General features: G+C 37.5%; 3 protein-coding genes, 1 long non-coding RNA gene and 1 other non-coding gene across 8 annotated transcripts; 4 read left to right on the forward strand and 1 right to left on the reverse strand.

Annotated features, from left to right (window-relative positions):
• Window positions 1-10,853: 10,853 nt before the first annotated feature.
• Window positions 10,854-22,753, forward strand: LOC108943584 (uncharacterized). 4 transcript variants are annotated; one of them, XR_011414339.1, is made up of 6 exons: window positions 10,854-11,009; window positions 11,166-11,234; window positions 13,069-13,141; window positions 14,124-14,359; window positions 14,842-16,462; window positions 22,488-22,753. It is a non-coding gene; the product is annotated as an uncharacterized lncRNA (long non-coding RNA). The 4 variants fall into 4 exon arrangements; XR_011414337.1 differs by lacking the exon at window positions 14,842-16,462 and having other exon boundaries at window positions 22,374-22,753; XR_011414336.1 differs by lacking the exon at window positions 14,842-16,462.
• Window positions 22,754-28,619: 5,866 nt separating this feature from the next.
• LOC117273960 (small nucleolar RNA R71) lies at window positions 28,620-28,724 on the forward strand. Its single transcript, XR_004503995.1, has one exon. It is a non-coding gene; the product is annotated as a small nucleolar RNA R71 (small nucleolar RNA).
• A 6,015-nt stretch (window positions 28,725-34,739) lies between these two features.
• LOC117273958 (uncharacterized) lies at window positions 34,740-35,537 on the forward strand. Its single transcript, XM_033653178.1, has one exon. It carries the CDS (start codon window positions 34,740-34,742, stop codon window positions 35,535-35,537), a length of 798 nt encoding a protein of 265 aa, XP_033509069.1.
• Window positions 35,538-36,065, forward strand: LOC138891442 (uncharacterized). Its single transcript, XM_070194379.1, has 2 exons — window positions 35,538-35,727; window positions 35,833-36,065. The coding sequence occupies exons 1-2, from the start codon at window positions 35,538-35,540 to the stop codon at window positions 36,063-36,065; spliced, it is 423 nt and encodes a 140-aa protein (XP_070050480.1).
• Window positions 36,066-65,197: 29,132 nt separating this feature from the next.
• Window positions 65,198-69,216, reverse strand: LOC138905864 (uncharacterized). Its single transcript, XM_070194380.1, has 4 exons — window positions 68,891-69,216; window positions 68,109-68,247; window positions 67,698-67,926; window positions 65,198-65,232 (listed from the first exon to the last, which is right to left on the reverse strand). Exons 1-4 carry the CDS (start codon window positions 69,214-69,216, stop codon window positions 65,198-65,200), a joined length of 729 nt encoding a protein of 242 aa, XP_070050481.1.
• Window positions 69,217-72,089: the final 2,873 nt, after the last annotated feature.

Consider the following 72,089-nt stretch of genomic DNA (forward strand, 5'->3'; position numbering starts at 1 on the left):
GTGTTTCAGGACCAAGGAGTTCCTCATCCTCTTCTGGAGGTCGGAACGGGTCCTTACACTTCAAGTGATCGAACAATCATTGGTGTACTCAATGGGTGCGCTTTGTCCATGTAAAAGTATTTTAAGACCCTTTATGTATAGGCAGATTGATGGATAAAGATCCTGTCTGCTAAATGTTGAATTTGCAGACCAAGACAAAGTTTTGTCTTTCCAAGATCTTTCATCTTAAATTCTTTCTTAATATATTCAATTGCCTTTTGGAGTTCTTCTGAAGTTCTAACAAGATTTATGTCACCAATATAAACAACAAATATAACAAATTTTGATGCCATAAAAATATATGGACAAATAACATCATTTATGTAACCTTCTTTCAATAAATATTCACTAAGGCGATTATATCACATGCGCCCAGATTGCTTTAAACCGTACAAAGATCTTTGTAATCTGATTGAATATATTTCCCAAAATTTTGAATTTACTTCAGGCATTTTAAATCCTTCAGGGATCTTCATATAGAATTAATCAAATGAGTCATATTTAAATGGCATGACATCTTCAGGTGTCTGGACTACAGGTCCGATCCTCACAATCTTTTATAATATTATGCACTATATTATATCAAATATATCGTCGACGATCATTTCGTATCAGTTCGCAAGCGACATAACTTGTTGAGATCTCATCACTTTCTTTATTTTCAGGTACCTGAACTTCTTCCGGAGTTTCATGAAATGTTATGTCGTGGGCTCTTCCAGAGCTTATTTCCTCCTTATTATGATCATTTTGATCATTTGCTCCTATTCTTTTCAAGGATTGTTACCTTTGGAACCGATTGGTCTACCACGCTTCATGCGTACAGTAAACTCTATCCTTCAGGGACTTTAATTTTAATAGGAGCATTTGCAGCTGAAATATGATATTTAATTTTGGATCAGCAAATGCTTCTGGCATTTGACTTGAATTATCTTCTAAGCGAGGATCATATTAATGATAATTCGATTCATATAGCATATTTTCCAACTGTTTTATTCCATCCCCCAAATATTAGAAAAACTAACATATATTCCAAATCTTCTTTGGAAAACATATCTTTGTGCATTATGTTAGAGAAATTAATTATATACTACACATCAAAAGTTATTAGATAGTAAAAATATTTGATTTCTGATCCTAAACCAATTGTGAGGGGATGACTTATCATATTTTGTTGGTCTGATGCATACAAGTATTGTTGTATGCAATTTAGAAAATCTTAGACCAACACATGAGGCTTTGTTCTTATAAGCAATAGTTTAGCCATTAATAGGAGGTATTCAATGCTAAACTAGCTTGGATATAAACCAGCATCATCAAGATGAATTATCTTGATTTTATAATCTGAAAATTATGCTCTTAATTAAGAAAGACAATTTCAAATGTCAAACTGCAGGTTGACAATAAACATACATGTAACCATCTTATATATGCATCTATAAGTGGTTCACATGATAGGTGAATGGGCTCATATTCACCTTTTATATATTTCAGAATTCGGAGATTTTAGTCCCAACTTTAGTTGGTATAATCAAGTTATTATAAGAACAAGTAACACAAGAGAATTCTTGAAGAATCTTCTAGTTTTTCAGTATATGCTTATCTGAATTCTCAAATAGCTCATTTAAAAATGGCAAATGAAAACTTAAAGTTTATCATGGCATGTGCTATCTCTAAGTAAACTTCTGGTTTATTATGGCATAAACTTTTGCATCAGTAAACTTCTGATTTACTATGGCTACTTTTATATCAGTAAATTTTTGATTTACTGTGGCTGCTTTTGTATTAGTAAACTTCTGGTATACTGTGGTACACGATATAGTACAAATTTGAAGAATAAGGCGGGTAACTTCTCACATACATATTTACCCCATATGATTATGGAAATATGAAGATTTTTAATCTTTCAATCATTTGTAGTCTCAATATAATAGCCATTTATATCAGTAAACTTCGGGTTTACTACATCATATATTTTGACCATAATCATATAGTAAGAATGACATATTTGTATATAAGCTCTCTGAGAGTCTTCGTTTATTATCCACAATCTAATATTTATCGGACACTACTGGTGTCATGTGTCTTCTAGACAAACATCTAGCTCTTCAGGAGTTGTTGATACATTTTGTACTATCAAATATTGTTCAGACACTTCTGGTATCATGAGAGAAAATCATAATCAAATAAATAATATAAAGACAATTCTAAATTTATAAATGTAAGAAATCAAGAATTTTAATATTTTTACCACCAACTTTGTGTCTCCTTCAGGGAGAAACGCCATTAACATATGAATATTTTATATCAAAGCGGCAACCACATAGTCATTACATCCTTCAGGGAAATATACATAGTTGTTATTTTCTTCGGGGGTAGTTAATAACAACTAACCATAATATATCAATGTGGTTGTAGTAGAAAGCATTCTACCAGAATGATTTTTTCTTAGAATGATACTTAATAAAATTATCCAAGATGTTTTACGTACAACAGGTACGTGCGACAATGATCTTTATACCACAAAAATAATATTTATATCATCTGTTATTCTAGCTCTTCCGGAGGTGAGTTATGGTATTTCTTCATTCACTACAGGGAATGAAAATGTGCTTCAAAAATAAATTTGAATAACTCATTATTTTATTTATGCACAGAAAGATACAGTTTCATAATATTTTTCTGCTTCGGGAGAAAATTTCAATTGTGTTACTTCTTCAGGAGCAAATTGAAATACGAAAAATTGAGTGTATATTCTCTCAATTATATTACCTCTTCTGGAGGTGAATTATAATATATTTACATCAAGAGCACGTTCATATTTATGACTTTATTAATATTATCACATTCACTTCAGGGAATGGATTTATATTTATCAGAAATTCTCATCCTTCAGGAAATCGAATATAATTATCTGAAGGCGCATTAATCATATCAATTGTGATGCTTCAACCTCTTTTAAAATATTTACTACTTCAGGAGCAAATCGATGTGTGCAAGTAATATAGAGAATATTTCTCTAGCTTATCTTTAATTGTAACTATAGAAAGCCTAAATTATCACTTCCGGTGGTCATAGGCATATACCACTTCTGGTGGTTAACAAAATTTAGTTACAATGAGATATATGAAACATAACCACTTTTGGTGGTTGTATATTTCTTGCAAACTCTGCTGGAGTTTAAGTGGATCTAACAATGTTATCCACTTTGTAATCCTTTATTAAGATAATTAGGATGAAAATAAATACCAAAATAGGTACTATATGCGTAACATATAACCAAACAAGCGATGATAATGATATTAAAATATAAGCAAAAGACTCAAATTAAATTATGTAAATTTGGCCACACCAGATGTAAGTGATATCTATATCACTACTGCCAAGAAGAAAAACTTACCACCTCAAGAATATAATCTGCCTTATGATGCTCGTTATGAACAAGATCTAACCACGGACATAAGAGTGTCGCCTTACATCGGAGATGAACACTGAAATAGAAATTAAATTCGAAGAAAGTACCCAAAATGGCAGAGTCTCGTGCTGATAACGTGTTATAAAATAAATACTATAAAGTACATAAACTGAAGACAAGTATAGAGAGAAACTGATATATTATTCAACTTCAAATTCATGTACATAATGAACTGAAAACTCCTCTATTTATAGAAGAAAGGAAGCAGCTACGAGGCTTTATAGGAAGCAACTGCAAGGCTTTTCTTTAGCTACTTGTAAGCTGTCTGCATGAGCTGCTTGCAACCTGCCTGCATCAGCTGCTTGTAGATAAACTTCAACAGAGTACTAAATGGATAATCTCCTTCAAGAAAATTATCTATAGCGGAGTAATAAATGAACATCCACAATATAATTATTTTCATAACACAATTTACTTTCTCCTCATTCTCCCTCTGTCTCTATTTCTTTTCTACTCCCCCCATTTCAATTTATGTGAACCCATTTGACTGGGCACGGAGTTTAAGAAAAGAGAGAAGACTTTTGAACTTGTGGTGTAGAATGATGCATATATATTTTGTGTGGCTATAAATCATTGCATAAAGATAAATTATTTCCAAATAAGGAAAGAGGTCATTCTTTTTGGTACGGACTAAAAAGAAAATAGGTTCATATAAATTGAAACGGAGGGAGTATTTTTTAAGAGGTGAATGGAAGGGATGGATTTCTTGAAGGGAACTACGATTACTGAAATTAAAGTTTGGAAAATTCTAAATTAAGTACCCTCGATTCTTCTTCTCTTTGAATGACATAAATAACTATAGTATGTGTCTTTGACATTTAAATATTTTTTGACCGTTATAGATAAAATTATCTAAAAATCAATTATTTTTTCTTTTCTAATGTTGCATATAAAAGATAAGAAAACTATTCAAATTTAAAATCTCAAAAAAATATGCATATTTCACTAGTTAAATATTGAATAAAGCTAATACATTATTAATAAATTTATAACTAAACTTATACATATTTAAATTCTAAGGCAGACATTTCAAAGCTACCTAGAAAAATAAATTCTTTCAAGATTGATGGAAGAACTTTGTAATTGTAGTTTGTTTCATTGATTTCATTCTCTTACTAATATAATGCTTGAATTGGCGAAGGTTCGTATCAAAATTTTCAACAAAAATGTATCCAATAGCTTTCCCTCGAAGACAATCTCAAAACTTAACAGTTAAATTTTCTATCTAAATATTTTTTGAAATTTGTCCAGTGAAAAAGATAACATGTGCAAATCTTCAAATCTTATATATTGTGCAAGACAGAAACTTTATTTAATGGAAAAGATTATGTGTATATTTTTAAAATTATTAGTAGTAATCTTAAAGATTCTATATGGCTGTTATAGAGTAATTTTACAAAGAGCGTTCTGCTATAAATATGATTATTGTTGTTATCGATTCTGAGAAAAACTTAACTTTTATAATAAATGACTATTATATAGGGATGTTATTATAGAGAGGTCTAATAAAGTAACTATATTAGTAGGTTGATAGGAATCAGTTGAGAGCATCCTTTTGTCTTTAGCTTTGGATGGTTCTGTCTTTGATTGACAAACAATGAAATGTAGACAAGCCCTAAAGGAAGCTAAGGACCACAATTTTGATTCCTACTTCTAATTCATTTTGTTTTCTAAGTTGTTTGTGATATATAGATAAAAAGTCACATAGTTTTGCCTTTGTAATTTAGCGGATACAGTTCAAATCATTAAGGTTGGTGAGATGGTGGTTGAGAATAAAGCTCTCTCCATAAAATGATTTCTTCTCTTTCCCAATATTAACTAGTAATTTTCTTTTTGGTTAGGATACTACTTTGAAATAAATTTTTTTTTTTTTAAATGTAATTTGGCTCCCCTCGAAATTCAAATGATAACTAAAGTCTCTATTTTGTTTATGTTCGTAATTGCAATAGTTTTATCTTTTTAATCAAGATTATCTGGTCTATCACTACAAGAAAATCGTTGCAAGTCCGCATATACGACTATTATAGTCGGAAGATCTAGATTTTCTTTTTTGTATTTTTTTAAATATTATTCAACTACCAGTTTCGACTGGGGCATGCATGCGGTTGGCAGAAAATTCCGCGCATGAGAATTTTCGACATCTGTTGTCAGTATGTAGCTAGACAAAAAGTCAAAATATTAAAAATTTGATCAAGTATTGACGGCCAATTTTGACCCCCCCTTTTAAAATTAATTTATTTACACTTAATAATTTACAATGAATATTTGAAAGTATTTTCTATCAATAAATACCTATTTTACAAAATTGATTAAATATTACCTTTGAAATTAATAACCTAGTACTAACATTATGTAATATAAATATAATTACTACTTTTTATCATTGAGAAAATTTTTAAATACACCATCTAGGATTTATAATTAATTTCATGAATTATTTCTCAAATTCTGATTAATTAGATTATTATATTCGAAATTGGTGTTATAATTTAGAAGACAAAATATTTTATAAATAATTAGTAGTATGTTTGGTAATTATAATTTTACTATATTTTATTTAAAATAATTAAATAATAACAATTATTATTTAATTATAACAATTATTTAAATTAATTTTAAAAAGGTTAGAAGACTAAAAGGCTACAATTGCAATTCCTAATTAAAATACAAGTGGCTATTTCCTAAATCAATTCCAGCCCAAAAGACAAGCCCAATCCAGAAAGTACCCAGTCCAAACACCCCATCTCTTTCCATCTTGGCAATCCAGGCCTCTCTCCCTAAGCCAATCGTAATCTGCCACGTCACTCGTCTCTCTCACTTACAAAGAAAGTACACTGAATCTGGACCATTGATCTATCAGATCAACGGCTCGCATTTTATCCTCATTTTTTCTTTAATATTTTTAGTACTCCACTAGACTTGATCTTAGTTGTCCAAATCCAACAATCAAACGACCATGACTTTTTCATATTTTAATTCTTTAATGCCCAAATTATTAGGGCTGTTGATCAATAGATCCAACGCCCCAGATCCCATATTTCTTTCTTAAACCTAGAGACAACCCCCCAATACCCCTAACCCTAATCATTCACTCCAAACACTCAGCCGCCCCATTTCCCTTTCTTCTCTCATCTCTCTCATACTCTCAGACCCGTCAATCACCCAAACGTCATGAATCATGACCAGAAAACATTCCTTCTGCCTTCATTACCCCTGTTTCTCGCTGAATCTTTGCGCATTTCGCCTTTGGGACTCAAAACCCCAAATTCGAAAGCCCTAACATAAAGATGAAACTTCAAATCATATGTGATTTTCAAATCCATGGCCAACATGGCCATCAATTCTGTCTATGTACTACGAAACTCATCACTCCCTTTTCATTTTCATCATTTAATCTCAATAGTCCTATTTGAAGAAGTCATACCAAAAAGGTGAAATTTCAACTCGCCAGATCTCCTCCTCCGTCTTTTCAAATCAAAGAGGGCTTGAGACGCTAGCTGGTTTCAATGTTGATATTCGACACCCAGAGGTCAAATTCAATGACCTATGGGTATTAGGGTTCTAACCAGTGGTCTCTCGTACCTCAACGGTTAGCTTCACTTCTCTCAGGTAAATCCCTAACAATTTCCCCCTCCGTCTCTTTGATTTTTCACCCGCCTATGCTTGCATCATCTAGTAGTCGTCATCTTCCACTACTGAATTCAAAATCTGCTGAAATCCTAAGCCATTAATGGCACTATAAAATGGGAGATTTCAATTCTCTCACCAATAAGACCTAACACAACAAGAAAACCTAATACCTTCAACCTACATAGCTAATAGGCATAAGAAGCTATCACGAAATTACTTAGAAAAAATCTCGCTTTTAGTTCTGGGTAGTAAATTGAGCTAGGGTTCTAATTAGTTTCTGGTTTCTCCCTGATTTTGAGTATTGCATTGGTCGGGTGAGTTCTTGATCCTATACGGCTAAACAAGAACCTTTTGTTTGGTTTGCTGCCCAAGAGGAGGTCAGTATGCCTCCATCCTCTCTCTCTCTTAATTGCTTCATTTAAAATCATGAACGCGGTATTATTTTTCTTGGTTAACTGCTTAGTCTATAATATTTATTCAACCTTTAATTGCTTATTTTGGTGCACTATGACTTGTTAATGATCTATGATAAACTATTGTATTTATTTAATGTTAATTAGGTAGTTGTGTGACTTTAATGACCTCATTTTCTGTATTGAATAGCCTATGTGTTTAAGTTGTTTAACCTGATGATTTCTCACATCTACCTACGACCTCAGACCTTACTCTAATGTTCTGTTATGATTTTCATGCTGCATTTTGAGTTCTGTTAATGTCCTGTTAATACTTTCATGCTCATCATGTTACATTTTGAGTTCTGTTAATGTCATGTTGCAACTTTTATAATCTTCATATTTCATTTTGAGTTTTATTCCACTTACTGCTCTATTGTAACCTTCATGCTCATATGCTATATTCTGAATTTTGTTCCACCTAATGTTCTATTATAAGTTCTCATGATTCATCATGTTATATTCTCTTGAGTTCTGCATTTAGGTTCTGCTATAGTCATCATGTTTAACATGCATCATCCTTCTAAGTTCTGCTATCCTACCTAGGCCTTTCTGTTCATCATGCCATATTCTTGAGTTCTATCATGCTATATTTGGGGCTGTTATTGCAGTCTTCATGTTTAGCATGCCATGTTTCTTTAGGTTCTTTCATACTAAATTTGGGATGTTGTCAAATAACCTTAGCTAGTGTATATATGAAATACCTAGAATAACCCTACCTTACTAGGTTAAGACTTATGAAACTTGAGTGTTCAAAAATACTTTTATAAATATTTATTAGTCCTTAAATATCCTCTGAATCCTACTCATGAGTGCTTTATATCCATATCTAACTGTTAGTTTGTGAACAGTCCTACTGGGACGGATTCTCCTTTGAATATCAGTAGTATTTGTCATGATCAGTCTATCTCCTGCGAGTCTGACTATAATTGTGCCCTGTTGATTATTTATGTAATATGAATATGACACCATCATGTTTAACTATTCAACTAATTCTGTGTAGCTGATTTGAATCCGTTAAGTGTGATGCCTCCCCTATCCTTAATCTTTAATAATACTGACAACCCGATTCTTCAATGTTTGAGACTCATCTTGTCTTGTGAAGTCATAATCTTGATAGAAATCTCTGTATGTGTGGTAGTTTGTTATGAACCTTTGCTTATCCTTCATGACTTCAAATTTTGAACATTGCTTTAAACTTACACTTGGTCTTTTCTTTCCTTTGTTATTTTAGGTTGAATCTGGTGTAAGGGAAACCTTCTACTATTATTGGTTGAATGCAATAAGCTGCCAGTGTCATTGTCTGAATCTGTATTATTGATGTCAAGGGATTTAAGTAATGTCATTAACCTAAGTGCATGCTCATCTATGATCAATGTTAAGACATTAGTTTCTGTACCCAAAAGCTGTTATAATTTCAAACTATGTGCCTTATTTGTCTATGAGATGTATGATTTCTGTTGCCTCATTTTCAACAATAACAACATAAGTATTCGTCTTTCCATATATACCCAGAAGTCTAATTTTCAAAACCTATTCATATGTGTGCTTCACTTATTTAATGCTGAAGTATAGAGACTGTTTCTATGTGTCTATTTCTGTGTTATTCTGCTAAGAAAAATAGGCTCTTGTGGTAGAAAATATCATAGTGGGTGGTTTGCATTGAGAGTGTAACACCCCAAAGTTTTAACTAATATTTGCATTCTCAATTGAGAATCTTTATAATGAGGATAGATTTTACTTCGCACTTCCTAAACATGAATTTGACAATATATAAAAATTGCATACTTTAGGTTGTGTTAATATTGACAAAGAAGTTCCATGGTGTTGCTATGTGTAATACTTAATATCATTTTGATGAATTGTTATGAAATACATTAGATATTTAAGGTTTTGGACTGCCACTATTTTTGTATTTATCCAAAGAAGAAAAGTTTGGGCAGCCACCTTTTGTTCATCCTTATCCAATGTGAGATATCCTTAAGGACCTCCTCTCATATTTCATTCCTTCATGCCAAAGAAAACCCCTACCCTCTCTCCTTCTTATCACATGAAACACTACATGATAACCATCAGAAATTTTTACTAAACCAACTAGCCAAACTAGTTCTTGATGAAACTCAAGTTGCTCCTCTCTTTTGTGGTAAGTTACTAAACCCTCTTTTACACTAGATATCTATTAGTTTTTTCTTCATATCTTCTTATATGGAGCTCTATTTTAAGTGATTCAAGCTTTGATGGAAAAATATTTTATAGCTCTGTAACTCTTATTCAGGCACCAAAATATAATTTTGCTTGTATTTACCCGAAAAGGGATCATAAAGTACATGGCAGGTGTTGCCCCGATTTTCTATTTTACAAACTCTCCCTGTACTGCTTTTAGTATTCTTAGCATAACCTTTTGCACGAAACTGATATTGGGATAATTCAAGATTTTCTCAGTCCCTAAGACACATGTCTACGACTTTTATGAAGACTATACAGTCTAGTTCGTCCGTTTATATCTTCAAAATAGAGCCACAACATAAGACAATAATACTGTCCAGAATTTCTATTTAAAAAATTTAGGGTGATTTTCACTAATATCATGTTTAGTTTGCCATGTTAAATCACTGAACTTATATAGATATTTGATTATGTATTTAAGGTATATATACCCTTGTAATATCTAAGGGGAAGTGTTTGACGAAGTGGACGGATTTGGTTGGTCTATGGCGTAGACGATTCGAACGTCCTCAAGTTGTGGTTGAACTGTTTTGTGGTAAAACACCAAGGTTTGTGTATATACTTGAAGTTGTACTATTTTTACTTGCTGGAATGTTTTAAAATAATTTGAGCTTTGTTTTCCCTTGTCTTCAATTAATATCGATGTATTCGTGTTAATCATGTATTGCAAGATATTCGTTAACTCGCCCACTCGTACAGATTGCTTGATCATTTTGCATTCTTGTTGGGACTTTGTCCTTCTTGTGGCAGTGACTTTGTCACTTATCTCGACATGCCTCTTGATTCGGATCTTTCTCCATCTTGACTTTAGATTTGTAGTTCGTCTTAAATTATAGAACTTGTCCGTATTAAGTATCACTACAATAATATTGACTTTTAACGTCAATTTCTTAAAGAACGGACATGAGTCCGGTCATTATAAATATATTTATGGCAACCAATTTTTTACCGGTCGTTAAATCACTATTTCTAGTTCAAGAGGATAATATCCGATCGCTAGTATAATATCCCATCGTCAATACTAAAATAAAATTAACCCAAAAAAGCGCGCATGTTTCCCTCAAATTTTCCCCACCCACCCTTCTAAATAGATTAAAAGAAGAAAGAAAAGCCTCGACACAAACAAAACAGCTTAGCAATAGAAACTGCCAAGCCTTCATCTCCCAGCCTCAAAATTCTCATTCTTTAGGGTGTGTCTTTGTTTGAAATGTGTGGAATAAATTGTATTGCCTGGGAAAATACTTTTTCTATTTCCACTTTTCTTGTAATTTGATATTCTGTCATGCCTTCTCTTTATTTATTATGTGTGGAATATATTGAATAAGCTTCAAAATTTTACTGGGCAGCGTACGAATATGCTCGAGAGTCTGTTGCCACAAGTCAGGAAGCATGGAGATATTCTAAGAGAGCTTCAGGTGTGTTCTTAGTTTAATTTCGTATTTCGTCTCTGCTCTTCTTGCTTTTGTTGTGATGTTTAATTTTTGAAGATTCATCTACGATGGTTGTGTTAAATTGGTAAAGGGTTGCTGTGATTACTTAGCCCTAATTATTTTGGGATCTATTGCAGATTTTACTGTTATAGTTGTCCATAGAATTGCTCACCACTTGTTCGACTAATTTGCTGAATGAATATTGGAGCCTTAGAACTAGCATATTTCATCCCCACTACTAAATATACTCTAACAACTTTTTTCGGTAAATAGTTTTTGCAATACATGTTTTAATTTTTAGCATTACATATTTGATTAAAGAAATATAATATCTTCTCAAAAATTTGCTTAACTACAAAATATTGTACTATACATCAACACAATTGCATTGTAGAGGCAACATCAGATGCGTTAGTGTGATGACCCAAAATGTCATCTTTAAATTTAATAAGTAATTCTATATTCTAAGACCTCAAAAAATACCATTTATTCTTTCTCGACTTGCGTGCATAGTCTGTAAAATTTTCTGAAAAGTTTTTATGTGAAATATGAATTAAAATGTGAAAATAGAGCTTTAAAATTTAAGTGAGTTGACTTTGGTCAACATTTTTAGTAAACGGACCCGAATTAGTGTTTTGACAATTTCGGTAGCTCCGTATCATGATTTGGGACCAAAATTTAATTTGGAGGTCCCTAACTTAAGTTATGACCATTTAACGGAACTAGCAATTTAAAGGCTAAAGATTTCCAAGTTTGACCACGGGGTTGACTTTTTGATATCGGAGTCAGAATCCGATTCGAAAAATTAGAATAGCTCCGTTATGTCATTTATGACTTGTGTGCCAAATTTAAAGTCATTCCGGATTCATTTAACATGTTTTGGCACAAGATGTGTAAATTAAAAAGTTTAGAAAACTCAAAAGATCGAATCGAGGTATGAATTATAATTTCAGCGTCGTTTGACGTGATATGAGACCCCCGAGTAAGTCCGTATAATATTTTAGGACTTGTTGGTATATATGGTTGAAATCCCGAGGGCCTCGGGTGGATTTCGGGTGGTCAACAGAATATAATTTTGGCATTTCAAGAATGTTCGACGTCGATTTTTCAAGAATAAGTGGTATCCCATTAAGCAAATGAATTCCAAATTAAATTTATATGGAAGCATTAGATCCGTATTGAAATTTTGGAGCCATAGCAAAAAGAATCGTCGAATTCGGATATCGTATGAGAGAGTTATGCCCATTTTCGTATCGGGAAAGATTTTTCATAGCCGCCAGCGCCCAGGGTAGCGTGGGGCGCTGGGAATTATTGGTGTTCTGGAAAGTGCGCCACAAGCAGTGCCCCACGCTACCTGTGGCGCTCGAAAACGCCAGAAACCCCATAAAACGGGGAGTTTAGCCATTTTACTCATTTTTGAGTTTGGGGAGCTCGATTTAGGCGAATTTTGGGCTATTTTCACGGAAATAAATTGGAGTAAGTGTTCCTTATCCTATATTGATTATATTTCATGATTCCATACTCATTTACATCATGAATCCTTGAATTTATGGAAGAAAAATCAGATTTTTACAAAACCTTCCAAAAATGTAAAACGAAGATTCGAAGGTCAATCCGATGTCCGAATTTGATAATTTTTATATGGTTGGACTCGTCTCGGAATGGGTGTTCGGATTTCGTAAGTTTTCTGAGATTTGAGATGTGGGCCCCACTGTCAATTTTTAAAGTGAATTTCAGATTTTTATCCGAAAAATTAGTAAATTCATATGGAATTAATTCCTACGATTTGTATTGAGTATATCGAATTATTTGTGATTAGATTTGAAGCTTTTGGAGACAAATTTAAAAGGAAAAGCTGTGGTCGAGTAATTTATTGGAATTTGCATAGCGAGGTAAGTATCGTGGTTAACCTTGACTTGAGAGAATAGAACCCTTAAATTATTTGTTATGTGAAATGTATGTGAACGACGTATAGGCGAGGTGACGAGTGTCTATACGTCGTCAAATTAATTATTTGCATAATTATTTGAAAATCATAAATTGTTCTAAGACACGAATTAATTGTTATAATAATTATGTCTTTCCTATTCCTTGACAAATATTAATTCTTGAATTCCTGTAATAATTGCTTCATGCTATTTGATTTATGTGTATTAATTGCTACTTGACATTTAGCATATTAAATATTAAAATATCTATTTTCTCCCCGATTTTCATAATAAATTGGTAATTGTCATTGCTTGTTTAATAATTAAATCATAACTATTGAATGCTTGTTGTTTTAAAATTTTATATTAATTGTTGTATTTATTGGGGTAATTTATTCTATAAGAATTGGTAAATGAATATATTGGAGGAGCGGGTTGCGCGCCGCAACGGAGTTGATTGAAATGAATATATTGGAGGATCGAGTTGCACGCCGCAACAGACTTGTTTAAAAGTCCATATTGGAGGATCGGGTTGCACGCCGCAATAGACTTGTTTAAAAGTCCATATTGGAGGATCGGGTTGCACGCCTCAACAGACTTGTTAAAAAGTTAATATTGGAGGATCGGGTTGCACGCCGCAATAGACTTATTGAAAAGTCAATATTGGGGGATCGGATTGCATGCCATAACATACTTATTTAAAAGTCTATATATATACTTGATTGAAATGAATATATGACATACTTGATTAAAAGGAAAATATTGGGAGAGCGGGTTGCACGCTGCAACAGAATTGAATGTGAATAGATTGTGAGAGCGGTTTGCACGCTGCAACAGAATTTATGAAAATGATAATTGGTTATAACTGCTGAGTTGGCTTCAACCATTATAAATGAGTTACCTGATTTATTTCTATTATTGATGTTGTTACTAATATTGCGTACAGGTTAATGTAAGTGAACCGCCTTAGCCTCGTCACTACTTCGTCGAGGTTAGGCTCAGCACTTACCAGTACATGGGGTCGGTTGTACTGATACTACACTCTGCACTTCTTGTGCAGATTTTGGAGTTGGTCCCAGCGGCGTACCATAGACTTGCTCGGATTTCAGCTACCAGAGGAGACTTGAGGTATAACTGCACGACGTTCGCAGTTCTGAAGTCCCCGTCTATTATACCTTAGCTGTGAGTATATTTCCAGACAGCTTTATTTTATTCATACCTTTATTTTTATTATTTTAGAAGCTCGTGCACTTGTGACACCAATTCTGGGATGGTATTTAGACGCCGTTATTTTTATGGATTATTCACTATATTTCATACCTTACTTCCGCATTTATTTCTTTATTATTAATAAATTTAAAAATTGTTTATAAATGGCTAATATTATTTTAACGTTGGCTTGCCTAGCAAGTGAAATGTTAGGCGCCATCACGGTTCGAAGATGGAAATTTCGGGTCGTGACAGTTGGTATCAGAGCACTAGGTTACATAGGTCTCACGAGCCACGAGCAAGCTTAGTAGAGTCTAAAGGATCGGTACGGAGACATCTGTACTTATCTCTCAAAGGCTATTAAGTTTAGGAACAATATCACTTCTTTCTTATTCTGTCGTGCGATTTTATTCTATCATCGATGATTGAACCATTCTATTCTTATTCACTCGCAGATGGTGAGAACGCGTAATACCTCTACCGATGGATAGGGACCAGAACCCCCGGTGGCAACTATGGCCAGGGGTAGAGGTCGAGGCCGAGGTCGTGCTAGAGGCCGAGGCAGAGGCCGAGGTAGAGCTCAGTCCAGAGCTCGAGCAACTGCACCTTTTGAAGAACCTCAGGTAGACCTTCAGGAGGAGGTCCCAGTTCAGAATGTACCAGTTGGACTAGTTCAGGCCCCGGAAGGATTCATAGCCACTCTAGTGCTTCAGGACGCTCTAGTCCGATTGGTGTGTCTTATGGAGGGTGTGGTTTAGAATGGTACATTTCTAGTGGCACCAGCCGTCTCACAGGCTGGGAGAGGAGCACAAATTCCCACTACTCCTGCCCCGGAGCAGATGGCTCCCTAGAATCAGGCTCCAGCAGCCCCGCCAATTGGGGTAGTTCAGCCAGTTATTGCGGCACAGACCGGTGATAGGCCCGCCATGTCTTTTGAGGCCTTATTGAGACTGGATAAGTTTACTAAGCTCTTTCCAGTTCACTTCAGTGGTACACCTTCTAAGGACCCACAGGATTATCTTGAACGCTGCCACGAGGTGCTGCGAAATATGGGTATAGTTGAGACCAATGGAGTTGATTTTGCTGTATTCCAGATGACGGGTTCCGCCAAGAGGTGGTGGAGAGATTATACATTGACCCGACCAGTCATATCACCTACACTTACTTGGGAGCAGTTCTCTCAGCTATTTCTAGAGAAGTTCCTCCCTATCATACTGAGAGAGGAATTTCGCAAGCAATTTGAGCGTCTACAGTAGGGCAGTATGACTGTTACTCAGTATGAGTCCCGTTCTGTGAATTTGGCCCGTCATGCTCTCCTTTTACTACCTACGGAGGGAGAGAGAGTGAGGAGGTTCATTGAGGGACTCACTCACCCTATCAGACTTCAGATGGCCAAGGAGACCGGAAGTGAGATTTCTTTTCAGGCGGCTGCTAATGTCGCAAGGAGGATCGAGATAGTTCTTGCACAAGAAAGAGGGCAGAGGTACGATAAGAGGCCTCGTCAGTTCGATGGTTACAGTGGTGCCTCATCTGGAGGCAGGGGTAATTTTGGTAGGGGTCATCCTCCCAGACCGTTTCATACAGCACTTCATGTATCTCCTGGTGCTTCAGGGAGTAACGGTCCTATTATGCCTTACTTTGGGTAGCCAGTATTCAGTACACATTCAGCTCCTATCAGTGCACTACCACTCCAGAGTTACTACAGTAGTTATCCGCCCCATATGGGTCAGCTTCAGCTTCAGCAGCCACGGCATCAGGATGGGTGTTATGAGTGTGGGAGCATTGGTCACATCAGGAGGTATTGCCCTAGATTGGCGAGTAATAGATCTCGGCAAGATTCTTGTGCCATCATACCGGCACCGGTTGCTTCACCGCCTGCTCAGCCAGCTAGAGGTAGGGGTCAGGTAGTTAGAGGTGGAGGTCAGGCCATTAGAGGTGGAGGTCAGACCGTTAGAGGTGGAGGCCAGCCAGTTAGAGGCCATCTCAGAGATGCAGTTCAGAGTGGTGGGGCCCAGCCCCGATTTTATGCTTTTCCACCTAGGCCTGAGGCCGAGTCATCTGATGTTGTGATCACAGGTATTATTCCAGTTTGCCATAGAGATGCTTCAGTTTTATTTGATCCAGGATCTACTTATTCCTATGTGTCCTCTTATTTTGCTTCATATTTGGTTGTGCCTTGTGATTCTCTTAGTGCTTCTGTGTGTATATCTACACCGGTGGGAGACTCTGTGGTAGTAAATCATGTCTACCGTTCGTGTGTGGTTACTATTGGTAGTCTTGAAACTAGTGTGGATCTTCTACTTCTTGATATGGTAGATTTTGATGTCATCTTGGGTATGGATTGGCTGTCTCCTTATCATGCTATATTGGACTGTCATGCCAAGACAGTTACCCTAGCTATGCCGGGGTTACCTCGATTAGAGTGGAAAGGAACTCCTGGCCATTCTGCCAGCAGGGTTATTTCTTATATGAAAGCTCGGCGTATGGTAGATAAAGGCTGTCTAGCCTATTTGGCTTATATTCGCGATCCCAGTGCGGATGTCCCTTCTATGGACTCAATACCAGTTGTTCATGAATTTTCGAAAGTATTTCCTGCAGATCTGCCGGGGATGCCACCCGACAGATATATTGATTTCTGTATTGATTTGGCTCCAGGCACTCAGCCCATTTCTATTCCACCATACCGTATGGCCCCGCCAGAGTTGAAAGAATTGAAAGAGCAGTTACAAGCCTTGCTTGATTAGGGATTCATTAGACCCAGTGTCTCGCCCTGGGGTGCACCAGTATTATTTGTAAAGAAGAAAGATGGCTCGATGCGGATGTGTATAGATTATCGGCAGTTGAACAAGGCCACTATCAAAAACAAATATCCGCTGAAAAGAATTGATGACTTATTTGATTAGCTTCAGGGTGCCAAGGTATTTTCGAAAATTGATTTGAGATCTAGTTACCATCAGTTGAAGATTAGGGCATCTGATGTCCCTAAGACAACTTTTCGGACTCGATATGGGCATTACGAGTTCCTAGTGATGTCATTTGGGTTGACAAATGCTCCAGCAGCATTTATGGATTTGATGAATTGGGTGTTAAAGCCTTATTTGTATTCTTTTGTGGTTGTATTCATTGATGATATCTTGATTTACTCCAGCAGTCAAGAGGAGCATGAGCGGCATCTTCGAAGTGTGCTTCACACCTTGAAGAATAATCAGTTATATGCCAAATTTTCAAAATGTGAGTTTTGGTTAGACTCAGTTGCCTTTTTGGGACATGTTGTATTGGCAGAAGTCATAAAGGTGGATCCTAAGAAGATTGAGGCTATTCAGAATTGGCCTAGACCTGCTTCGGTTATAGAGATCCGGAGTTTCCTAGGTTTGGCAGGTTATTATCGTCGGTTCGTGGAAGGGTTTTCATCTATAGCAAGCACCTTGACCAGACTAACCCAGAAGGGTGTTCCATTCAGATGGTCAGACGAGTGTGAGTTGAGCTTTCAGAAGCTCAAGACCGCCTTGACTACGGCGTCAGTATTGGTATTACCCACTGGTTCAGGATCGTATACGGTATATTGTGACGCATCTCACATTGGGCTTGGTGCAGTATTAATGCAAGATGGCAAGGTAATTGCATATGCGTCGCGGCAGTTGAAAGTTCACGAGAAGAATTATCCTGTTCATGACTTAGAATTGGCAGCCATTGTTCATGCGCTGAAAATTTGGAGGCATTACCTCTACGGTGTCTCGTGTGAGGTATTTACTGATCATCACAGCCTTCAGTACCTGTTCAAACAAAAGGATCTTAATTTGAGGCAAAGAAGATGGATGGAGTTGTTGAAAGACTATGATATTATCATTTTGTATCACCCCGGAAAAGGCCAATGTGGTGGCCGATGCTTTGAGTAGAAAGGCTGTGAGTATGGGCAGTCTTACGTATATTCTGGTTGGTGAGAGTCCATTAGCTACAGATGTTCAAACTTTGGCTAATCAGTTCGTAAGGTTAGATGTTTCAGAACCTAGTCGGGTTCTAGCTTGTACAGTCGCTCGGTCTTCTTTATATGAGTGCATCAGAGAGAGGCAGTATGATGATCCTCACTTACTTGTCCTTAAGGACACGGTGTGGCACGGTGATGCCAAACGGGTTGCTGTGGGGGAAGATGGAATTTTGTGAATGTAGGGCCGTATTTGTGTGCCTAATGTAGATGGGTTTCGTGAATTAATTCTTGAATAGGCACATAGTTCTAGGTATTCTATTCATCCAGGTGCCGCAAAAATCTATTAAGATTTGCGGCAACATTATTGGTGGAGGAGAATGAAAAAGGATATAGTTGCACATGTAACTCGGTGTCTGAATTGTCAGTAAGTTAAGTACGAGCATCAGAGACCTGGTGGTTTATTTCAGAAGTTAGAAATTCCCGAGTGGAAGTGGGAGCGTATCACAATGGATTTTGTTGTTGGGCTCCCACGGACTCAGAGAAAATTTGACGCAGTTTGGGTCATTATGGACAGGTTGACCAAGTCAGCCCATTTTATTCCAGTGACAGTTACCTATTCTTCAGAGAGGTTAGCTGAAATTTACATTGGTGAGATTGTCCGCCTTCACGGTGTGCCCGTGTCTATTATTTCAGATCGAGGTACGCAGTTTACCTCACATTTTTTGAGGGCTGTACAGCGTGAGTTAGGCACGCGGGTGGAGTTGAGTACAGCATTTCATCCACAAACAGACTGACAGTCAGAGTGCACTATTCAGATATTGGAAGATATGCTTCGCGCTTGTGTTATAGACTTTGGAGGTTCTTGGGATCATTTCTTGCCACTTGCGGAGTTTGCTTATAATAACAGCTACCAGTCGGGCATTCAGATGGCTCCATATGAGGCATTATACGGAAGGCGATGCCGATCGCCAGTTGGTTGGTTTGAACCGGGAGAGGCTCGGTTGTTGGGTACCGATTTGGTACAGGATGCCTTGGATAAGGTCAAGATTATTCAGGATCGACTTCGCACAGCTCAGTCTAGGCAAAAGAGTTATGCCGACCGTAAAGTTCGTGATATTGCATTCATGGTTGGAGAACGAATATTGCTTTGGGTTTCACCTATGAAAGGTGTAATGAGGTTCGGAAAGAAGGGCAAGTTGAGCCCTAGGTATATCGGACCCTTTGAAATTCTTGAAAGGGTGGGTGAAGTAGCCTACAGGCTTGCATTACCACCTAGTTTATCAGCGGTTCATCCGGTGTTCCATGTGTCTATGCTCCGGAAATATCATGGTGATCCGTCCCATGTGTTAGATTTTAACTCAGTCCAATTGGACAAAGATTTGACTTACGAGGAGGAGCCGGTGGCTATTCTAGCCCGGCAGGTCCGACAATTGAGGTCTAAGAGTTATCCTTCAGTTCGGGTGCAATGGAGAGGTCAGTCGGTAGAGGCATCTACCTGGGAGTTCGAGTCGGAAATGCGGAGTAAATATCCACACCTTTTCTCCAGCTCAGGTAATTTTGTTTTCTAACTCCATTCGAGGACGAACGTTTATTTTAGAGGTGGAGAATGTGATGACCCAAAATGTCATCTTTAAATTTAATAAGTAATCCTATGTTCTAAGACCTCGAAAAGCACCATTTGTCCTTCCTCGACTTGCGTGCGCAGTCCGTAAAATTTTTTGGAAAGTTTTTATGTGAAATATGAATTAAAATGTGAAATAGAGCTTTAAAATTCAAGTGAGTTGATTTTGGTCAACATTTTTAGCAAACAGACCCGAATTAATATTTTTTTTTAACCGCTTCGTATCGTGATTTGCCCAGAATTTAATTTGGAGGTCCCTAACTTAAGTTATGACCATTTAACAGAACTAGCAATTTAAAGGATAAAGATTTTCAAGTATGACCACGGGGTTGACTTTTTGATATCGGGGTCAGAATCTGATTCGGAAAATTGGAATAGCTCTGTTATGTCATTTATGACTTGTGTGCCAAATTTAAAGTCATTCCGGATTCATTTAACATGTTTTGGCACAAGATTTTTAAATTGAAAAGTTTAGAAACTCAAAAGATCGAATCGAGGTGTGAATTATAATTTCAGCATCGTTTGACGTGATATGAGACCCCGAGTAAGTCCGTATAATATTTTAGGACTTGTTGGTATATTTGGTTGAGATCCCGAGGGCCTCGGGTGAATTTCGGGTGGTCAACGGAATTTAATTTTGGCATTTCAAGAACATTCGACGTCGATTCTTCAAGAATAAGTGGTATCCCATTAAGTAAATGAATTCCAAATTCAGTTTTTATGGAAGAATTAGATCCGTATTGAAATTTTGGAGCCATAGCAAAAAGAATCGTCGAATTCGGACATCGTATAAGAGAGTTATGCCCATTTTCGTGTCGGGAAAGATTTTTCGTAGCCGCCAGCGCCCAGGGTAGCGTGGGGCGCTAGCCCCTGGCGCTGGGAATTATTGGTGTTCTGGAAAGTGTGCCAAAGGCAGTGCCCCACGCTACATGTGGCACTCGAAAATGCCAGAAACCCCATAAAACAGGAGGTTTAGCCATTTTACTCATTTTTGAGTTTGGGGAGCTCGATATAGGCGATTTTCACGGAAAAAAATTGGGGTAAGTGTTCCTTATACTATATTGATTATATTTCATGATTCCATACTCATTTATATCATGAATCCATGAATTTATGGAAGAAAAATTAGATTTTTACAAAACCTTCCAAAAATGTAAAACGAAGATTCGAAGGTCAATCCGATGTCGGAATTTGATAATTTTTGTATTGTTGGACTCGTCTCGGAATGGGTGTTCGGATTTTGTTAGTTTTCCGAGATTTGAGATGTGGGCCCCACTGTCAATTTTTAAAGTGAATTTCGGATTTTTATCCGGAAAACTAGTAAATTCATATGGAATTAATTCCTACGATTTGTATTGAGTATATCGAATTATTTGTGAATAGATTTGAAGCATTTGGAGATAAATTTAAAAGGAAAAGCTGTGGTCGAGTAATTTATTGGAATTTGCATAGCGAGGTAAGTGTCGTAGTTAACCTTGACTTGAGGGAATAGAACCCTTAAATTATTTGTTATGTGAAATGTATGTGAACGACTTATAGGCGAGGTGACGAGTGTCTATACGTCATCAAATTAGTTATTTGCATAATTATTTAAAAATCATAAATTATTCTAAGACACTGATTAATTGTTATAATAATTATTTCTTTCCTATTCCTTGACAAATATTAATTCTTGAATTCCTGCAATAATTGCTACATGCTATTTGATTTATGTGTATTAATTGCTACTTGACATTTAGCATATTAAATATTAAAATGTCTATTTTCTCCCCGATTTTCATAATAAATTGCTAATTGTCATTGCTTGTTTCATAATTAAATCATAACTATTGAATGCTTGTTGTTTTAAAATTTTATATTAATTGTTGTATTTATTGGGGTAATTTATTCTATAAGAATTGGTAAATGAATATATTGGAGGAGCGGGTTGCGCGCCGCAACAGAGTTGATTGAAATGAATATATTGGAGGATCGAGTTGCACGCCGCAACAGACTTGTTTAAAAGTCCATATTGGAGGATCGGGTTGCACGCCGCAACAGACTTGTTTAAAAAGTTAATATTGGAGGATCGGGTTGCACGCCGCAACAGACTTGTTAAAAAGTTAATATTAGAGGATCGGGTTGCACGCCGCAATAGACTTATTGAAAAGTCAATATTGGGGGATCGGATTGCATGCCGCAACAGACTTATTTAAAAGTTTATATATATATACTTGATTGAAATGAATATATGACATACTTGATTAAAAGAAAAATATTGGGAGAGCGGGTTGCATGCTGCAACAGAATTGAATGTGAATATATTGTGAGAGTGGGTTGCACGCTGCAACAGAATTTATGGAAATAATAATTGGTTATAACTGTTGAGTTGGCTTCAACCATTATAAATGAGTTACCTGATTTATTTCTATTATTGATGTTGTTACTAATATTGCGTACAGGTTAATGTAAGTGAACCGCCTTAGCCTCGTCGCTACTTCGTCGAGGTTAGGCTCAACACTTACCAGTACATGGGGTCGGTTGTACTGATACTACACTCTGCACTTCTTGTACAGATTTTGGAGTTGGTCCCAGCGGCGTACCGTAGACTTGCTCGGATTTCAGCTATTCAGAGGAGACTTGAGGTATAACTGCACGGCGTTCGCAGTTCTGAAGTCCCCATCTACTGTACCTTAGCTGTGTGTATATTTTCAGACAGCTTTATTTTATTCAGACCTTTATTTTTATTATTTTAGAAGCTCGTGCACTTGTGACACCAATTCTGGGATGGTATTTAGATGCCGTTATTTTTATGGATTATTTACTATATTTCAGACGTTACTTCCGTATTTGTTTTTTTATTATTAATAAATTTAAAAATTATTTAAAAATAGCTAATATTATTTGAACATTGGCTTGCCTAGCAAGTGAAATGTTAGGCGCTATCACGGTCCGAAGGTGGGAATTTCGGGTCGTGACAGTTAGATACCAAAAAAGTAGAGTAATATAAGCACTAAAAAGGGAAATAACAATGGAATACAACAGTGAAAGATCCTAAGATCCACCTTCTTAGAAAAAGTCAAATATCATAGCATTTGAAATACTACAACAATTAGCCAAGTTCAATAAGTAACAATTTTTGAGCTAGAAAACTGACACATTGAAAAGTTGCTACGGCAAATAAGGTGAGAGCACAACAAGTAATTGCCCAATAAAAAGATAACAAATGCATCTGAAATGCAAGCTTTACATTCATTGTGAGACTCTAGTATTCATGGTAAGTCTATTTTTAAGTGGATAACATCTTATAAGAAAGTACGGTGAGCAAATCAAACATATTTAGCAGCAAAAGAGAACTACTATAGGTATCGTCAAAGCGGAAGAACTTTAGTCATCATGAGCATGTTGCAAATGATTTTTTCGTTAATTGACGAGCTCAGAACACACACTTAAATTATGCTCGCTAGTCAAAGATAGTATAGTATAATATCGTATCCACAGAGATTGGAGTTAAACAGTATTTTCGTAGTTTCTAGCTTGATTGCTATCCAGGAGAATCAACAATTGAGATTTATATGATGAATAACGAAAATTAACTAAGAATCTAAAGCTATTGACTAATGACTATCACAACAAGGAATAAGCAAAGAAAGTTATCAGTGGGAGAATATAGGGTTTTGATAGGATAGGTGCAAGATAATTGTTCGAGATCTAACTCTAGATAATTTACTTCTAATGTTCAAGTGAGTCTCTCGAATTCACTCAATTGTTAGTTCAAACTTTCAGCAAAAACTCCTCTCTCGATTAAGTTTTAACCTCACAAGATGAACCAATTCAAGCAAGTAAAGATATGCAAGAATGCGCAGTAGATTGGTCTTTTGGAGAACCTCTCTCTCTCGATTATCCTCCTAACTAGGTTTAATCAATGATTCAACTAGCCTCTTTCGATTACTAAGAAGAATTAATGAACTCAACCAATAATATAATGCAAGGATATCACAAGTTATGCCTCTCTCGATTACATGAACAAGTGAGTATAGATGCAACAGTTAAATCATCCAAAAATGCTTCAATACATAAAACTAGAGTTATAATCCACAAACAATCATCAATACACCAAATCCATCAAACCCTAAAGGGAACTACTCCATAGATATGGAGGAGCAATTCATCACAAATATAATTAAAAGATAGGAAAATATAAATTCGATCCAAACTCACGTCTTGAGTGAGGAAGGAATGATGAAATCCTTGTGCTTTTGCACCTCCAAATCCTCCAACTCCTCCTTGGCTTCCTTAGGTCTTATATGTGTCAAAAGTCCAGAAAATAATATTTTTTCATGTATTTATACCTAGTAGGGTCGGACCCAGACGAAATCACCTTCTCCTAACTGAAATAGGAAAATTACTCTGTAAAAGTTGTACAGGCGCGCATGGGGCGACGCGCCATGCGGACATTAGTGGGGAAATTCAGAGAGTTGGTTCTGACATGCAACGGAGAAATGCACAAGCGCGCCGCCCCATGTGCCGCGACAGTGGGGATTTCTCAGAGTACAGATTTTTCTTGCGTTTTGACGTACAGACTTGGTCCTCGACCCCCGAACACGATTCCGGCTTAATCCCTTGGGTTTTTACTCAGACTTCAAAACTCCAAATCACTCGAATTCATTCCATAACATCTACATAGCTCGAAATCACTCCTACAAGGCATAAGACACACAATAAGTGCAAAACACTATCAATTAAAGCTCAAAATGAATAAAGTGCAGTAAATTAGAGTGCAATAAGCGACTAAAATACGAGATTATAGCCTACCATCAACACCCCACACTTAAACCATTGCTCGTCCTCGAGCAATCAAACTACACTTCACATAGACACGACCTTTTTTCAGCGACTCTAATAACTCATCACACCAAGAATATTTTAAATAGAAAAAGCACAATACCGTAACATCCTTGCCTCAAGATTTGACTCACCAGCACCACACATTATTTATAACCCGCTTACTCTAACATAGAGGTCAACGACATTACCTTTCCTTCGTGAATCAAGTGCCATCACACAACAATAAAGAGTAGTTCCACACACAATAGACATTAAGAATAATTAGTACCTCAAGATAGAAATAATTCGCTCACTCTCAGAAACAACATTCATATGCCACAAAAAACATACCATAGGCTTGCCCGTAGTGTACTACTATACTAATTGAGCTCATGCAGTCAAGGATCAAGTAGAACTTTAATTGGTTGTAATGTAGGCTGCGGGATGAGTAAGATATATTTAGATATAAGAGTGACTATACCTCCCTAAGCACTTTTAATACATATAATTAACAATTTAAAATCCCATACTTATGTCAAACCATAACTCCACCTTCACATCAATATACGTCAACTCCCAACTTCTTTAAGCACAAATACATTAAGAGTTACCACTATCAAGGAATTTTTTCACAACAATACAACTATTTTTCTTTTTCTTTTCTTATTCAATTCAAGTGGCTCTTACTTTTTTCAATGCACTGCACCTTTCTCCTTATTTCATTAGTTCCACTCAAAAACCAAACCAACCACCCCACACTTCAACTTTTGCAAAGTTCATATCAAATTCAAGTGCTCACAAGAGGTAAAAGGTTCAAATAGATGGTCAATTCAAATAAATGGGTAAGGCTTGTACTGTGGTTTCCAAAAAAAAAAACAGGATTACAGGCTCAACGGGGTTAACTAAGATACATAACAATTAGGTGGGTAAAAGCATATAACTGGCTCAACAAAGAAATGCCTAGATCACTTCCAAGACTGAATAAAACTACTATTTCGCTTTGCAAACACACAAGGGCAAGTTTTAGACATCAAATGTAATGCACAGAATAACACAAAACCTCACACACACATGGTACATAATGTCACGACCCGAAATTCTCACCTTCGGGACCGTGATGGCGCCTAACATTTTACTTGCTAGGCAAGCCAATGTTAGAATAATCTTAATCATTTTTAAACAACTTAAATTAAACGAAAGTCAATTACTGAAATAAAGTACGGAAGATTGTAACTACCGAATCATCAAAAATCTGAGACTCAAAACTCAAAAATGAGCAAAAATGGCTAACACCCGATTTTGAATTCTCGGAAATAGCTATTCCAACTCTCGGAATCTCAATCCGAGTCTGATATCGATAAAGTCAAATTCATGGTCAAACTTTGAAATCTTTAAGCTTTCAAACTTCTAATTTTCAATAAATGGCGATAACTTAAGTTAGGGACCTCCAAATTAAATTCTGGGCATACGCCCAAGTCCCAAATTAAGATACGAACCTACCGGAACTGTCAGAACACCGATCTGGGTCCGTTTACTAAAACTGTTGATCGAAGTCAACTCCGTTGAGTTTTAAAGTATTATTTCTCATTTTTATCTATTTTTCACATAAAAGCTTCCCAAAAAATTATACGAACTGTGCACGCAAGTCGAGGAAGCTGGATAGTGCTATTTGAGGTCTCACAACATAGAAATAGATATTAAATTTAAAGATGACCTTCCGGGTCATCACACATAAGTCACTCAGGATCGGATTCATCAAAGACACTCTAGTCAAAGCAGTTAAGCAAAGTTAAAATCCTACAGTTTAAGGTACTTATACAAGATTCAAAAACCGAGCCTAAGCGTCACAACTAAAGCTCTCATCATTCTCAAGGCATAATAAAGTTAAGAGATATTGCCTTCCATTCATTTCATAGAACAAGGTTTCCTACTACTAACAAAAATAAAAACTAACTACACCCGGTTCAAACAAAACCCTTGGAAAAGAACCACGGCACAAAAAAAAATCAAGGGGAAATTGTTACACTAGCTAATAAAAGAAAATCTTTTTGTATTTTTCTTTCGACTTTAATCCCTCAAGAAACCCGTCGAATGATATCCATCGTCGGGAAAAATCAATTTCTTTTCAATTTTTATGGTTTTTTTCCATTTTCCAACTACTACAACTAACAGAACTAACACATATACATACAACATACAATTATTTTCCACCCCACACTTTAATTTGTGGCATATCCCCATAGCACACAATTAAAAAGTATAAGGTAAAGGAAACTTTCCTGAACATCTAGTCGGGGATCTGAGTCGATGTTGGGCTCCATTCCTCGCCTTCGGGCTAATGCGCACATCCAGGCAGACAACTTCTTCTCAGCCTTCTTGGGGTATACCCCACACTTATCTTTCTCACTCAATGCAGCCTTCTCTTTTGAGCCCTTCACTTTCCATTCAACACTTGCTCCTGGTTTTTCCTTTTGTGCCCCCCTTTTCTACATTCATATCAAAAGTCACCGTCTCCTCGCCCACTCTAAGCATGAGTTTCCTCTCGTATATATCTAGTATAGCTCTACCCGTCGCTAAGAACGATCTTCCTAGGATGAGGGGGACCTCCTTATTTTCCTCCATATTCACCACTATAAAATCTACAGGAAATACAAACTTATCCATTCGAACTAACACATCTTCCACTATCCCCTCGGGTATTAAAGTCGCATGGTCTGCCAGCTGCAAAGATATTAGCACCGACCTTATCTCTCCAATCTCCTTCTCAGTTTTCGATAAATAGATAGAGGCATTAAGTTAATTGATGCACCAGAATCACATAAAGACTTATCAAAATCTATAGTCCCTAATGAGCAAGGTATAGTAAAACTCCCTGGATCTCCACACTTTTGTGGGAGTTTATTTTGCATATATAGCACTGCAATGCTCTGTAAGCTTGACCACTGAGGTCTACTCTACTTTCCTCTTCTTTATAAGGATCTCTTTCACGAATTTGGCATAAGCAAGCATTTGTGAGAGCACTTCTGTAAATGGTAAATTTACATGAACCTATTTCAGCACATCCGGAAATCTCCCAAACTGCTTGTCCAGCTTTTCTCTATATAGATTTTAAGGGAAAGGTAAAGCAGGCATATGCTCGCTCTTCTCAGGTTCCTCCCTTCTAGATTTTTCTTCCTTCTTCTTCTTAGTTTTCATTGTGCCTTTCTTCTTCTTGTCATCATCACTTTTCAACTGCTCCTCACTTTCTTTTGCAATTATCACATCTTTTTGGATTGGGGTGGGATCCTTCAACACTTGCCCACTTCTCAAGGTCACAACATTCACTGTTTCTTTGGAATTTCTCTCAGTATCACCGGGGAGAGTTCCTGAAATCCTCTTAGACAATAGAGTGGCTAGCTGCCCAACCTATCTTTCCAAGTTTCGAAAACCAGTACCTATTTCTTTGATAGCTGCTCCATGTTCCCGTATAGCTGCACTATGAGTTTCAAGCCTCTCATCAGTTTTTTGAATGAAGGCCTTCATGAGATCTTTTATGCTAGACTGAATGGGCCGTTGAGGCTGAAATTGCTGCCTCTGTTGATTTTGAAATGCTGGAGCTCCTTGTCCCTGGGGTCTAGAGTTATTTTGTTGACATGTATTCGCGCTACCCCCCAGTGAACTCCATGAAAAATCGGGGTGCCTCTGACCCATTGCATTAAAATTGTAGTTTCCCATATCATTTACTTTCTCAGTTGATGCTTGACACTCATGAGTTCCTCATCCACATATATAACAAGCTGTGTGAGGCTCACTTTGTATCAACGCTAAGGTCAACTTCCTTATCTCTTTGGCCATAGTATCAAGCTGTACCTACACAAATATGGAGTTGCATCCAGAGTTCAATTTCGCTATGTTGACACTTTCTAACAATCTCCTTAAACCTCTCCCATGCTTCAAAAACAGTTTCATTCTCTCTGGCAGAAGTTATGGATTTCACTTCTAAACTTGCCTGTTTTAGCTGAGGAGACATATTTATCAAGATATTTTCTTTTCATCTCCTCCTATGTTATAATTGATCCCGTGGGTAAGCTTCGAAGCCACTGCTTTGCATCATCTTTAAGAGAAAAAAGGGAATCTCTTAGATACACTATATCTTGTGACATACCATTGTATTGAAAGGTGTTCATAATCTCCTCAAAGTCCATTAGATGTGTGTTTGGATCTTCATTTGGCTTCCCTCTGAAGACATAACAATTCTGAAGGGTTTGAAGCAACCCTTGCTTTAACTCGAAATTGTTTGCTGCAATTGGAGGTGGTCTAACACTTGATAAACCTTAATTGTAGACCGGTCTAGCATAATCGCCAAGTGGTCTCCCAGACAAGGGTTGATGTTGATTAGGTCTGAGACCCCTCTCTTCTTCATAGATGTTCCGCGCATCTCTAATAGCTGCTTCCTCAACATCCTGTACAGCTTGTTCTCCTCGTTGGGCTGCTTCTCTTGCAGCCAAATCCACATTATCTTCACTGTTTCCAGCCATAAGTTCTTCGTTGAGGATTGCCAAACCTTTTCTGTTGTCTCAGTGAGATTTATTTCCTTCTTCAGTTGTCGTAGTTGTTTTTTAATTTCTGGCTCGTATGGTAGAACTTCCTTCGCAGAAGCTCTAGTCATGCACCACTCTGAACCTGTAACCCGCGCACAGTCAAAGAACACCAACCATAAAAAAGGGAAAAAAATAAAAAATAAATCCTGAATTAGCACTACAAACTATTTCAAACACTGTTGATTGCCAATCCCGGCAACGGTGCCAAAATTTGACGAGCTCGGACCACACACTTAAATTATGCTCGCTAGTCAAAGATAATATAGTATAATATCGTATCCACAAGGATTGGAGTTAAACAGTATTTTTGTAATTTCTAGCTTGATTGCTATCCAGGAGAATCAACAATTAAGATTTATATGATGAATAACTAAAATTAACTAAGAATCTAAAGCTATTGACTAATGACTATCACAACAAGGAATAACCAAAGAAAGTTATCAGTGGGAAAATATAGGGTTTTGATAGAATAGGTGCAAGATAATTGTTCGAGATCTAACTCTAGATAATTTACTTCTAATGTTCAAGTGAGTCTCTCGAATTCACTCAATTGTTAGTTCAAACTTTCAGCAAAAACTCCTCTCTAGTTTTAACCTCACAAGATGAACCAATTTAAGCACGTGAAGATATGCAAGAATGCGTAGTGGATTGGTCTTTAAGAGAACCTCTCTCTCGATTATCCTCCTAACTAGGTTTAATCAATGATTCAATTAGACTCTTTTGATTACTAAGAAGAATTAATGAACTCAACCAACAATATAATGTAAGGATATCACAAGTTATGCCTCTCTCGATTACTTGAACAAGTGAATATGGATGCAACAGTTAAATCATCCAAAAATACTTCAATACATAAAACTAGAGTTATAATCCACAACAATCATCAATACACAAAATATATCAAACCCTAAAGGGAACGATTTCATAGATATGGAGCAATTCATCACAAATATAATTAAAAGATAAGAAAACATAAATTCGATCCAAACTCGGGTCTTGAGTGAGGAAGGAATGATGAAATCCTTGTGCTTTTGCTCCTCCAACTCCTCCTTGACCTCCTTAGGTCTAATATATGTCAAAAGTCCAGAAAATAATGTTTTTTTCTTGTATTTATACCAAGTAGTGTCGGGCCTAGATGAAATCACCTTTTCCTAGCCGAAATAGGAAAATTACTTTGTAAAAATTGCACAGGCGCATCGCATGGGGCGACGCGCCATGCAGGGCATTAGTGGATAAATCCAGAGAGTTGATTCTGATAGGTAGCAGAGAAATACACAAGCGCGGCGCCCCACGCACCGCTCCACGCGCCGCGGCTGTAGGGATTTCTCAAAGTATAGATTTTTCTTGCATTTTGACGTCCAAACTTGGTCCTCGACCCCCGAACACGATCCCGACTTAATCTCTTGGGCTTTTACTCAGACTTCAAAGCTCCAAATCACTCAAATTCATTCCATAATATTTACATAGCCCAAAATCCCTCCTACAAGGCATAAAACATACAATAAGTGTAAAACACTATCAATTAAAGCTGAAAACGAATAAAGTGTAGTAAATTAGAGTGCAATAAGCGACTAAAATACGAGATTATAGCCTACCATTATTAATTCCTTTCAATTGGGATTATTTTTCGACTTGCATTTAATTTAGGGGTGTTGAAAAATGTGTTTTGAGGCTAATGAAAGGGTTTTTGAAGCTAATGATTGTGGTGCTTCATCGTCTGAGGAGACTGATGACTCCAGCGAGAAAGGATAATCTTGAATTTATTTTTTGAATATATTTTGTTCTGCTTTTATCATTGAATGACCATTCCACTACTTAGAGGAAGGTAATGTCTTCGTAGTGCTAGTGGAGTGTATAAAGGTGGTGTCTTTGTAGTGCTAATGGAGCGTATCTTGACAGAAATAGCCCATTTCCTTTTTTATTCAAATGCTTTTGCTTGTCTGAGTAACTGATTTATTGACTCGCATGAGTTTTTCCAATAAACTGTGATCGACTATGATGTAGCTTATGAACTCAGCCATCAAGTTAACAACCAAATTAGCTTCCATTTGTAATGCTCGATAACCAGACCCATTGAATATTGAATAACTGGCCTCACAATTCTGGTGGTTTTCAGAAATAAGAACATCAATAATTGAGTAAAACATTACTATGCAAGACTTTGTGTACATGGATTTGAGTAGCATTTAATTAATTAATTTATTCATCTATCTTTTCTAGAATTTGATGAACAATATGAATGTTGGATAAATTGGAAGTTAATTCTTTTTCATATCTCCAGGGGAGAGAAATCAGGGAAAAAAGTGTTACATGCCTCAAAAGAATTCTGTGGCCTATGCCTTATCACACTGTAGATGCGAATAGCTTGTTAAATGTGGTCTGATTTGCTTTGTTTTAGTAAATTCTTATTTATGCCACATTTACTTGGTAATGCCTTCCACTATTTATGGTCATTTTCTAATATGTAGATCGAATAAAACATTTTGCATTCTGTTTAAATTTAAAAGAAAACCTGGAAGTTTAAAATGTGACTGGAAAACGCTCAACGTTTTAGATTTGTGGTTATGGTATCCATTAAAATATTAGTAAGTTATGATTAGTCTTCATTTCAACCTTTCTTCTGGTTCAATATTTATTGTTCTTGATATTCTCTTGTTTAATAAATTGTATTTGCTTTCTTTGAAAAGTTTCAGTCAATTTAGTTCTCTTTTCATTTATTTAGATGGTTCCTATAAATTGTGTTTGCTTTTTTTTTTGTGGTTAATCTTCATTTTGTGGGAAAGTGAAAAGAGAAAAAAAGTAGTAGCTATTAGGAGTTTTTTTTAAAGGACTGATACGAATTTGTTCTTTTAATAGATAAGAAAACTGAAGTCTGGAGAACCTGTCCTTGAAGAAAGTCCAAAGCAAGTAGCAACTGAAAATGCTAAAGAATAAGTTGAACCACAAGAGAAGCCTATTTTCTCTTTTGTTAGGAGTTGTTTATAAATGTTTCCATTTGTAATGCTACAATACTATTTTCTGTTTTGTTAGGAGTCGACAAATATATGGTCCATTTTACTATTTTCTACTTTTGTTCCTTGTAAATAACTGTAAAGTTTTATATGAATATTGATTATTTCTTATGTTTCTGGAGCGACTGTGTGCATATAGGTTTTTATATTTCATTATAATAATAGTTAATAGAACACTATTAGCGAAGGTAAAAGCCTGTTACTAAAGCACTTATATTAGTTGGATTTGTTGTCGTCACTAAAGATTTTTAACAACCGAAAAAATAATTAGCGAAGGAAAAATCCAGTCACTAAAAATAAGCTATAACGACAGAATTTTTTGTTGTCGCTAAAGGATTTTTAACGACCGATTTGAAATTCGGTCGTGAACTTTTAACGTCGGGGCTTTTAATGATCGGTGACGATCGATTTTATTCCGGTCGCTATTGACTAATAGAGACCGGAGTGAACTTTTAAATACCGAATTTCTCTTCGCTAAAGGCCTTTTTTCTCGTAGCGTACGAACTAGGAAGTCATTTTTAATATGGTTCTTGATTCTCTTGACTATTGGGTTTTGACCCTACTTGATTTGAGGCTTCAGTCCATTTTGATATCTTCTATTGCTTAGTGTGATGGCATGACGTACATATTGGACGAAAAATAGATATTTGGCAAACTCTCTTGGATTGATAATATACGCTTTCTTGACACTTGAATCTTGAACATTGTTATTGATATTTGAAAACACTTTAAGGTTTGATATTCGATACTTTTAATATATATTTATTCACTTGTTTTAAATTTATGTTTCATTTGAGCTACCTATGACTGAAAAGGAAAATTGGAGAATTTAATGGCTCCAAGCCCAAAGTTTATATGCCACTAAGCTTTATGCTTAGCGATAGTTATTTTCTATTGTAGGTAATATACGGACGAGATTTGAAGACTGCCTTATGAAGTAGTCTTTTTGGGAGCATTTATGGAGATCACATTTGCATATGCATCTAGGTTTTGTATAATTTTGGGACTTGTACATGATATATATGTCACACTTATGTATGTTATTTTGGAGGCTTGTTGGTTCTCAAGATCAAAATCTTGTAACATGTAATTTGGTGACTTATTTTGCTGTTTTAGGGTGTGTTAATAGCTCAAGTCTTGTAATTTGCTGAATTTATACTTTGTCTTGTAAAAATGTACAAAGGAGAAGACTAGTTTTCCTTTTATACTCTCTAGTTTGAAATTCAGGTACAACATCAACATGCAGTGATGTTGAACGAAAAGTATAATTTTGTTAGGAAGTTGCTTTAACGTGTTGATTATTCGAGAAGGGTTGTATCATTTTATCTTGATATTTTGACATTGTATTTCATTTAAGAAATTTTATGAAGTGTATTTTAAAAAATAAAAATATTGCACCTTGAAACCTTTATTGCATGGGTCAATTTACGCTATTAAATTATTTTGAATATCTTTTTATATTAATATCTTCTGAATATTGCAAGTAGTAAGTTAGATTTATTTCGTAAGTAGCACCTTCCCAAAGGGGTTGCTACAAGTTTTAGTATCAGAGCTTTAGGTTTGTGATTTTACGACTATTGTTATGACTTGTTAGTGTACTTTTTTCCTTTTAACATGTTTTGTAGCGTGTATTGTGCATATGCATCATGTACATGTCCCTAATGCAATGTGATTTCCCTTATGTAGGAATTAAGTTATGGCCTCTTCTTCTAATAGACCTATGGAAGACACTCATGAGGGTTCAGATAACTCTTATACCCAATCTTACTTACAGGAAGGGGTTGGAGAACATTTTTCTGACCATAATTTTCCTCGTACTAGTGGATCTCAAGTGGGAAATAATCAGGATGCAAGAGTTGGGCCACATTCTCATATAAGTCATAGTGCTCCTGTTGTTGATCCTCCTTTTCAGCAAATTGCTGATCTCTTTTGTGACTTGGCTGGAACAATGTTCGACCATAATGAAATGAACTTTGAGAGAATGAGAAAAATGAGTGGAGTTGAGTTTGAATGCACTGTTTATCCTACTGATGCTGAACAATGGCTTGAGCGCATAGAGAGAGTATTTGAGCAATTAGAATGTTCATAAGTTGCCAAATTTAAGTATGCTATCTCACTGTTACAAAGGGATGCTTATGATTGGTGGGTAAGTGTACCAAATGCCAAAGCAAAAGCTCCGGTGCTTACTTGGGATGATTTTGTCAAAGAATTCCGCATGAAGTATGTCCCACCTGCTTATCGTGATGTGAAGAAAAAGGAGTTTCTGGATTTAAAGCAAAGGGGTATGTCTATTGCCGAATATCAACAAAGGTTTCTTAGGCTTTCTCGTTATGCTGGAGGTATTATCGATGATGAAAAAGATAAGTGCAGGTGATTCGAAGATGGTTTGAATGATTCTATCCGAAAGTCTATGGCAGTCCTGCAACATGAAAAGTTTTCTAAACTAGTTACAGCTACTCTTACTTGGGAAAGAATTGACAAGGAACAAGCTAGTAAAAATGAAAACAGGTTCAGAAAAGCTAATTCAGATTATGGCGGTCCCTCCAAAAAGGGGAAGTTTGACAATTCCAAGACTGGTGGTGTTCACAGGCCAGCTCACCATAAGCAAAGTAGATCAAATTTTTCTACTGCTAGCACTCCAAGCTATGGACAAGGCAAGACTCGTATACCCACCTGTACAGAGTGTGGAAAGAATCACTTTGGTACTTGCAGGAAAGCTTCTGGTGCTTGTTTTAATTGTGGGAGCTTCGATCACAAAGTGAAGGATTGTCCTAATCCGAACCCTATTTCTTCTCTACGTACTGAAGGTTTAGTTCAGAAACCTACTGCCGCTCCTTTTCAAGGGAATAGAGGTGCAAGATCTAGAAATACCCAAACCATAGGTGCAGATGGAGCTAATCAAGCTAGTGGGTCAAGAGCTATAACACGAGCTTATGCTATGAGACAGAGGGATGACCAACATGGGGCAGACGTGGTTGTTGGTAAATTTCATTTATTTGGCTTGTATGTTGTTACAGTATTTGATCCCGGTTCTACACATTTCTATGTTTGCTCATCACTTGTTTTTCTTGAAAATGTAGAATCTGCGAGGCTTGATTGTGGTGTGCTTGTCAGAAGTCCTTTGGGTCATCAGGTTGTTTGTAATCAGATCTATCGAGGTTGTCCCTTCGAGATTGAAGATCTAGTCTTCCCTGTTGATCTGATTTAAATGTCTTCCCAAGACTATGATTTCATCATCGGTATAGACTGGCTTCATAAATACCATGCAGTAGTTGATTGTAGGTCAAAGCGTGTGACCTTTAAAGCTCTTACATTTTTACACATCGTTATTCAAGGTGAAAGATCATTGACATCTAATATTATCTCTGCGGTTGTGTCAAGAAAGATGATTAGTCAGGGTTGTGAATCTTATCTTGCTCATATAGTTGATACACACCTAGAAAGTTCAAGCCTTAAAGATATACCAGTCGTATGTGAATTTCCTAGATGTTTTCCCTGAAAAGCTTCGTTGCCCCTGGAAAGGGAAGTTGAATTTCCTATAGAGGTTATTCATAGAACAACTCCTATTTCTATAAATCCTTACCGAATGGCTCCAACAGAATTGAAGGAGTTGAAAATTCAATTGCAAGAACTTCTTGAGAAGGCTGTTATTCTCACAAGTGTTTCTCCTTGGGGAGCTCCTGTTTTATTTGTGAAAAAGAAAGATGGATATCTTCGGCTTTGTATTGATTACTGACAATTAAATAAGGTAACAATTAAGAATAGATATCCATGGCCTAGGATCGATGATTTTTGACCAGCTAAAGGGTGCTCAGTGTTTCTCAAAAATTGACTTGAGGTCTGGGTATTACCAGCTGCGAGTATGTGAGCAAGATGTTCCTAAAACTGCTTTTAGGACTCGGTATGGACATTATAAATTTTTGATGATGCCATTTGGGTTGACAAATGCTCCTGCAGTGTTCATGGATCTAATGAATCGTGTTTTCAAGCCTTATATTGATTAATTTGTGGTGGTATTTATTGATGACATTTTAATATATTCCAAGAATAGCGAAGATCATGATAAATATCTTCGGATTGTTTTGCTAATTTTGAAGGAGAAAAAGCTATATGCCAAGCTTTCCAAATGTGAATTTTGGCTTAGTGAGGTGGCTTTTCTGGGGCATGTTGTGATAGTTGAAGGTGTGAAAGTTGATCCTAGTAAGATTCAAGCTATTGTTGAATAGAAAATGACCAAAAGTCCAACTAAAATAAGAAGTTTCTTGGGCTTAGCGAGATACTATAAAAGGTTTGTCAAAGGCTTCTCCATTATAGCCTCTCATTTGACTAAACTTTTGTGGAAGGACGTCAAGTTCGTATGGGATGACAAATGCCAAGAGAGCTTTGAAAAGCTAAAATATTTATTGACTAAAGCACCTATACTTACTCTACCAACTGAAGGGAAGGAGTATGTGATATATAGTGATGCTTCTCATAATGGTTTGGGTTGTGTTTTGATGCAAGAAGGAAAAGTGGTTGCGTATGTCTCTCGAAAATTGAAACCATATGAGTTGAATTATCCTACTCACGACCTTAAGCTTGCTGCCATAGTGTTTGCTTTGAAAATTTGGAGACATTACTTGTATGGAGAAAAGTGTCATATATTCACGGATCATAAGATTTTGAAGTACTTGGGTACACAGAAAGAGTTGAATTTGAGACAATGTAGATGGCTTGATCTTGTCAAAGATTATGACTGCACAATTGACTATCATCCGGGTAAAGCCAATGTTGTTGCCGATGCTCTAACTCGCAAATCCTTTGCCGGTTTATCTCTAAGTCCTTTGCCTTTGTTTCTTGAATTGAGAGCCATGAATACTTGTCTTGCATTTAAAGCTTATGGTTCTATTATTGCTAGTTTGTAAGTCAAGCCAGTTCTACTTAAACATATAAAATAAGCACAAAAATTGGATGAGAAGCTTGTGAAACTGATCAAAGAAGTTCACAATGGAGAAAAGCTTGATTTTAAATTGAGGGATGATGGTGTCCTATCTTTTCAAAATAGGTTATGTGTTCCTAAAGACGATAAATTGAGGAAAGAAATATTGAATGAAGCACATACTTCACCATATGCAATGCATCCTAGAGGCCCTAAAATGTACCAAACCATCAAGAACACTACTGGTGGAATGGTATGAAGAAAGACATTGCAGAATTTATCTCTAAATACTTGATTTGTCAACAAATAAAGGCCAAGCATCAAGTTCCGGCTGGTTTGCTACAACCTTTATCCATACCAGAGTGGAAATGGGAGAGAATAACGGACTTTGTTTCTGGGCTTCCACGCACTCAAAGAAATCATGATGCAATTTGGGTTATAGTTTATAGACTAACCAAGAGTGCTCATTTCTTGGCAATCAGAATGGACTACACACTTGAACGTTTAGCATAATTATACGTTAATGAGATTGTGAGGCTGCATGGGGTTTCTATTTCTATTATATCTGACCGAGACCCGAGGTTTATCTCAAGATTTTGGATTAGTTTGCAAGAAGCTTTGGGTACGAGATTAAACTTTAGTACTTCTTTACATCCTCAAACAGACGGCTAGTCTGAGAGGGTAATACAAATCTTGGAGGATATGCTTCGAGCCTGCATTATTGAGTTTGAGGGTAGTTGGGACAAATACTTAGCCTTGATAGAATTTGCTTACAATAATAGCTACCAATCAAGTATAGACATGCCTCCTTATGAATCTTTATATGGGAGAAAATGTAGAAAGCCTCTTAGTTGGAACGAGTTTGGTGAAAGAAAATTAGTGGGTCCTGAGATTGTGCAACAAACTGAAGATAACGTAAAAATCATCAAGGATCGCTTAAAAATTATTTCAGATAGACAAAAGACTTTTGCTGATAGTAAGAGGCGTGAGATTGAGTATCAAGCGAGTGATAAGGTATTCTTAAAGGTTTCTCCATGGAAGAAGTATATGAGATTTGTCCAAAAAGGTAAACTTATCCCTCAATTTATTAGATTTTATGAAGTGCTTGAGAGAGTTGGCCCAATTACTTATAAACTAGCTCTTCCACCTGAGTTAGACAAGATCTATCACGTCTTCCATGTTTCTATGCTTATAAGATACCTCTCAGATCCATCTCATGTTAAGTTATGGCCTCTTTTTCTAATAGACCTATGGAAGACGCTCATGAGGGTTCAGATAACTCTTACCCAACCTCACTTACAAGAAGGGGTTGGAGAACATTTTTCTGACCTAAATTTTCCTCGTACTAGTGGATCTGAAGTGGAAAATAATCAGGATGCAAGAGTTGGGCCACATTCTCATATGAGTCATAGTGCTCCTGTTGTCAATCCTCCTTTTCAGCAAATGGCTGATTTCTTTCGTGACTTGGCCGGAACAATGTCCGACCATAATGAAATGAACTTTGAGAGAATGACAAAAATGGGTGGAGTTGATTTTGAATGCACTGTTGATCCTACTGATGCTGAATAATGGCTTGAGCGCATAGAGAGAGTATTTGAGCAATTAGAGTGTTCAGAAGTTGCCAAATTTAAGTATGCTATCTCACTGATACAAAGGGATGCTTATGACTGGTGGGTAAGTGTACCAAATGCCAAAGCAAAAGCTCTGGTGCTTACTTGGGATGATTTTGTCAAAGAATTCCGCATGAAGTATGTCCCACTTGCTTATCGTGATGCGAAGATAAAGGAGTTTCTAGATATAAAGCAAAGGGGTATGTCTATTGGTGAATATCAACAAAGGTTTCTTAGGCTTTCTCGTTATGCTGGAGGTATTATTGATGATGAAAAAGATAAGTGCAGGTGATTCGAAGATGGTTTGAATGATTCTATCCGAAAATCTGTGGCGGTCCTGCAACATTAAAGGTTTTCTAAACTAGTTACAGCTACTCTTACTTTGGAAGGAATTGACAAGGAACAAGCCAGTAAAAATAAAAACAGGTTCAGAAAAGCTAATTAAGATTATGGAGGTCCCTCCAGAAGGGGGAAGTTTGACAATTCTAAGACTGGTGGTGTTCACATGTCAGCTCACCATAAGCAAAGTAGAGCAAAGTTTTCTACTGCTAGCACTCCAAGCTATGGACAAGGCAAGACTCATATACCCATCTGTGCAGAGTTTGGAAAGAATCACTTTGGTACTTGCTAGAAAGCTTCTGGTGCTTGTTTTAATTGTGGAAGTTTCGATCACAAAGTGAAGGATTGTCCTAATCCTAACCCTATGTCTTCTCCACGTACTGAAAGTTTAGTTCAGAAACCTACTGCCGCTCCTTCTCAAGGGAATAGAGGTGCAAGATCTAGAAACACCCAAACCACAGGTGCAGATGGAGCTAATCAAGCTAGTGGGTCAAGAGCTACAACACGAGCTTATGCTATGAGACAGAGGGATGACCAACATGGGGCAGACGTGGTTGTTGGTAAATTTCACTTATTTGGCATATATATTATTACACTATTTGATCCTGGTTCTATACATTCCTATGTTTTCTCATCACTTGTTTTTCCTAAAAATGTAAAATCTGTGAGGCTTGATTGTGGTGTGCTTGTTAGAAGTCCTTTGGGTCATCAGGTTGTTTGTAATCAGATCTATCGAGGTTGTCCCTTCGAGATTCAAGATCTAGTTTTCCCTACTGATCTGATTTAAATGTCTTTCCAAGACTATGATGTCATCATTGGTATGGACTGGCTTCATAAATATCATGCAGTAGTTGATTGGATGTGAAAGTTGATCCTAGTAAGATTCAAGTTATTGTTGAATGGAAACCGCCCAATAGTCCAACTGAAATAAGAAGTTTCTTGGGCTTAGCGGGATACTATAAAAGGTTTGTCAAAAGCTTCTCCATTATAGCCTCTCATTTGACTAAACTTTTGTGGAAGGACGTCAAGTTTGTATGGGATGACAAATGCTAAGAGAGCTTTGAAAAGCTCAAATCTTTATTGACTAAAGCTCCTATACTTACTCTACCAACTGAAGAAAAAGAGTATGTGATTTATAGTGATGCTTCTCATAATAGTTTGGGTTGTGTTTTGATGCAAGAAGGGAAAGTGGTTGCATATGTCTCTCGAAAATTGAAACCACATGAGTTGAATTATCCTACTCACGACCTTGAGCTTGCTGCCATAGTATTTGCTTTGAAAATTTGGAGACATTATTTGTATGGAGAAAAGTGTCATACATTCACGGATCATAAGAGTTTGAAGTACTTGGGTACAAAGAAAGATTTGAATTTGAGACAACGTAGATGGATTGATCTTATCAAAGATTATGACTGCACAATTGACTTTCATCCGGGTAAAGCCAATGTTGTTGCCTATGCTCTAAGTCGCAAATCCTTTGCCGGTTTATCTCTAAGTCCTTTGCCTTTGTTTCTTGAATTGAGTACCATGAATGCTTGTCTTGCATTTAAAGCTTGTGGTTCTATTATTGCTAGTTCGCAAGTCAAGCCATTTATACTTGAACATAAAAAAGAAGCACAAAAATTGGATGAGAAGCTTGTGAAAATGATCAAAGAAGTTCACAATGGAGAAAAGCTTGATTTTAAATTGAGGGAGGATGGTTCCCTATCTTTTCAAAATAGGTAATGTGTTCCTAAAGACGATAAATTAAGGAAAGAAATACAAAATAAAGCACATTCTTCACCATATGCAATGCATCCTGGAGGCCCTAAAATGTACCAAATCATCAAGAACACTACTGGTGGAATGGTATGAAGAAAGACATTGCAGAATTTATCTCCGAATGCTTGATTTGTCAACAAATAAAGGTCGAGCATCAAGTTCCGGCTGGTTTGCTACAACCCGTGTCCATACCAGAGTGGAAATAGGAGAGAATAACGATGGACTTTGTTTCTGAACTTCCGCGCCCTCAAAGAAATCATGATGCAATTTGGGTTATAGTCGATAGACGTACCAAGAGTGCTCATTTCCTGGCAATCAGAATGGACTACATACTTGAACGTTTAGCAGAATTGTATGTTAATGAGATTGTGAGGCTGCATGGGGTTTCTATTTCTATTATATCTGACCGAGACCCGAGGTTTATCTCAAGATTTTGGATTAGTTTGCAAGAAGCTTTGGGTACGAGATTAAACTTTAGTACTTCTTTACATCCTCAAACAGACGGCTAGTCTGAGAGGGTAATACAAATCTTGGAGGATATGCTTCGAGCCTGCATTATTGAGTTTGAGGGTAGTTGGGACAAATACTTAGCCTTGATAGAATTTGCTTACAATAATAGCTACCTATCAAGTATAGGAATGCCTCCTTATGAATATTTATATGGGAGAAAATGTAGAAAGCCTCTTAGTTGGAATGAGGTTGGTGAAATGAAATTGGTGGGTCCTGAGATTATGCAACAAATTGAAGATAAGGTAAACATCATCAAGGATCGCTTAAAAATTGCTTCTGATAGACAAAAGTCTTATACTGATATTAAAAGGCGTGAGATTAAGTATCAACCGGGGGATAAGGTATTCTTTTAGGTTTCTCCATGGAAGAAGTATATGAGATTTGGCTAAAAAGGTAAACTTAGCCCTCAATTTATTGGACCTTATGAAGTGCTTGAGAGAGTTGGCCCAGTTGCTTATAAACTAGCTCTTCCATCTGAGTTAGACAAGATCCATAACGTCTTCCATGTTTCTATGGTTATAAGATACCTCTCAGATCCATCTCATGTCCTTCCTGTTGAATCTATTGAGGTCAATCATGATTTGACCTATGAAGAAGAACCTATCCAAATCTTAGTGCGTGAGTTAAAGGTGCTTAGAAATAAGATAATCCCCTTAGTGAAAGTCCTTTGGAGAAATTATTCTGGCGAAAAAGCTACCTCAGAGCGAGAAGAGGATATGCGAGTTCGATATCCACATTTGTTTCGGGACTATTATAAGATAAATTTCGGACGAAATTTATTTAAGGGGGAGAGAATTATAACACCCCAAAGTTTTAACTAGTATTTGCATTCTCGATTGAGAATCTTTATAATGAGGATAGATTTTACTTCGCACTTCCTAAACGTGAATTTGACAATATATTAAAATTGCTTACTTTAGGTTGTGTTAATATTGACAAAGATGTTCCATGGTGTTGCTATGTATAACACTTAATATCATTTTGATGAATTGTTATGACATACATTAGATATTCAAGGTTTTGGACTGCCACCATTTTTGTATTTATCCAAAGAAGAAAAGTTTGGGCAGCCACCTTTTGTTCATCCTTATCTAATGTGAGATATCCTTAAGGACCTCCTCTCATATTTCATTCCTTCATGCCAAAGAAAACCCCTACCCTCTCTCCTTCTTATCACATGAAACACTACATGATAACCATAAGAAATTTTTACTAAACCAACCAGCCAAACTAGTTCTTGATGAAACTCAAGTTGCTCCTCTCTTTTGTGGTAAGTTACTAAACTCGCTTTTACACTAGATATCTATTAGTGTTTTCTTCATATCTTTTTATATGTAGCTCTATTTTAAGTGATTCAAGCTTTGCTGGAAAGATATTTTATACTTCTGTAACTCTTATTCAGGCACCAAAATCTAATTTTGTTTGTATTTACCCGAAAAGGGATCATAAAGTACACGGCAGGTGTTACCCCGATTTTCTATTTTACAAATTCTTCCTGTACTGCTTTTAGTATTCTTAGTATAACCGTTTGCGCGAAACTGATATTAAGGTGATTCAAGATTTTCTCAGTCCCTAAGACACATGTCTACTACTTTTATGAAGACTATACAGTCTAGTTCGTCCGTTTAGATCTTCAAAATGGAGCCACAACACAAGACAATGATACTGTCCAGAATTTCTATTTCAAAAATTTAGGGTGATTTTCACTAATATCATGTTTAGTTTGCCATGTTAAATCACTAAACTTATATAGATATTTGATTATGTATTTAAGGTATATATACCCTTGTAATATCTAAGGGGAAGTGTTTGAGGAAGTGGATGAATTTGGTTGGTCTATGGCATAGACGATTCGAACGTCCTCAAGTTATGGTTGAACTGTTTTGTGGTAAAACACCAAGGTTTGTGTATATACTTGAAGTTGTACTATTTTTACTTGCTGGAATGTTTTGAAATAACTTGAGCTTTTCCTTTCCCTTTTCTTCAATTAATATCGATGTATTCGTGTTAATCATGTAATGAAAGATATTCGTTAACTCGCCCACTCGTCCAGATTGCTTGATCATTTTGCATTCTTGTTGGGACTTTGTCCTTTTTGTGGCAGTGACTTTGTCACTCATCTCGGCATGCCTCTTGATTCGGATCTTTCTCCATCTTAACTTTGGATTTGTAGTTCGTCTTAAATTATAGAACTTGTCCGTGTTAAGTACGAACTAGGAAGCCATTTCTAATATGGTTCTTGATTCTCTTGACTTGACAAGAGTGGGTTGCTCTAGTGGTGAGCACCCTCCACTTCCAACTAAGAGATTGTGAGTTCGAGTCACCCCAAGAGCACTTGGAGGGAGGGAGCCGAGGGTCTATCGGAAATAGCCTCTCTACCTCAGGGTAGGGGTAAGGTCTGCGTACACACTACCCTCCCCAAACTCCACTAGTGGGATTATATTGGATTATTGTTGTTCTTGATTCTCTTGACTATTGGGTTTTGACCCTACTTGATTTGGGGCTTCGTTCCATCTTGATATCTTCTATTGCTTAGTGTGATGGCATGACGTACATATTGGAAAAAAAATGGATATTTGGCAAACTCTCTTGGATTGATAGTATACTCTTTCTTGACACTTGAATCTTGAACATTGTTATTGATATTTGAAAACATTTCAAGGTTTGATATTCGATACTTTTAATATATATTTGTTCACTTATTTTAAATTTATATTTCATTTGAGCTACCTATGACTGAAAAGGGGAATCGGAGAATTTAATGGCTCCAAGCCCAAAGTTTATATGCCACTAATCTTTATGCTTAGCGATAGTTGTTTTCTATTGTAGGTAATGTATGGGACGAGATTTGAAGACGGCCTTATGAAGTAGTCTTTTTTGGGAGCATTTATGGAGATCACATTTGCATATGCACCTAGGTTTTGTAAAGTTTTGGGACTTGTACATGATATATATGTCATACTTATGTTTGTTATTTTTGAGGCTTGTTGGATCGCAAGACCAAAATCTTGTAACATGTAATTTGGTGACTTGTTTTGCTGTTTTAGGGTGTGTTAATAGCTCAAGTCTTGTAATATGCTAAATTTATACTTTGTCTTGTAAAAATGTACAAAGGAGAAGACTAGTTTTCCTTTTATACTTGCTAGTTTGAAATTCATGTACAATATCAACATGCAGCGATGTTGAACGAAAAGTATAATTTTGTTAGGAAGTTGCTTTAATGTGTTGATTATTCGAGAAGGGTTGTACCATTTTATCTTGATATTTTGACATTGTATTTCATTTAAGAAATTTTACGAAGTGTATTTTCAAAAACAAAAATATTGCACCTTGAAACCTTTGTTGCATGGATCTATTTCCGCTACTAAATTATTATGAATATTTTTTTATATTAATATCTTCCGAATGTTGCAAATAGTAAGTTAGATTTGTTTCGTAAGTAGCACCCTACCAAAGGCGTTGCTACAGAGAGGGCCTCATTGGCATTTAAACTTATAGGGATGAGTTAGTTGTTAGTGGGTAAAGGTATTTGGGAGTAGAGTTTAACTCTAGGTTGGGTTGCCCTCCCCGACACAAGCATTGCCTTGGGCCTTGAGACCCTTGGGAACTTTGAAGTATCGGGGGATTCAAAGGGGGCATCGACCTTGAGTAGAACTCTCTCCTTAGACTTTAATTCATTGACACTTATTACTCTCTTTGGGTTTGGTGTTTAATGGCAACGAAAGGTATTCAATCTGGTTCATTCACTATACACGACCTCCACATTAGCATGATTCCCTTATCATTTAGGTACTGTTAGTAATTTCTTCTTTTAATCTTTGCTTAGTATGATTCCCTTAGCATCTAAACACTGTGAGTTATTTCTTTTAATCTTTGTTTGAGAATTTTATATATGGATATGTATACAATACTGTTATCCTAATGACCTCTCTTTTATTTTTGGGCATGTACAAATGATTTGGGCCTGTTGAGTTCTTTAAGAACTCAAGCCCAAGTCCAGCTCTAATGTGGTCCAAGGGTCTGCCGTCGCTCGTCATTTATTACTGCTGGGCCTGCATTTTGAGGCCCAAACCTCCTAGAGTTCTTTCCCTTCACCTCTTTACTTACTGTTTCGTCATTCCTCAACTGTACTACGTCATTGTTCGTTGCTGTTTTCTTTTATTATATCTCATTATGTATGTGACGAGTATATATATTGGATTGAATGTTTGTCCTTATCTTTTAATTAATAGAATGACTTTAGGCAAGCCTAAAGAACTCAAGATTAAAATGAAGCCTTAGTTAGCAATTAATTTCATATCCATTAATTGTAAGCTGTTATTAAGTTGTCATGCTTAATTAACTCTTTTCTTAAAATTTTTTGAAGCCCAAAGGCTTAACAAAGGCGGCTGTCCCTATTTCAAAAAATCAGAATTGTCGCGAATTTGATCTTTCTAAAAGGAATTAGCTACTTCGAAAGATTAAGTTGTTGCTGACCTAAAACAAAGGCTTTCAAATAGTTTTCTACTTCAAGACCAAGGTATATCTTAGAATCATTTGCATAACTCTTTTTGCCATGTTAGAATGACCCGAACCTCCATAATTTTGGAAACAAAAGGCTTTAACTTATTTCCTTTTCACATTCGTACAAACGTTTCCATATTTCAAAGTTCTTTTTAAGCTTATATATACTAACACTAATTTTCCTAAAGACTTTTCTTTAAATCCATCCTCTTTAAATCACACTCTCTCCTTATAGATATTATGTCCTAATATATAATATACCCTTAGAGCACTAGTTAAGACATAGTATAAATAATTAATTTCAAATCTAGTCTAAGTCCTATGGAGCTACCTCAGGTAGATTTTAAGGGGTGCCTAACACCTTCCCCTTAGAAGAACAAGAACCCTTACCCATGATCTCATCGGTTAGTAGATCAATAAAGAATACAACCTTTAATAATTAAATAGGTACCCTAGTATACCTTTCAATATTAGGTGGCGACTCTCTTTCATCAACAACAAAGAAATCACAAGTTGAATCTTGTTTTGACTAGTGCAAAATAGCGTGCAACACCAAGTACCTGACTACCATAGTTGAATAAGGGTAAAAAGAATTACAAAATTTATTTAAAATTTTGACTACTGTAGTCGGGCATTTCAGGAAATCCCAAGCTAGTTTTTTAAGGAGGAATTTACTCATAATACAAGATTCTAAAAGTAATTTAAAAAAATTGCAACTACTCTAAGAAATTTACACAAGTACAATGTATTATCACTTTCTAACTTTTTAATTATATTAGTATTAGTACCCGTGTGATGCGCAGACATAAACTATGTCAAATTATGATTTGGGTTATTTGAATTATGTGCAAATAACTTTAAAATTAAACCCTCTATATAGAAATTAAAAATAATTATTTGATATTAATTAAGAAGCAAGACATGAAATAATTTTTCAAATTTCATAGTGGATAACCTGTTTTCTTTTTCTATATCCGTAATAACCCAACCCCTTGATTTTGGTATTTGTATTATATTTTACGATCAATATTAATATTAAAGAATATTAACATATAACTTTGTGATCTGTCTTGTTTGAGAATATTAAATTATATTATTTTAACAAAATTCTTACTACCACTTTATTTTTCATCTCAAATTCAAATAAATCTTATCCTTCTACATTTTTAGACATAATTTTTTTCTCTTTTTTGTTCCTTGCTTATAGTTTTTCCATTATTTATTAATTAATATTGTTCTACTGTAATGTGATCTTTTATTAGCTTATAAATTGACTTAATGTCTTGCTTGTTATCTTTTTAATAATCATAAATAAATGTAAAAAAAATTATTCTTGAAATTTAAAGTATTTGTACACTATTATCCTCTTACTCGGATCACTTTCATCATTTAAATCTATTAATAATATTTTTGAGTATTATTTAATAATTTTATTTATTTATTTTTAAATAAATTTAAAAATATAAGTATCATCGCACTATTTCTATTTCTCACTTTATACATTCTCTTCCCTATTAAGAAATTTTAATTAGCTTTGTACATAAATATTTTACCTATACTCAAAATAATATCACAGTTTATTTTAAAATATAATTTTAATTAGTCTAAAAATTAATACATAAGTTTTTTGTCACGACCCAAAATCCCAATCCGTTGTGACCGCACCTAATACATTACTAGGCAAGCCAACAATCACATCACGACTACACATTTGAATTAAAACATATTTTAATAAGTTCTATAGTGGAAAGTCTCATAAATATCTGATAAAAATAATTGTAACTCTACTACAACCATCCCAAAATTCTGGTATCACCGAGTACATGAGCTACTAAGTGTCAACATAGTTTGAAACTGTCACGACCCAAAAATTCCACTAGTCGTAATGGTACCTAACCCAACCCATTAGGTAAGCCAATTTTCAACTATCCAATTCCAATGAAATTAATTAAAAGGAAATATCTAAAACCGATACATCTCCCCAAGAACTGGTAGTACAAATCATGAGCTTCTAAGCATAGAGTATACAAAGCGAAAATGAAATAAATACATAGTTTGTTTGAATAATACATAAACAGAGCTTTTATAAATCTAAGGCTACCCTGAACAAGAGGCAGCTACAACAGGAACGCAGGTACATCTTCAAATCCCGCAACCATCGAGTATAATAACAACAATAGCCAACATCTGCACGCAATATGCAGAAGTGTAGTATCAGTACAACCGACCCCATGTACTAAGTAAGTAACAAACCTAGCCGTAGGTTGAAAGTAATGACGAGCTTCTACCAAGATCGGGTCCACAACCAATAGTCACCAACAATCCATAACAACATAAATCAAATAATACAAGAAGTAACTCAGGGATAAAATACTCAGCCAGATAATGATTTCAAAAATAGTAGTTCTTTCTTTCAAATACATCACTAAAAACCCAAATTGTTTGCCGAAGTTGCCAATAATATGAATAGTTTGAAAATAATAAATTTCTCCAAAAATATTCTCAATAATAAATAATATATTTCATTTTCCCTTCCGGATAACCCGTGTAAAACAAATGCATGCCCATCTGTCAAAAAATGTGTGAGAAATCATGAATGATGTAATGTTATACAGCATGAGGAAAAATACATCTCTATGCCTGTATGTCTTGTGTGTATGACAATGCGATGCAACTCAATGATAAAATCATAAACAGCCCCTCGTGCAGAACATCACTCATATACAGTGATAGCATCCTAGGAAGCTCAACTCTATTCAAGGACAAGGATGAAGCTTTGGAATCTCAAAGATGGCCTTTAACAATATGTCAAGCTAAAGAGTTGCAGAATAAGGCCATTAAACTTCAAGTGCAAATAAAGAAGCTTTTAATTGTGGAGGACGAGCTCAAGACCAAAGGATATAAATTATACGAGTTTTACAATTATTTGGTGGCCCAAATTGAAGTCCAAGAGGAGGAAGATTGAGTCCCGAACTCGGCCCTTGAAATCTAGCGAAAGGGCACCCAGAAGAGCCCAAAATGAGCTTAAAAGAGGTCCAAATGGGGGTGTTTGAAATGGAGCCCAATTGGAGTCCAAACCAATGACCCAAACTAGTAGTTTTAAGGCCCAAATCTGCCCCAAAGGGATTTGGCCGCCCCTACCTAATTTTGTGACTTTTCTTATTTCTTAGCAACCACCCTACCTAATTTTGATGACTTTGTTACCCCTTAGCAGCCCCCTACCTAATTGTAATGACTTTTTATGCCTTAGTACTCCTATAAATAAGGAGTTCTTCTCATTCATTGAGACACTTCATTATTAATTAAGTATATCATACTTTGAGAGTTCTTTTGAACCTTTGTTACTTGTGCTTTGAGATTTATCTTTCAACCTTTACTAGTTCATAGTTCAAGGTAGTAAGATTACTTCTCTATTGTGATATCTTTGATTCCTTTATGGTATTCTTAGAAGGCGATTAATACTAGTTATTAATTGTTATCTCAAGTTACTCGTAAAGCGGTCAAGATCCGAATCTATTGTTTTGATTTGCTTTTAAGTAAAGGCGTTTGATTTCTTCAATAAATCAAGACGTTGTTGCTTTGATCTTGTCAAGGCTATAGAACTTGCATTCTTGGAAGTTCTTGGAATTCTTTCCTTGAATTTTCCCATATCCTTTATTTTCTGCCATTTAGTTCTAGTTGTTCAATTCCTTATTGTTATTGCTTCCGCATTTACTTTTCAAATTCTTACTCTAGTTTGGATTCCCGACCTTGTCGTTATCAAGTGGTATCAGAGCGGTTTTATCAAGGTTTCGTTCTTGATAATTCTGGGAATTTCTTGAATACTAAGAGCAAAAGAAAAATAGTTTAAAAAAAACGAAAAAATAGTTTAAAAAAACATTTGCTTGCTCTCCAGGAACTTTCTTTTGTATCTAATTTGTTTCCAAAAACTATCAAAGGAAACAAGAAGAGGGGATCCTAGATTTCAAAGATAAGACAAAAATTCAATTTTTCTTACTCTTTCTAATCTAAATATATAATTATTTCCTTTTTTGTTCGTGTCTTGTTTCAATCGAGCCTAATAGTTCTAGGATTTAGTTCTTCTTTCAATTATTCCCCAAAACATCTGAATTTTACTACTAAGAACTTCATACGAGTTGGGTTTAACTATAAATCTACAAAGTATTTTGTTCAAAGGTTATTTCGAGAGGAAAAAAAGGCAAGAGAGGTGAGAGCATTATAGGAAAAAAGCCAAATTTTAGAGATACATATTTCCCTTAATCTATATCAAGATATCTCAAACAGGTAGTTACAGTGGAAGGAGGAAAGCTATGACTCAACAACTTGAAAAGTCGAACTTACAGTATACCGAATGGAAGGAAGACAATGGTAAAGTTATTTTTCAAACAAGAGCTAAAGTGATGTCTGCAATTTATGCCCTTAGAATTGACAAAGCATTTGGCTATAACTTAATTAGCACTTATATGGTTGAGAAATTGAACTTGCCTTGTGTTGAACATATTGAACCCTACATATTGAAAGGGGTAAAAGTAGATAAAAGAGTGTTCTTGCCATTCTCTATTGGAAGGTATGAGGATGTGATTTGGTGTGATGTCATTCCAATGAATAGTTTTCATATCTTATTGGGATGGTCATGGTATATCTATAGAAGTGCTTCATATAGTATTGAAAAAAATAGATACTCTTTTGAGATTAATAGGAAGAAACTCATTCTTGGGCCTTTGACTCCCTCACAAATTTGTGAAGATGAAAAGATTGTTAAAGAGAATATGAAAAAATATGAGAGAGAAAAGAATGAGAGGAGTAAGGGAGTGCATGTTGACATTCCAAGAGAGGAAAAAGGAGAGGTTGTCTTGAGTGAAAAGAGTGGGATGTCAAGTGAGGTACAGAGTGATATTGAAAGAAAAGAAAAGAGAGAAGGTAATGAGATGAACAAAGTCTGTGAGATAGAGAGAGAAAAGCAAGAGGGATTGAGTGAAAGCAAAGAAAAACTCTTTAGTGAGAGAAAAGAGGCTAAGGGTGAGGAAAACGTTAGTCTTGTGAGAAAAGCCAAAGAGAGTGTAAGCAAGAAAAAAGTTTCTTTACTTCCTAACCCATTAACTCTTTCTTGTTTTAGTTCTTGTGATTTTGTGCAATCACGTGTTGAAATACCTTTTGAAAGGGGTGGTGAGGTGCAGGAGATGGTGGCAAAAGATCCAATTGGATTCCAACATGAATTTGGCGATATCTATTCTTGTTGGATGGTGGAAGATAAAAGCTTGGTTAAATTCTTTGTTATTGAACCTTTTGACTATTTTCATTCTTATTTACAGTGTTATGACATGGAGTTTCCTAAAAGCATTGCTAAGTTGGAGCCATTGCATAAAAGAATACAAGGTGATGATGTTCCATTGGTAAATAAGTCCAAGTATGGTATGTATAATTGGTTTATTTGCATTCTTGGTCTTTCTAGAACACCTAAGGTATTTTTGGAGGTAATGAATTATACTCTTATTTTTTATGTTGGTGACTTTATAATTTTTGTGGATGATGATATTTTGATGCACATCAAGTCATTAACTGTAATATGTAAGTTAAAGTGCAAGAGTAATTTGCTTCCTTTTGAAATTTTGTATGACATAGATGATTATGTATTCCAACTTGGTGGAAAGAGGCATAAAATTTATGAGAAGAGGCAGTTAAATATTTCTTCTTCTCTTATTCAAGTGGCTAATGAGTTTTCATGTGATAAATTGGTAGAATGTGATTTTTATTGTATGATGGGGAGTCATTCTTAAAGTCATGTTCATTGTGAGCTTGTAAAAGTATTTGTTACTAGTAAAGATGATATGCATAATTGTTGTAACACTTGTGATCAAATACTCTTTCATGTAGAGGAATCCATGAGATTTGTAATTGTAGATAGTTGGCTATATCATGAAAGTATCTTCTTTGATACATGTGGTAGAGATACTTATATTAAATGGATGTGTGGTCAATCTTTTATAATTTCTTTGTCATGTATACCTATGGACTACCTTACCGATAAGATCGAATTGCAAGTTACATTGCATGGCACATCTACAAGAGGTTTTTATTATATTGATATAGGTACGCATAAATTTTTTTGGGATGATGATATCCATATGCTTTATTTACACCTATTAGGATTAATTGGGTTAAATGGACACATGGTCACTATCTTATTTTATTTCTACTAGTTTTTCAGATTAGTGGATGCCATTTACAAGGGCGTGTTTTCTTTTTCTTGCAAGGTCGAAATTCGAGGACGAATTTTCTTCAAGAAGGGGGAATGATAGCATCCTAGGAAGCTCAACTCTATTCAAGGATAAGGATGAAGCTTTGGAATCTCAAAGATGGCCTTTAATAATATGTCAAGCTAAAGAGTTGCAAAATAAGGCCATTAGACTTCAAGTGCAAATAAAAAAGCTTTTAATTGTGGAGGACGAGCTCAAGACCAAAGGATATAAATTATACGAGTTTTACAATTATTTGGTGGCCCAAATTGAAGTCCAAGAGGAGGAAGATTGAGTCCCGAACTCAGCCCTGAAAATATAGCGAAAGGGCACCCAGAAGAGCCCAAAATGAGCTTAAAAGAGGTCCAAATGGGGGTGTTTGAAATGGAGCCCAATTGGAGTCTAAATCAATGACCCAAACTAGTAGTTTTAAGGCCCAAATCTGTCCCAAAGGGATTTGGCCGCCCCTACCTAATTTTGTGACTTTTCTTATTTCTTAGCAACCACCCTACCTAATTTTGATGACTTTGTTACCCTTTAGCAGCCCCCTACCTAATTGTAATGACTTTTTATGCCTTAGTACTCCTATAAATAAGGAGTTCTTCTTATTCATTGAGACACTTCATTATTGATTAAGTATATCATACTTTGAGAGTTCTTTTGAACCTTTGTTACTTGTGCTTTGAGATTTATCTTTCAACCTTTACTAGTTCATAGTTCAAGGTAGTAAGATTACTTCTCTATTGTGATATCTTTGATTCCTTTGTGGTATTCTTAGAAGGCGATTAATACTAGTTATTAATTGTTGTCTCAAGTTACTCGTAAAGCGGTCAAGATCCGAATCTATTGTTTTGATTTGCTTTTAAGTAAAGGCGTTTGATTTCTTCAATAAATCAAGACGTTGTTGCTTTGATCTTGTCAAGGCTATAGAACTTGCATTCTTGGAAGTTCTTGGAATTCTTTCCTTGAATTTTCCCATATCCTTTATTTTCTGCCCTTTAGTTCTAGTTGTTCAATTCCTTATTGTTATTGCTTCCGCATTTACTTTTCAAATTCTTACTCTAGTTTGGATTCCCGACCTTGTCGTTATCATACAGCCCCTCGGGCAAACCTCACAGTCACTCGTGCCACAGCATACCTCACAATCACTCATGCCTGCCAGTCACTCAACACTCGGCACTCGGCACTCGCACTCAGTAGGTACATGCACTCACTGGGGGTGTGTACAGACTCCGGAGGGGATTCTTCATCCCAAGCACTATAATCTGCACGGACAACTTACGTGCGATAATAATAAAGTATGCTGCAGGTGGGCAGCCCCGATCTAGACTCATCCTTAAATCAGACCCTCGGCCGATATCAAACATGCTGCGGCGTGCAGCCCGATCCCATGAATATTAAACATAAATCAGGCCCTCGGCCTCACTCAATCATAAACCTCTCAAGCCACTCGGGTATCTCAGTAAAATAGGGCATTCAGCCCAAAATATTTTTATGCATCAAAATAGAGTAATAAAACTGAGTTATGATATGCAATGAAATGAATATGACTGAGTATGACTTTTCAATTTAACACAATAATTTACAGCAATGTGACCTCTGTGGGTCCCAATAATACTGGCACATAGCCTCAACATGATTTGTAATATGCTTTTCAGCTCAATTTCTTTAACACATAAAACCGCATGGAAAATACCAAGGTTATTTAACTATAAAATCCCACATAAACAATTATGTCACAATTTTTATAGTGCACGCCCACACGCCCATCACCTAGCATATACGTTACCTCCCAACAATTTACAAAATACATATATTCAGGGTTCATACCCTCAACTCCAAGATTAGAAGAGTTACTTACCTCAATCCAAGCAAATTCTTTATTCCAATAAACCTTTTCCTCTTGATTCGGCCTCCGAACGCCTCAAATCTTAGTCAAAATAATTCTATACAATCAACACAAGGTATAGGAATCAATTCCATATGAAAATGCTAATTTTTCATAAAAATCCGAAATTTAGCTCAAAAATCGCCTGTGGGGCCCACGTATCGGAACCCAACAAAAGTTACAAAATGCGAACACCCGTTCCGATACGAGTCCAACCATACAAAAATTATCAAATTCTGACATCGGATTGACCTTCAAATCTTGATTTTACATTTTTGAAAGATTTTATAAAAATCTGATTTTTCTTCCATAAATTCACGGATTCATGATGTAAATGAATATGGAATCATGAAATATAATTAATATAGGATAAGGAACACTTACCCCAATGTTTTTCCGTAAAAATCGCCCAAGAATCGCCTAAACCGAGCTCCATAAACTCAAAAATGAGTAAAAATGGCAAGAACCCCATTTTATAGACCCTCAGCTGTTTCGGGCGTCACAGGTAGCGTGGGGCGCTGCCTGTGGCGCAGTTTCCAGCATCCCAAAATTTTGCGGCGACGGAAAAATCGTTCCAGACACGGAAATAGGGGTAACTCTCTCATACAATGTCCAAATTCAATGATTCTTTTTGCTATGGCTCCGTAATTTCAATACGGATCTAATACTTCAATAAAAACTGAATTTGAAGCTCATTTGCTTAATATGATGCCACATATTCTTGAAGAATCGACATCGAATATTCTAGGTTCAATGCCGAAACATAGCAAATCAATCCGGAATGAACTCAAATTTTGCGTACAAGTCATAAATGGAATATCAAAGCTGTTCCAATTTCAAAAATATGATTCCGACCTCGATATCAAAAAGTGAAACCCCGGTCAACCTTCCCAAAAATTCAACTTTCGGCATTTCAAGCCTAATTCCATTACGAACCTCCAAATAATTTTTCGGACATGCTCCTAAGTCCAAAATCACCATACAGAGCTGTTGGAATCATCAGAATTAAATTCCGAGGTCGTTTACACATAAGTCGATATCCGGTCACTATTTTAACTTAAGCTTTAAACCTTGGAACTAGATGTTCCAATTCATTCCAAAATCTCACTGGACCCGAACCAATTGCCCCGGTAAGTCACACAACAACTGTAAAGCCCAATTTGAGAAGTAAATGGGGAAACTGGATTGTAATACTCGAAACGACCAGCCGGGTCGTTACATTCTCCCCCACTTAAACATAAATTCGTCCTCGAACGTGCCAAGAGTTGTTTCCAAGCCATCAAATCACTGTTCCACCTTACCACACACGTACCCGGGGGTGAACCCGCGTCACCCTATTCCATATAGGCTTGACAACATAATCCAACTGAATTCATTAATTTAACTCTAGCCCATAAACCTTGGAATTAAATTTCCAACCTTTAGAATTTCTTTCAAGGCAAAAGTCTTACATTTACACACCGTATAAATCCGAACAAGTTGCATCGAGCTATAACTATCGCCACGGATATAATCAACCAACATATTACACAACTCGCTTGCTCGTAGCACCATTCCCGATCGTAGTGACTACTCCAAAACTAACCGCATACTAGTATTAAACCCATATCGAACCAAACCTCATCCCAAAACCTTCGTACACTGTTGATAATAAAAGAAACACGCGAAATAAACAAGTCACAGAGCTCTCTCGCCCCAACCAGAACCATAATCACTTTTTGAGCCGATTTTCAATATTATACTCCCGAATATACCGAAATCAAACCTGACAATACCCATTCTAGGTCCAATGACCTTATATTACTAAACACAATTGTTCCATAGACATGCCTCACCAATATAACTCAAAGCCACAACTCGTGCCATCCGTGCACCAATACGCAATAATTCAAATGTACCCAGTCATGGAAAAATGACTCAAATGAGAGAACTGCCCCGCTAGATTAACAAGTACCTCCACAACGAAACGCTAAAAATTCATCATACACCGTAGAACCATCACCCGATTCTAACACAAGGTTCATACCTTAATATAACTCCGCTGCAATGTGTGTCCCCATTCAAACGTTGGTCCATATAATATACCCCGAGCCACCCTGCTCAAAATCAATAACCACGGAGAGGCAAATGACAAAAATGCCACATAAAACCTGAAAGAACATAACCATTACGCAATTGATCATGCAATACCCAAATACTCATCACGCTCAAATTCCACTATAAAACTCAAATAGGACCGCACCATCTGTGCACATAACTAATGAATCACAACTCCTCGTAGCATAAAGGAGCAACTCACAGATCATCTCAGAACACGAATAAGCTCAACATCAACCGAATGACATATCCCTCAACAATAGCAGTATGGAGCCAACCATTCCGGCTCGGTGTAGAATACACATCTTAATTGAGCCTACCAATGGATCGCCAAATCAACTCGGGTTACCCACAAATAGATAAAAGTTCTTCTAAAACTCCATAATGACTGAATCATAACACATTCTATCATCTGGCTAGCTCCGGCCACCACTTCACAATCCATAACCATGAAACAATCCGCTCTTGAGAACTCCCAATCTCCAAATCTATAGAACACGTGAATCACCATATTTAATTCCATCTCCACTGTCCGAATGCCTAACACTTCTCTCATACATGATCATCCAATGAGAAATACTTTAAAATCTCTTCCGTGCCAATTGACAAAATTTGAATATCAGCAGTCTATCAACTATGTGAGTACTGCAATACTAATTTATACATCCGTAAGTAAAAATATAATGCGCCTTCTGAAGTCCGCCCCTTCTCATACAGCACCAAGTAGTAATAATATTTATCTAGTTATTTGAAATAGTCCATGTTGTCCAACATTCGTTAACTTCTCTTCAAGACTGTACTGCCACCTTGTACATGAAAATCTAGCTTTCGTACAACACATAACATCTATATTGCCATCATGTGAAAAGCACAAGAATCTTATTATCAACTTTGAGTCACCAATAATTTACATACCCTTTTAGTTATAAACCTTTCTCTTGCTTCTTTCCAGGAGGAAATCACAATACATAACACGTTCTCCACACCGGTAGAAACCATCAAGAATTCTTTGGAATCCATTTACACAACCAAGCCACCAGGACCGAATCTCTCCAACTCATCCAAGCCACGCAGGTTGCCAAGTCTAGGTGTATTGCCACAAAGCACCTGTAGAAAACCCCCACATCATAAGCACCCAAAGAACCGATCATATCCATTACCATACTGATCCAACCTACTACCCAGTTGTCCTATTTTCTCTGAGTCCCTTCTGAATTTGTCTTCAGATTGACACTTCTTCTTGCTAAAATACCATGATCTTTAACCACAACTCACCCTACAAACCTTAGCAAAGAACCACAACGCCCTACGGCCCATAAGCAACTGTATTCTTTTTAAGCACTTTCAAAAATACCACAACTATAACACTCACTTTGAGAATACCTTATGCGAATTTGAAATTGTTCTTCTTACCTTCCTTATACAAAAATGTAGAATCCTTAGTCATATAGAATTTTCGCAAGTCCAGGCACCATCAAACGCAAATCTCGGATTTTATCCATACACAAGTCCGGAAATATTGTCAATTGCTATATATAATTCTCAATCCACTGAAATTTTTCTCGGGAGTCACCCACTTTGCTCAAATCTAATTGCACCGCCCAAATGGGCCAAAAGACACGTGCCCCATTAGCACTACAACACTCAAAGAAGTAACTCTACTTTAACACCACGTATCAAATTCATACTCCGTGCGCACTACATCATTCACCAATAACAACTTACTCATCCCGCGAATTTCATTTACTCATACATACAATATAATCCTTATCCAGGAATTTCCTTATTCAAGCCATCCTCGATCTCAACTTCTGCAAGTCATAGCTAACCCACAAGTATGCCTCATACCAAAATTAAAATTTAACACCTAACCATTAAATCAAATTGTCAATAGCAGACTCCCCCACTTGGCTCAAAGCCATAGATTAAAATATTCCATAACTCACAATACCAATACTCTCTTACTGCCATAATGCCACAGTCTGTCCAACAAAACTTCTTCCCAAGTTCATACAACGCCAACCATAAAAATACCTCAATCATCTGCTAAGCTCATATTAAGAACACACAAGTCAACTTTTTCAACCAGATTCAGATTCAAATCTCCACCCATACACCGTGTCGGCAGAAAAGAAACTCTCTACTCACATCATAAGGAATACTCCTACATAGATTACTCCGTAGGGGATAATTCACCTGCTTAGCCTCAATCTAGTATCTTATTATACCCTTTCGCATTCACAATAACTATGCAATCACTTAGTCTATCAGAGTCCAAACTCATTAACCAGACGTGAGAATTTAGTTTTACCCCAAAATTTAACCATATGAAAGATCCTTCAAAACATTCATACTGGAGACTATACGCCACATCAATTCGAAAATCAAGCACCCAATGGCCTTTCCTTTATATTTCAAGGAAACACTTCTCGTCATATTCAAATCGTCCTAACACATCCTGCATTTACATCATACTTATCACAAAGCCATGCCGCCGCTCATCGAGCCACAACTTCCACTCATAGGATATTACCGGACATATGAGTCCAAATGTACAGGTTACAACTGAAGCTACCGAGCCTAAGCTACGGTCTAAACCTGGCCTCAAGTCCTCCAGACTGGCCCATCACCAAAACATAGAATACACATCTTGAACCTCGTTCATAGAATCACAAGCCGGCTATGCACAGCTGATACCGAGCGCTCATGTGCGCATACGAATACGTGGAAAGAATTCAAAGAGTTATGTCTCAAGCTGAATCAATCGCGCACGATAAGAAAAGAAAGATGGGAAGTATATATCCTAAATGCCTTGTAGCCTCTCGAAGATAAGTATGGACGTCATCATACCGATCCGCAAGATTCTACTAAACACTTGCTCATGACTTGTAGAACCTATAAACCTAGAGCTCTGATACCACCTTGTCACGACCCAAAAATCTCACTAGTCGTGATGGCGCCTAACCCAACCCGTTAGGTAAGCCAATTTCCAACTATCCAATTCCAATGAAATTAATTAAAAGAAAATATCTAAAACCGATACATCTCCCCAAGAACTGGTAGTACAAATCATGAGCTTCTAAGAATAGAGTATACAAAACGGAAATGAAATAAATACATAGTCTGTTTGAATAATACATAACCAGAGCTTTTATAAATCTAAGGCTACCCTGAACAAGAGGCAGCTACAACAGGAACGCATGTACATCTTCAAATCCCACAACCATCGAGTACAGCAACAACAACAGCCAACATCTGCACGCAATGTGCAGAAGTGTAGTATCAGTACAACCGACCCCATGTACTGAGTAAGTAACAAACCTAGCCGTAGGTTGAAAGTAATGACGAGCTTCTACCAAGGTCGGGTCCACAACCAATAGTACACAACAATCCATAACAACATAAAGCAAATAATACCAGAAGTAACTCAGGGATAAAATACTCAGCCCGATAATGATTTCAAAAATAGTAGTTCTTTCTTTCAAATACATCAGTAAAAACCCAAATTGTTTGCCGAAGTTGCCAATAATATGAATAGTTTGAAAACAATAAATTTCTCCAAAATAATTCTCAATAATAAATAATATGTTTCATTTTTCCTTCCGGATAACCCGTGTAAAACAAATGCATGCCCATCTGTCAAAAAATGTGTGAGAAATCATGAATGATGTGATGTTGTACAGCATGAGGAAAAATACATCTCTATGCTTGCATGTCATGTATGCATGCCAATGCGATGCAACTCAATGATAAAATCATAAACAGCCCCTCGGGCAGAACATCACTTATATACAGCCCCTCGGGCAAACCTCACAGTTACTCGTGCCACTCGGACATACCTCACAATCACTCTTGTCATTCGGGCATACCTCACAATCACTCTTGCCACTCGGGCATACCTCACAATCACTCATGCCTCCCAGTCACTCAACACTCGACACTCGCACTCAGTAGGTACCTGCGCTCACTGGGGGTGTGTACAGACTCCGGAGGGGATCCTTCATCCCAAGCGCTATAATCTGCACGGGATAACTCACGTGCGATAATAATAAAGTATGTTGCAGGCGGACAGCCCCGATCCACACTCATCCTCATAATAAGGCCCTCGGCCGATATCAAACATGTTGCAGCGTGCAGCCCGATCCCATAAATATGCAACATGCTGCGACGTGCAGCCCGATCCCATAAATATGCAACATGCTGCGGCGTGAAGCCCGATCCCATGAATATGAAACATAAATCAGGCCCTCGGCCTCACTCAATCATAAACCTCTCAAGCCACTCGGGCATCTCAGTAAAACAGGGCATTCGGCCCAAAACATTTTTATGCATCAAAATATAGTCATAAAACTGAGTAATTATATGCAATGAAATGAATATGACTAGTATGACTTTTCAATTTAACACAATAATTCACAGCAATATGACCTCTGTGGGTCCCAATAATACTGGCACATAGCCTCAACATGATTTGTAATATGCTTTTCAGCTCAATTTCTTTAACACATAAAACCGCATGGAAAATACCAAGGTTATTTAACTATAAAATTCCACATAAACAATTATGTCACAATTTTTATAGTGCGCGCCTACACGCCCATCACCTAGCATGTGCGTCACCTCCCAACAATTTACAAAATACATATATTCAGGGTTCATACCCTCAACTCCAAGATTAGAAGAGTTACTTACCTCAATCCAAGCAAATTCTTTATTCCAATAAAACTTTTCCTCTTGATTCGGCCTCCGAACGCCTCGAATCTTAGTCAAAATAATTCTATACAATCAACACAAGGTATAGGAATCAATTCCATATGAAAATGCTAATTTTCTATAAAAATCCAAAATTTAGCTCAAAAATCGCCTGTGGGGCCCACGTATCGAAACCCGACAAAAGTTATAAAATCCGAACACCCGTTCCGATACGAGTCTAACCATACAAATATTATCAAATTCCGACATCGGATTGACCTTCAAATCTTGATTTTACATTTTTGAAAGATTTTATAAAAATCTGATTTTTCTTCCATAAATTCACGGATTCATGATGTAAATGAATATGGAATCATGAAATATAATCAATATAGGATAAGGAACACTTACCCCAATATTTTTCCGTGAAAATCGCCTAAACTGAGCCCCATAAACTCAAAAATGAGTAAAAATGGGAAGAGCCCCGTTTTATAGACCCTCAGCTGTTTCGGGCGTCACAGGTAGCGTGGGGCGCTGCCTTTGGCGCAGTTTCCAGCATCCCAAAATTCTCAGCGCCAGGGCTAGCGCCCCACGCTACCCTTGGCGCTCGCGGCGACGGAAAAATCATTCCAGACACGGAAATAGGCATAACTCTCTCATACGATGTCCGAATTTAACGATTCTTTTTGCTATGGCTCTATAATTTCAATACTGATCTAATAATTCAATAAAAACTGAATTTGGAGCTCATTTGCTTAATGTGATACCGCATATTCTTGAAGAATCGATATCGAACATTCTAGGTTCAATGCCGAAACATAGCAAATCAATCCGGAATGAACTCAAATTTTGCGTACAAGTCATAAATGGAATATCAAAGCTGTTCCAATTTCAAAAATATGATTCCGACCTCGATATCAAAAAGTGAAACCCCGGTCAACCTTCCCAAAAATTTAACTTTCGGCATTTCAAGCCTAATTCCATTACGGACCTCCAAATAATTTTTCGGATACGCTCCTAAGTCCAAAATCACCATACAGAGCTGTTGAAATCATTAGAATTAAATTCTGAGGTCGTTTACACATAAGTCAATATCCGGTCACTATTTTAACTTAAGCTTTAACCTTGGAACTAGATGTTCCAATTCATTCCAAAATCTCATTGGACCCGAACCAATTGCCCCGGCAAGTCACACAACAATTGTAAAGCCCAATTTGAGAAGTAAATGGGGAAACTGGGTTGTAATACTCGAAACGACTAGCCGGGTCGTTACAGAAACTCTAATACAACTATCTGTGAAAATAGAACAATACTGAATAAAATGAAAGGAAGGAGAGTCAAGTTCTGTGGGCGTCATAGCAGCTACCTCAAAGTCTCTAAGCAGGTACTAGCACCAGATCTAGCAATCACCGCATCCAAATGTACCTGGATCTGCACACGAAATGCATAGTGTAGTATGAGTACAACCAACCAAATGTACTCAACAAGTAACAAGACTAACCTTGGGATGAAAGCAATGACGAGATTAGAAGGATACAGTCAGAACCAAAATAATGAAAACACAGATATAACAAAGAGAATGACAGTAATAACTTAGAGAAACTTCCATATTCATCTCGTTCGCACTACGAAAATTTAGGCATGCTTTCAAGTTCAACAATTTAAGCCCAACACTGATAAAATATGCCAAGTACACCTTGCATGAGGAATGTTACATCTCTATGCCTACATGTATGCATGTCAAATGTTATGTATCACAATGATAATCCCAGGTACTCACACTCTCAGAGTACTCAATCTGTCTATCTCAAATTCCCACTCATCACACAATCATTCAGCATTGTACGGGTGCCTGACATCAATACCCCTCACCAAAGAACGTGTACATAAATCAGTGTGCATGTGCTCACTGCTGGTATGGTAGACTCCACAGGGGCGGATCCTGTCCAAGAGCTAATATAAAGCCTATAAGGCCTGCTGCGGCATGCAGCCCGATCCGCAATAATAAATAAGCCAATAAGACCTGTTGCAGCGTGCAACCTGATCCATAATAATAATAATAGTAATAAAGTCTATATGGCCTGTTGCGACGTGCATCCCGATCCACAATAACACTCACAACACGGCTCTCAGGCCCACCTCAGTCACCAGTCTCTCAAGGCTCACAACCTCACACTACTCAGCCCAAACAATAATAATATGTGATGTAACAGTGAACGATAATAACGACTGACGTATGATATGCAAATGACGAATCATGACTGAGCACATAATTGCAATTTAATCAGATAACTCAAAACAACAGAAACAACCTCTCTAGGCTAAAAACAAAAACCTCTCTAGGCCTCAACAAAATAAGCACATAGCCTAAACATGTTTTTCTACATGAATTACTATTCAATTACTCTAACAAGTAAGGATTCCACAGATAGAACAAGACTTGATAACAACACAGTCCAAAAGAATCAACCTAATCATGAATACCACCGTGCACAAGAAAACGCGCATCACCTAGCATGTGCGTCATCCCAATCCAAACCATATAACATGTTTTCCAGGGATTTATACCCTCAGTTCCTTGTTTAGAAGTATTACTTACCTCAAAACGCGCAAATCACAACTCCAACAAGCTCTTCCCACGCGTATCGGCCTCCAAATGACTCGAATCTAGTCAAAAACAACTTAATATCAACAACTAATGCCGTAGGAAACAACGTCAAACAATAAAGTTTTGATGACTTGAGGTATGTTAAGGCTATCCCTTCTTTCCTTTTGGCATGATCCATATGATGCAAACGAAACGAGCAAGCACACAACTTTCACAAATGATTCTATTCTTAGATGTACTAGGGTTTCCTATGTTCTTGATTCCCCATATGTCCTACTATCATATCGTTTGTTCATGGGTCTAAGAAAATACATAAGTTGATAAAGTTTATTTCATGATATTAACCGAAGGCATATTGATCTTATGACATTCCAAAAGGTCTTATTGACTTACTTCATTATGCATTGCATTCATTTATACATGTACATTGACCCATGACAAGATGGCATTATATACGCATATATTATATGTATATGGGGTATGGGAAAAGGTTACGATGTTATATACGCACCACATTAGTATACGTTGATGATTTTGCCCATAGAGGCCAAGATGATATGATGGGATGCCCTCAGAGGTTTGATGATGTTATGTATGAATATACCTATGCATGATATAACATCTATACGCACATGCATGACATTATAAATATTTCATGATTCACAGAGTTATTCAGACTTACAGGTTGAGTTCTTTACTCCATGTTTCTTTAATGTCTATTATATACTACTTTTCATGCCTTACATACTCAGTAATTTATTTGTACTGATGTCCCTTTTGCCTGGGAACACTGCGCTTCATGCCCGCATGTCTCGATAGATAGGTTGACAGTCCTCCTAGTAGGCTATCAGCTCAGCGGAAGGTGTTGGTACACTCTACTTGCTTCAGAGTTGCCTATTTGGTCAGTATGTTTTGGACATGTATAGATTGGTATGGCCTTTATGACTTTATGTATTATTAGAGGCTTGTAGACATATGTAATATATATGGATGATTGTATGACCTTTGTCGGCCTATGTTTTGAGTGTGCAAATGATCATGTCGGTCTTATAGGCCCATATGTCACATGTATAAGTTTGTATTCTATGTTGGGTCGTCCTATGTCAAGTATTCTCTTATGTTTAATTCTGGTTATCTCATGATGGCCTTTCCGGCTTATTTACTCAGGATAATGTCATGACCCAAAATCCTGACCTGTCGTGATGGCGCCTATCGTAGTACTAGGCAAGCCGACATTTATGAAATAACTCCAACACTTAATAGAAAACGGATTTAAAACAGTTTAAATGATAACAGCTTCTCATAAACATGATAGAAAATCTAAAATACAACGCGGAAATTGCCAACATCGGGGTGTCACTGAGTACATGAGCATCTATATATCACAAGTCTGGAAAACACTGTCTAATATAGTCTGAAACTAAATACAATATGCGGAAATGTAGGGAAGGAGAGACAAGGTCTGCGAAACACCGACAACTAGCTCGAAATCTCCAGAAGATCAATTTTGCACGGAAATCAACACCCACTATGTCCAGGAACACCTGGATCTGTACACGAAGTGTAGGGTGTAGTATGAGTACAACCAATTCAGCAAGTAACAATACTAAATAAAGAATTGAAGGTAGTGACGAGCTTTATAGTTATAGTTCAATTACAGTGATTTTTTTTAACAGGGAATGTAGGCATGCTTTCAATGTCCACAATTAAGGCCAAAACAATAATTTCATGTCAAGTTCAACTGAAACAGAGTGTAATATCTTTCAGAAATTATCAAGACAGTGATACATGGCAGCTAAGTGCAACAAATATGAAATCAAATGCATCCTCTCAAGGCCACGGTCACTCATCCTTCCCATTCACTCAATACTCGGCAATTGGCACTCGCACTCAGTAGGTACCTGCGCTTACTGGGGGTGTGTGCAGACTCCGGAGGGGCTCCTTCAGCCCAAGCGCTATAATTTGCATGGACAACTCACGTGCTGCACGAATAATTCAGGTGCTATAATATAATATCTGGATCTGCATGGACAACTTACGTGCTGCACGAACAACTCACGTGTTGCACGGACAACTCATGTGCTATAGTATAATATTTGGATCCGCACGGACAACTCACATGCTGCACGGACAACTCACGTGCTATAGTATAATACCTCATAATCAGGCCCCCGTCCTCACTCAGTCGTCAACCTCTCCAGTCTCTCGGGCTCTCAGAACTCATAATAAGCAGCCCAGACAACAATGGTATGATGCATTAAAAATGAATAATAGAGACCGAGATGTAACATACAAATAAACTATGACTGAGTACAAACAACAATTTAGCAAATAATTCAACATGTACACGACCTCTGTGGTTCCCTATAATGCCAACACGTAGTCTAAACACGATTTGTGGTTAAATTTCTCTAATACATGGAGAATGTATAGATAACAACAGACTATACAACTACACGATTCCATGGAATTTGACCAAGTCACAATTCCTACGGTGCATGCCCACACGCCCGTCACCTCAAAACCAAATACATGACATGTAATACGGGGTTTCGTACCCTCAGAATCAAATTTAGAACTGTTACTTACCTCAATACCAACAAATCTCTACTCCAATACACCCTTGCCTCGCGAAACGGCCTCTGAATGCCTCGAATCTAGCCATAAACAATGCGATAAAAATCAATACGGGCTAAAGGAATCAATTCCATAAGAAAATGCTAAAAGTCACAAAACCCGAAAGCCCTCTCAATCACGAGTCTACCCTACCAAATTTAGCAAAAACCGACACCAAATCGTCCTCCAAATCCCCAAATCAAACTCTCTAAATCCTTAGCCTTAAACTCCCAATTTACACCTTAAATACACACCAACTAGGTGGGAAAATCAAAGGGGAAGCAATATTGTTGATCAAAAATAAGCACACGGGACTTACCTCAAGAATCCCCTCGAAAACCCTCTCAAAATTCGCCTAAACCATGCTTGAAATGTTTGAAATGAAGCTAAAATCACGAACCCTTGTTTTAATCATCTACCCAGGCTTTTCGCACCTGCGGCCATATATCCGCACCTGCGGAACCTCTTCTACGGTCAATTCCCTGCTTCTGCGGAAGCCAATTAAATTCCTCAGGCCCACATCTGCGCTCCATGTTCCGCACCTGCGGAACCGCTTCTCCGGTCTTCTATCCGCTTCTACGGAAACATGCCCCTCTCTCAATTCCGCATCTGCGGAGCCTTGCTCGCACCTACGAGCTCGCAGATGCGATAATTTCCTCACACTTGTGCCCTGCCCAGGCCAGCCCAACTCTGCTTCTGCGTAAACCCAACCACATCTGCGACATCGTAGATTCAAAAATGACCTCGCACCTGTGACCTCTGCTCACCTCCTCCCTGGCCGCTTCTGCGGTTCACCTCTCGCTTCTACGAGATTGCACCTACGATCCCCACTCCGCAGGTGCGATTACACCAGAAGCTCGAGAGCTTCAACACTTCCTTAACTTCAAATCGATCCGTTAACCATCCGAAATCAACCCGAGGCTCCCGGGACCTCAACCAAACATACCAACGCGTCCTACAATACGATACGAACTTAGTCGAGCCCTCAAATCATCTCCAACCACATCAAAAACACGAATCACACATAGATTCAAGACTAATGAACTTTAAACTTCCAATTTCTACAAACGATGCCGAAACCTATCAAATCACATCAGATTGACCCCAAATTTTGCACACAAGTCACAAATGACATTATGGACCTACTCCAAATTCCGGAATCGAAATCCGACCCCAATATCAAAAAGTCCACTCCTGGTCAAATTTTCCAAAAATTCCAACTTTCGCCATTTCAAACCTAATTCCACCACGGACATTTAATTTACCATCCGGACATGCTCCTAAGCCCAAAATCACCTAACGGAGCAAACAAAACCATCAAAACTCCATTCTAGAGTCATTTACTCAAAGATCAACATCCGGTCAATCATTTCAACTTAAACTTTCAACCTTGAGACTAAGTGTCTCATTTCATTCTGAAATCACACCGGACCCGAACCGACTACCCCAGCAAGTCACATAACAGGTATAAAGTATAAAATGAGCAATAAATGGGGGGACGTGGTTACAACTCTCAAAACAACCAGCCGGGTCGTTACATCCTGCCCCTCTTAAACAAACATTCATCCTCAAACGGGTCTAGAAACATACCTGGAGTCTCAAATAGGTGTGGATATCTGCTCTGCATCTCCCGCTCGGTCTCCATAGTAGCCTCCACAACTGGCTGACCTCTCCGCTGAACCTTTACTGAAGTTATGTCCTTTGACCTCAACTTTCGAACCTGCCGATCCAAAATGGCCACTGGCTCCACATCAGAAGACAGATCACCATCCAACTGAACTGTGTTGAAATCCAAAACATGAGACGGGTCGCCGACATACTTCCAAAGCATAGAAACATGAAATACTGGATGCACACTCGACAAACTAGGTGGTAAGGCAAGCTTGTAAGCCACCTCTTCAATCCTCTGAAGTACCTCAAATGGTCCAAATACCGAAGGCTCAACTTGCCCTTCTTCCCGAACCTCATAACACCCTTCATGGGTCAAACCTTGAGGAGTACCTTCTCCCCAACCATGTAAGCAACATCACGGACCTTCCTATCGGCATAACTCTTCTGTCTAGACTGCGCCATACGAAGCCGCTCCTGAATCATCTTCACCTTGTCCAAAGTATCTTGGACCAAGTTAGTACCCAATAGCCTAGCCTCCCCAGATTAAACCAACCCACCAGAGATCTACACCGTCTCTCATACAAAGCCTCATACGAAGCCATCTGAATGCTTGACTGGTAGCTGTTGTTGTAGGCAAACTCCGCGAGTGGCAGAAAATGATCCCAAAAACCCCCAAAATCAATGATACAAGCGCGTAGCATATCCTCCAATTTCTGAATAGTGCGCACGGACTGTCCGTCCGTTTGAGGGTGAAATGTTATGCTCAACTCAACCTGGTACCAAACTCTTGTGACACGGCTCTCCAAAACTGTGATGTGAACTGCGTGCCCCGATCTGAAATAATGAACACTGGCACGCCGTGGAGGCGAACAATCTCTCGGATGTAAAATTTAGCTTACCGCTCCGAAGTATAAGTTGTCCCAACTGGAATGAAGTGCGCGGACTTGGTCAGCCAATCCACAATCACCCAAATAGCATCGAACTTCCTCGAAGTTCATGGGAGCCCAACTACAAAATCCATGGTGATCCGGTCCCATTTCCACTTTGGAATCTCTAACCTCTGAAGCAATCCGCCCGGTCTCTGATGCTCATACTTTACCTTCTGACAGTTGAGGCACCGAGATACAAACGCCACTTTATCCTTCTTCATTCTTCTCCACCAATAATGCTACCTCAGGTCCTGGTACATAGTTGCAGCACCTGGATGAATTGAATACCTTGAACTGTGGGTCTCCTCAAGAATCAACTCACGCAGCCCATCCACCTTAGGTACACAAATCCGACCATGCATCCTCAATACTCCATCATCCCCAATAGTAACATCTCTGGCATCACCGTGCTGAACCGTGTCCTTAAGGACAAGCAAATGAGGGTCATCATACTGGCACTCTCTGATGCGATCATATAAAGAAGATGGTGAAACAACACAAGCCAAAACTCTGCTCGGCTTGGAAACATCCAATCTGACAAACTGGTTGGCCAAGTCCTGAACATCCATGGCTAAGGGCCTCTCTGGTACTGGTAGATATACTAAACTCCCCAAACTCTCTGCCTTATGACTCAAGGTATCGGCCACCACATTGGCCTTTCCGGGATGATAGAGGATGGTGATGTCATAATACTTAAGCAGCTCCAACCATCTCTGCTGCCGCAAGTTAAGATCTTTCTGTTTAAATAGATGTTGTAGACTCTGGTGATCGGTGAAAACCTCACAAGGAACACCATACAAATAGTGCCTCCAGATCTTCAATGCATGAACAATAGCTGCTAACTCGAGGTCGTAGACTTGATAGTTCTTCTCATGCACCTTCAGCTATCTAAACGCGTAGGCAATCACCCTACCGTCATGCATCAATACTGCGTCGAGACCAATGCGCGATGCATCACAATATACCGTATAGGACCCCAAACCAGTAGGCAACACCAACACTGGGGCTGTAGTCAAAGCAGTTTTGAGCTTTTGAAAGCTCTTCTCACAATCTACGGTCCACCGAAATGGAGCACCATTCTGGGTCAACCTGGTCATAGGTGCTGCAACAAACGAGAAACCCTCTACAAATCGACGGTAATACCCCGCCAAGCCAAGAAAACTCTGGATCTCCATAGCCGAGGATGGTCTGGACCAACTCTACACTGCTTCAATCTTCTTCCTTGATCCCCTCACTCGATAACACATGGCCCAAAAATGCCACTAAATCTAGCCAGAAATCACACTTCGAAAATTTTGCATACAACTTCTCCTCCCTCAAGGTCTGGAGCACAATCTTCAGGTGCTGCTCATGATCCTCCCGGCTCCGGGAGTACACTAGAATGTCGTCAATAAACACAATAACGAAGGAGACAAGATAGGGCTAAAATACATTGTTCATCAAGTGCATGAATGCTGCTGGGGCGTTGGTCAGCTCAAAAGACATGACAAGGAACTCGTAATGACCATACCGAGTCTTGAAAGCAGTCTTCATGATATTTGGCTCCCGAATCTTCAACTGATGATAGCTTGAACGCAAGTCGATTGGAGAACACCCTGGCACCTTGAAGCTGATCAAATAGGTCATCAATACGTGGCAATGGATACATGTTCTTCATTGTAACCTTGTTCAACTGGCAATAATCAATACACATTTGCATAGAACCATCCTTCTTCTTTACAAACAAGATAGGAGCACCCCAAGGCAACATACTAGGCCTGATAAACCCCTTATCAAGGAGTTCCTGAAGCTTCTCCTTTAGTTCCTTAAATTTAGCCGATGCCATACGATACGGTGGAATAGAAATGGTCTGAGTGGCCGGCGCCAAGTCAATACCAAAATCAATATCCCTATCGGGTGGCATGCCCGGCAAGTCTACATTCCACACATCTAGAAATATCTCGCACCACCGGGAAAGAATCAATAGCAGAGGAGTATCAACTCCAACATCCCTCACGAAAGACAAATAAGATAAACAACCCTTCCCAACCATCCACTGGGGCTTCAAATATGAAATCACTCTGCTGGGACCATAGTCTAGAGAACCTCTCCACTCGATCATCAACAACCCCGGCATCACCAATGCTACGGTCTTAGCGTGACAATCCAGAACAGCATGACAAGGAGACAACCAATCCATACCCAAGATCACATCGAAGTCCACTATACTAAGCAATAAGAGATCAGCTCTAGTCTCCAATCCCCCAATAGTCACTAAAACGACCGATACACACGGTCCACAATAATAGTATTGCCCACTGGCGTAGATACATGAACAAATGAAACTAAGGACTCACGGGGCATATCTAGATAATGAGCAAAATACGATGATACATATGAAAAAGTGGAACCAGGGTCAAATAATGCAGAGGCATCCCTGTGGCATACTGATACAATACCTGTGATCACTGCATCAGAGGCAACAACATCTGGTCTGGAAGGGATAGGATAGAATCGGGCCTGACCTCCCCCTGCTCGGCCTCCCCCTCTAGGGCGACCTCTAGCTATCTGGGCCCCACCCCGAGCTGGCTGAGTAGGTGGCATAACTGCTGGTGTTGGTGCCATCGGCCAAGAATTCTGTTGTGGAGTCCCACTCAACAAACTAGGGCAATCTCTCTTGATATGGCCAAAGTCTCTGCACTCGAAACAAACCCTCCTATGACGGAACTGTTGCTCCGAATAACCCGAGGAACTACCTGTAGAAGCCTGAGCGGATGAGGCATGGGGAGAACTTTGTGCTGGTAGTGCACTAAATAAAGAATGAGCACTGTAAGAACCTTGGCTAGATGATGCACCATGATGAGCTGGACGAGTCGTCTGGGCGGGCCTATAAGGATGACCCCTACTGTAGTAGGACTGCCCCCAGAAGGTACACCACCAAAACATCCCGAATCTCGAGGCCTCTTAGCCTCCCTCTCACCCCGCTCTTGGCTACAAACCATCTCTATCTGCCGAGCAATGTCAACCACCTCGTCAAAAATGGCACCGGATACCCTCTCTCTAGTCATAAGCAACCGCAACTGATATGTGAGGCCATCAATGAACCTCATGATCCTTTCCCTATCAGTGGGAACCAACCAAACTGCGTGACGAGCTAACTTAGAAAACCTCATCTCGTACTGGGTCACAGACATGCCATCCTGTCGAAGCTGCTCAAACTGTCTGCACAGCTCCTCCCTACGAGAATGCGACACGAACTTCTCCAAGAAGAGAATAGAGAACTACTGCCATGTAAGTGGTGCTGCACCGACCGGCCTGCGCCTCTCATAAGCCTTCTACTATCTGAAGCCAGCCCCAGAAAATTGAAAAGTAGTGAACGAGACCCCACTGGTCTCCAGAATACCTGTTGTACGAAGCATCCACTGGAACTTGTCCAAGTAGCCCTGGACATCCTCCGACTCAG

The sequence above is a fragment of the Nicotiana tomentosiformis genome, chromosome 2 (genome assembly GCF_000390325.3).
Source record: "Nicotiana tomentosiformis chromosome 2, ASM39032v3, whole genome shotgun sequence".
Classification (NCBI taxonomy): Eukaryota; Viridiplantae; Streptophyta; class Magnoliopsida; order Solanales; family Solanaceae; genus Nicotiana; species Nicotiana tomentosiformis.

Bases quoted from the DNA above. Each gene is read 5' to 3' on its own strand.
- LOC117273958 (XM_033653178.1), top strand. From the start codon at position 34,740: ATGGCAGTCCTGCAACATGAAAAGTTTTCTAAACTAGTTACAGCTACT.
- LOC138891442 (XM_070194379.1), top strand. From the start codon at position 35,538: ATGTCTTCCCAAGACTATGATTTCATCATCGGTATAGACTGGCTTCAT. The intron at 35,728-35,832 runs GTTGTGAATCTT...TTCCCTGAAAAG, and splicing joins AAGAAAGATGATTAGTCAGG to CTTCGTTGCCCCTGGAAAGG.
- LOC138905864 (XM_070194380.1), bottom strand. From the start codon at position 69,216: ATGGATGTTCAGGACTTGGCCAACCAGTTTGTCAGATTGGATGTTTCC. The intron at 67,927-68,108 runs GTACTCCTCAAG...ATGCTTTGGAAG, and splicing joins CTTACATGGTTGGGGAGAAG to TATGTCGGCGACCCGTCTCA. The intron at 65,233-67,697 runs GTATGTTTCTAG...ACTCTGTTTCAG, and splicing joins ACACCTATTTGAGACTCCAG to TTGAACTTGACATGAAATTA.